General features: G+C 39.8%; 3 protein-coding genes and 1 long non-coding RNA gene across 9 annotated transcripts; 2 read left to right on the top strand and 2 right to left on the bottom strand.

Moving 5' to 3' along the window:
* Positions 1-7,069: 7,069 nt before the first annotated feature.
* LOC137723103 (serine/threonine-protein kinase PCRK1-like) lies at positions 7,070-10,240 on the bottom strand. 2 transcript variants are annotated; one of them, XM_068462263.1, is made up of 5 exons: positions 10,048-10,240; positions 8,865-9,269; positions 8,271-8,528; positions 7,998-8,120; positions 7,070-7,885 (listed from the first exon to the last, which is right to left on the bottom strand). In XM_068462263.1, the coding sequence occupies exons 2-5, from the start codon at positions 9,219-9,221 to the stop codon at positions 7,283-7,285; spliced, it is 1,341 nt and encodes a 446-aa protein (XP_068318364.1). In that variant the 5' UTR covers positions 9,222-9,269; positions 10,048-10,240; the 3' UTR covers positions 7,070-7,282. The 2 variants fall into 2 exon arrangements, with proteins under 2 accessions (XP_068318364.1, XP_068318365.1); XM_068462264.1 differs by having other exon boundaries at positions 8,865-9,306.
* A 2,797-nt stretch (positions 10,241-13,037) lies between these two features.
* Positions 13,038-27,950, top strand: LOC137723369 (uncharacterized). 5 transcript variants are annotated; one of them, XM_068462554.1, is made up of 8 exons: positions 13,928-14,002; positions 14,252-14,312; positions 15,047-15,189; positions 15,291-15,388; positions 15,495-15,576; positions 15,681-15,736; positions 24,346-24,465; positions 24,575-25,249. In XM_068462554.1, the coding sequence occupies exons 2-7, from the start codon at positions 14,267-14,269 to the stop codon at positions 24,452-24,454; spliced, it is 534 nt and encodes a 177-aa protein (XP_068318655.1). In that variant the 5' UTR covers positions 13,928-14,002; positions 14,252-14,266; the 3' UTR covers positions 24,455-24,465; positions 24,575-25,249. The 5 variants fall into 5 exon arrangements, with proteins under 5 accessions (XP_068318654.1, XP_068318653.1, XP_068318655.1 ...); XM_068462555.1 differs by lacking the exon at positions 15,681-15,736 and adding an exon at positions 23,866-23,921; XM_068462556.1 differs by lacking the exons at positions 24,346-24,465; positions 24,575-25,249 and adding an exon at positions 27,768-27,950.
* LOC137723370 (uncharacterized) lies at positions 21,701-22,927 on the bottom strand. Its single transcript, XR_011066890.1, has 4 exons — positions 22,867-22,927; positions 22,707-22,762; positions 22,163-22,282; positions 21,701-22,053 (listed from the first exon to the last, which is right to left on the bottom strand). It is a non-coding gene; the product is annotated as an uncharacterized lncRNA (long non-coding RNA).
* A 35,078-nt stretch (positions 27,951-63,028) lies between the features above and the next one.
* On the top strand, positions 63,029-63,523 carry LOC137721979 (uncharacterized). Its single transcript, XM_068460993.1, has one exon. The coding sequence runs from the start codon at positions 63,029-63,031 to the stop codon at positions 63,521-63,523; it is 495 nt and encodes a 164-aa protein (XP_068317094.1).
* Positions 63,524-72,089: the final 8,566 nt, after the last annotated feature.

The raw sequence follows: 72,089 nt of genomic DNA on the forward strand, positions 1-72,089 counted from the left end.
GACGAGGGGTTAGAATGTATTTTGCTAAATGGTTTTCAAAGAGCTTTGTTTTTGCCCACTCACGCTTTGTTTTGCGCCCCTCCAGGTTCTAGTTGATTAGCAGTTTCGGTGGTTTTCCCAGAGGATTCTCCCGGCTTTTCTGACAGATACTCATCAGCGTAGGGTCACCTTCGGGTGTACTTTTGTCGCAACTTTCTTTTGGACTGCTGTAGACCTGCTCTGAAATTGTATCTCACTTACTAGCACTTGTTTTAGTACTTTGTATGCTAGTTTTTTTTTATTATTCGTACTTTTATATTACTACTTTATTAGCTTCCGCACGTGCACATGGCTACGTCACCTTAGTGTGACGGCCAGCACGCTCCGACCTCGGTCGGGGTGTGTCACGCACCACCTACCATCCATCCACCACAACCCAATTTCACACCCATTCACCCTTGTGCCGCAGCAAAGAAGAAGGAGAGAAGACCTCTTGGAGCTATGCTTTCCATTCAAGATTGTTGGATTGTTGGAGCGTTTCTAGGTGCATTCAATCTTTGTTTTCAATGTTTAATTTATATTTGCTTTGTTTTGCTGTGAACATGAAAGGCTAAACTCGTATTAGCTAGAGGAGACTTTGAAACCATGATTATATTTGCAATATGAATTGATTAACTCCAGTTGTGATTTCATAAATCGTGAATGCAATTTGCTTTACTGTTGGATTAAGAACTTATTCTCGTATGTTGATTAAGGGCGCACACTTAGTTTGCATGCATGAATTTGATGCTAGAATATAAGGGAGTTTCACATAATCGTTATAAACTTATATTCATAAGTAGTGCAGGTCGCTGGTCACAATCGTGTTAAGTTGAATTCCTGGCATGAGTATCATGATGTCGTAGTTACGAATGCCTTGTCACTGCTTATGATTTTCACAAAGCTTAATGATCTTTGATTGTATCTCCATTATGCTGTTCATGTAGGGAACTATTGAAGAATAATTTGGTTGCCGATTCGTATTTCATCCAATTCAATGACTTAAGGAAAATCTGAGGGTTAATTAGTGATGTCACGGTTAATCTGGGGTGTTGAGGTTCATGGTTTATTGGAAAAGTAACTGGAAATCAATTTGTATGCAAGTGTGTCATGTGTGAAGAAGGACCCTCTAGCTAGCTAATCACCTATCAATTCACCCAAATTCACATTCCTTTACTTAGTTTCTGCAATTTACTTGTTTTTACTTTAAATTCGTCAAAAACCTAATCCCCTTTACTTTGTTATGTCAAATTAGTTAGAATCTATCCTAATTTGTGTTTTTAAGTGTTCAGAGTCAAAATCAATTCAATTTTCATCCAAAGTAAGTCCTAGTGTCTAGTTTGAGTCTTTTTTATTGTTTTGTGTTGTTTTGAGTCTTTTTAGTTTGTTTTGAGTCATATAAGTCTAGTTAAGTGTTTTCAAGCCTAGTTTTATGTTTTAAAGTCAGTTTTAAGTAGATTAGCAATCCCTCCTAATCCCCGGCCTATAACGATCCCTACTTGCATCTTTACTACAATTGTCAACAAGAGGGTTTAATTTGAGTGCTATTATATATCACATCAATCTACCCCTATATATAGATGTTTGGAAAATTATCAAAATATCCCAAATTTCACTTTTCTCAAAATTGGAAAATTTAACGAACTAACTTCCATTAAATCTCCAAATACTTTAATAATGATATAAGTCAATAAAATTCGGGAGGGGATATCACTGTCACTCTCTATTTAGCATCTATACACTTGCTTTAGTGTCTTTTTTCACACCATGACTCGAGGCCAGTCACTCCCTAAAGAGAGAAAACATCATATGTACTAGTCTTATCGGATTGTCAATGTCTAATTAACAATTCTTTGAACATGAACGCTTAATATATGTGTATGAGAGAGAAGAGTCTCATGAATCTAACTTCCTTAAATTACATTCTATATATTACATATTCCTGTTTGGACCCAACATGACCTTTTTGGGCCAAGCCAATACCTCGGCCTAATGTATGGGACATCAAGAATCTCATAATATTTTCAAGAATAGCCCAGCTCAATAAAGTTTGGCCAAATCCTATCAGAATTCAATCTTATTTGAACAGAAGAGTCAGCCGAATCCTAGTATAACAAAGAGTCCTTGGAGGCCAATTATGCCTCGAATAAGAAAAGATGTCAAGTATCAAGGGTTGAATTTAAAGGATAACAGGACTGGATTCAAAAACTAGGATTAGACGAAGTTCATTCAGATTTGATCTAGGAATTGTAGGCCGAGTAAGATTCTACTTATGCCATGTGGGAATTGCTACTATAAATAGAGATGGAAGTGCATCATTCAAGCCTTCCTCCAAATCAACCCACAAAATTGCCTGCGCAAACTCTCACTTTACGCAAAACCTCTCAAACATCTTGAGATTTGTATTTTACCCTTTTTTCCCCGCCAACATACCTTTAGTTTGGACAAACAACATTATGTTGGCAACCCGCAATATCTTCAGTTTGGATAAACAGCACTGGAGACGTAGAATTAGCCGACCGAGGAACACCTTTAGTTTGGATAAAAAGCACTACTTCGAGGCTGATTGGTTATCTATCCAAGTTTTGGTCAGCAAGGATTTTCTGAGTCTTTGTTGGGAGAGCCTTCTCGGCAAAGTAAGGTGTTACTAGGTTACTTGACATTCGGAACACTGAAAGTCGAAGTTGATATTTTATGACTGGATATTCACAAGTGCATTTTAGAGTTCAACACTTAAATGGTTGAACCATACTTACAATCAAGACACACATCTCCTTCGAGTACTTGTGTCCATACAGTCTGGAACCAATTTAGCGCACCTATATTCTCATGATTATAATTACAGTCTCCAAATCCAGTGCCGACGATTCGTGAACTTTGCAAAAACTCGCAGCCTTGTCTTCAAGCTCTAGAACCCGAAGGCCGAGACATGTTCCTTCCTTGGTCGTAGATGCAAGATTTAGAAGCCACCAGCGTGTCCAATGCCACATCAACATTCATTCACTCCCCAGCTGAGCTTGGCTGATGAGTTGGCATGCCCCACATTCGACCAAAGGACATAATTAGCTTATTAGCTATTCGGTCTGTGTACCACGTAGGCAAAGTAGTTTTTAGGGTCAACAATTCCTTAGACTTATTGTTTAGGTGTATAACATGTAATGAGATAGCTTTAAACAATAACATTTACCCTTAAATTAAATTGAATTAGTTTAATATGTGAAATGTCCGTACAATATCATCTTATGATTGGATTTAAAACACTTCCAACGTCATGCAATCTCTAATTATACTGTATTTATTCTACACTATGTTCAATGAAAATAACAAAAGATGAATGTTGCAGACTATTTTTACAACGTTATAATTCACCAAAAAGGAGTTATTAGCGGATCAGCTACAATTAGATATCAAAATGATAACAAATATGCTTAGTTTCACATGCATTTGAGTAAAATTTGTGACATATTTCGACAGTATTCCTAGCGGAATATCATCAAAAAATCTTCAAGTCAATTTTGAAAGGGAAGTAAAAATGTGTTCTTGTTTCATCCTCAATGTACTTTTGTGTCTTAATTACCGTTTCATTTGAGTCAAATTAGTGACATATTTCCAGCTTCTTTACTTGGTTACTTTCTGTAAAAGTCTCCCTCTGTCATCCTGCAGCTTTTGTTGTTGGAGAAAATATAATAGGAATACTTGGTTTCGAAAACTAATCAAGCCCTAGATGTAGCAGACCTGTTCTTTTACCTCATGGAAGTGATCGCTAATTGTTCAATTTTAATCTAACGGTGAGTAGTTATGAATTTTTAAAATTGTACTTTTTCCTCTGTCGTTGAATTTAAATTAAACGGTGAATTGCGACAATTTTTTTGTACCATGAACTCTAAGAGAAGAAGACTCCTAAATGTAGATGATTGTGGGATGGGATACATGCTTTTCTCTCACTTGGCCAAATCCTTAATTTTTTTTATTTTTTATTTTTTATTTTTTATAGAATTAAGCTGCAAGTATCACCTGTTGTATGTTGACCAAAAGTTTACATCAAGCTCCTATAAAATAACTACATAATTAGCTTTTGCTAACCTTACTTTGAGAGAGGATCCTCGCTGGATCCTCTTTGTGAGGATTTCGAGGATCTTTCGATCACATTCATTCATCGTATATTGTGTAGCCAGTTTTTGTCAGGTATTGTTTATATTTAATTTTAAATAAAAAAAATTACAATGATTTCTAACCGTACGATATACGATGAACGGATATGATTTAAGAATTTCCGAAATCTTTACAAAGAAGATCCGGCAAGAATCCTCACAAAAGAAGGGATCCTCTCTCTCCCTTACTTTAAGTTTAAAAGAACAAAAATGCTTTTATCGATCGGCAATTTTCTTTGCACGTTTCATAACTTTTATGTGAGTTTTTTATTCCAAAAAAGAAGAGAGAACAGTTAATTTTGCTAAACTACGTATTAACAAAGTCAATAATCACTTTTAGGCTTTTTATAAGCATCTTCATGAATAAGTTACTAGCAAAGTCAATATTCACTTTCGGATTAAGTGTTTTTTTAACATTGCTAGGCTAATAATCAGACAATGTCAGCTGGCAAAACTCTATTTCCGGCACTCAAATTATCTTGCGTAGTGTGGATTATCGCTTGTATAAACTAAAATAAAAATAAATAACAAAAAGTTGCAAAATGTTTGTACGCATTTGAGAGTGCGTTCTATATTAGATTTGCTAAACCAACATATATATATATATGCAGAATTTCCTCAGAGTTCAGCTCCATCAATTTCTGCACCGTCTTCACAGGCTTTGCCAGACACTCAGCAATTTCCTGAACTGCCAAAAGCTCAGGAACCAGTTCAATCCCTATCAGACATTAGTCCATCTTCCTCCCTCAAAGGAAAAGCCAAGTCAACCAGATCCTCCAGCTCAAAGAAAGAAAAAACTTCAAAGACTACCCAGCTTCTGGATTTAGCCCAACAACTCATGGCAGAAGCAGCAATGCTGCAGAAGAAAGGAAGTTCAGACTCGGATTCAGACGCCTCTGATGCCTCGTCCCAACTTCCCGCCAAATGGGCAGATCAAGTGGATCTCCAAGATGCCCAAGATCCGTTTGATTTTTGAACCCACATTAATGCATTATTTGCTCTTGTGATCGTATCCGAATTCAGCATCATCAGCAGTAGCTGCCATCATTTCATCCTCAGACAAGCCATTATTCAACAACAATGAAAAGCAGAAAACTCATTGTTCATTCAGCTTTTGTAAAAGATAGCGTGATTCCACAGTGAAATCTCATCATTCAGCCAGCTTTTCCAGCTCTCAGCACATGCCAACGGGATTCCCGGATCTAAATTGCAAGCATCAACCATTCTCCTCACACCATAAAAGAGGAGCTCATTTTCAGAGCAAGGGGACTCAGTTCCAACGACTTCTCTGCGTATTCGAAAGAACAGAGAACATTTTCTGTGAAAATAATCAAACACTTGTAATACATAATATTATCCAGGATGCCTGCGAGCTCCAACTTACTTACATTCCTCATCTGCCATTAGGCAAAATCAGTTTGTAATCTGCATTGCAGTAAGTTTTCAATAAAATCTATTTTCAAAACTTATCTGCATCATTAATTTTAATTCATTATTTTCATGGATATAACATCTATGTTTAGCTTGATCGTTTGCATTCATGTAATTGCTAATCATACTTGGATGTTCCGTTTCAACCAACCTCAATTCTTCTTATATCATTATCTTGAATTACTCCAATGTTTATATGTATTTTACTTCCGCACTCTGAATTCTATGAACGGCTTTGCCGCCTGCTGTTAAGTTCCGCCCCAGTTGGTGTGTGTGTGTGTGTGTGTACATATATATATATATATATATATATATATATATATATATATATATATATATATATATATCTTCCTTATTATGTATTAAGAAAATAAAACACATCCCATATGCTAATCAAAGACGAGAAAACATTCCTCCTCAAAATGCTTCGTAGTTGATTCACATAATTTTGTGTTTACAATCAAAACCGTTAATATTGTAATTGTTACATGTAGATTATCTCTACAAAATTTCAATTAAAACAAAGGTTGTTTGGTCAATAAAATGTAGCAAACATGTATATAGTTCATAATACTTTTATCGATTCCAACCATCTGTTTTTATACACTTCGATAAATAAAATCTCATTATTTAAAGATGATTTTTAGAAATTAATTTATAATGTGAATAATTGTTATCATAAGGAAATTACCTGGATCAACCACATAATATTTTAAGGACCCAAATTGTCAATCGCTTACTTGTGATATTCAAAAGCCAATTTAGGTGGCTGCTAGCTTGGCAGACTTAACTTTCAAAAGTAAGCTGGTTTTGTAAAATAGAACAGGATCCCCTCCGGACCCGAAGTTGAAGTTGAGCAATAGTAAGCTAATCTATATAAGTGTTATAGTCAATTGTGGCTCGTCAATTAGGCACCACAGTTGAAGTTGAAGATAGATACATATACATATACATATACATATACATACATACATACATACATACATACATATATACATACATATATATGTATATATGTGTATATATATATATATATATATATATATATATATATATTCCAATTTCTATACATGTGAGGTCTTCAAAAGCCAGTTGTTTTATGAATTCAGTGAAGAATGTTGGCTTCTGATTCTGGGATGTGCAACGACTTGGTTTACACGTAACAAACAATTAATCATAATGGTCCAAAACTGCGTCAATAATTCAGTGATTTCGTGAACCTAAAGTTTATGATCCAATCATTTTATGGCCCCAAGTTTGTTTTATAGTTGACTTGGTTTGTAATTTCTCGTTGTATGTACATGTTACTCTAACTTGAGTCTTCTCCCAACGAAGTAGAGACAATTATGGATAGATCAAAAGTTAGTCGGTCCATCCCTGAATATGTCGACGAATGAGTTAAGTAACATGACTTTTCAGTTTTAAGTCTGAAAAAACAATTGTACGATAATTGAGCAATGTGGCAAGTATCGATAGTGCCAATGTACTTTTAATAAATGAGAGCCGCTTGTATAAAACGAATTCACGGTTGCCATATCGACCCGATCCAATAATACATCGTCATACGAAAAAGAAACTTACACATGACTATACATTAATAGACTGAGACGCCACACAACAATGAACCAATTTCATATAAGTCCTAATCACACTAGGACCAGATTGCAAAAATGCACTTACAATCATGTCCTTAAAAATTTTGGTGTCCACGAGCGAGACAACCATCCAGTTTCTCTCCTCCTCAAATCCACATTTCTTCTCTGGTTCATTGTTTCAACATCCCGGCAAGTTTCTATTGGTGCTAAATTCTTGGGGGGCAGTTGCTCACTTTCCGTTCCTGTTGGTGTCTTCATAAACTTGTTTTGGCTTGATGGTACCTCCCTTATTTTCTTTTCGATTGAGGGTACCTCCATAGTTTTCTTTTGGCCTGATGGAGCCTCTATAATTTGATTTACCATCTCCAATACCTCGCTCATCATAGGACGATTCTTGGGGAGTCTGACCAAGCATTTGTTGGCTACAATTGCAAGCCTTTGAGCTGATTTGAGGGGGTATTTACCTTCAAGCTTAGGGTCAATTATTAGCCGGAACTTCTTAACGTCTGACAGGTAAGGCTTTACCCACTCTAAGAGCTTCTGCTCACTCTTAGGGCGGTTTCGATCTAGAGGACGCCTACCTGTGATGAGTTCATAAAGGAAGACCCCATAGCTCCACACATCATTCTTAGATGTTAGACGTCCGGTCTGGATATACTCAGGTGCTGCGTATCCCATGGTTCCAACAACCTGATTAAAAATCCCCAGCCATGTGAGCGCAAGAGTGTAGCACATAGTTTGAAGGATATTGAATTATGTAATGGGCGGTAATTATAATCAGATCATTTGTATAAAATCATACCGCTGTTGAGACGTGGGTTAATCCTTCTGACGGGCCCAACCTAGCCATTCCGAAGTCTGATAGCTTTGCATTCCATTGATCATCCAGAAGAATATTTGAAGATTTAAAATCCCTGAAAATGATCTAGAACAAAAACATAGAAAAATGTCAGCACACAAACTTATTCCCTCTCCCCTCCCTCCTCTTTTCATTTCTTAACTTTTAAAACAAATATCAAATGCATAAAAAGGGACACCGTTACAAAATGAAAACGAAAACAAAATTTAAAAGTACCTGAAAGTCCATTTCTTCATGTAAGTATGCCAAGCCACGAGCAGCATCTTGTGCTATTCTCAATCTCATGGCCCATGAAAGAGGATCTAAACGACTGGCTAAATGGTTCTCTACACTTCCATTAGGCATGTATTCATAAATTAGAAGTCGTTGGATTCCTCGTTCATCATCCTCAGCACAGTAGCCCACTAGTTTGACAAGGTTTGGATGCTCGACCACCCCAAGAACATTAACTTCTGTCACCCATTCCTTGTGCCCCTGGTAGCAAAAAGGCGGAATCTTTAGTTTAGACCGAATTTGTTTTTTTGCACATACATGGAAACAAGGCATCTTATTAGACTTTATATCAGTTCGATTAACAAACTCGGAGATAAGGATAAAACTACATTACCAGTAAGTGCAGGACAATGTTTTTCTCCAAATTAGGAAGAAGCAAAACTAGTAAATGATGAAAGAAAGGACTCAGTCTGCTAATAACCAATAAAAGAAACAAGAAAGCAATGTCTTTGATAGTTTATATAGAAATGTGGTATAAAAACATGGTATGAATAACATTACTCTATCAAAGTTATGCCAATTGAAAAACAGTCTTGCCTGCAAGCCTCTTTTACTGAGCTGTTTCACGGCAACTTCAAGTTTTTTAGAAGGATCTTCTTCACTTTTAATCAGCCCTTTATAGACACACCCAAACCCGCCCTCTCCAACCATGACAGAGCGGCTAAAGTTCTTCGTGGCAGACTTCAGCTCCGAAACTGAGAATACTCTGAGGTTGCTGGGTCTCTGAGAGAAGCTAGGATATTGGTTCCTCCTCAGGGATTCTGTGCTCGCATCAGAGATATTCTGTGAATCTAACTCAGATCCAGATCTCTTCATATCAGCATCGGTAAAAGTTGTATTTGTACTCTTTGGTTCGTCCTTCTTTTCTCCAATGTAGAATGAGAAGCACTTCATATCTCCTAACGTTATGAAGTGCTCTAATCCTCACCTAAGATTCGGTAGCTGAAGAAAGCCTTAGAATTAGGGAGTCCATAAAAAGCTACAATTCAAGAATCAAAACCATTGAAAGTATGATAAGAAAAGACACATAAAGCAAACACTACAAAATGTCACTCACCAATTCTGCAAATGTGATCATTACTATGATGAACAAATATCACACAGCTCAAATTAAAGATTTTAACTTGTTTACAACTGCTGGTTTTCTTTCCTAGTACAGGTCTTTCGCGAGTACCCCCGAGAGGATCAGATACAACTATGTAACATCTAACAAGTAATCATATTTTTTTCTCATCTATTAACTTGATCAAAAGTTCAAAACCAATATCTAGTAGTTAAATAAAACTCCAATACCCGTTATTCTCATTCATTTTCTGGTTTTCTTACCAACAATATCCAGCATAAATTAGACATCCACTGTGCTTTCTTCATTTTACATAAATCCAACTAATCCTAAAGACCCAGATTTCATCACAAACAAACAACAACAACAACAAAGCATTATCCCTCTAAATGGGTGCCCTGTACGAATTCTACAGCATCATTACGCTCGATTTTGCGTCAAGTCTTCTGTTAACAGATTTCACACCAACTATGTTAAATAAACCAACTTCATTTATCAATCTTCATTAGAACCCAAGAAAAATCAAATTCAGACACATTCTCAATCATTTCCATCATAAACATATCTAACAAAGCCAACTCAAACAAAAGAAATAATAATAATAATAATATAACGAAAAAATTGAAATTCTGGGAAAAACAAGTAAATAGAAAGCACCTGTTTTTATGATCTCAGTCTGATTGCACAGAAATAAGTCCTCTGGCTCGTAAAGTTCACAAATTTCTAACGAGTGAGGAGCTTTGAGAGAAACCCACTTAGTTAATTTGCACCGAATGACCTGTGAAGCTAGAGAAAGAGCAGTCGATGGCTTAAACTTGTAGAGACAAGAGCCTCCACACGGCACCTGTTGACTTTTGAATCAGTCAATAGAGTCAGCACAAACCTCAACCAATTTACCAAAATATTATATATACACAAAGAGAAGTGCTAGCAATTTTTCTCTTTTTCAAAAAAGAGATTAGTCGGTAGCTTAGCAAAGACAGAAATCGAATTCGGAATTATTGTGTGAAATATGAGTTTAAAATTCGTTCTTAATCTCAAAATTATGTGGTTAAGTGATAGCAATTTTTCCATTTGAACTTTCTCATCCTATTCTTCGACTTCCCTCCTTTGATGTTAAGCAAACAAGTATGTAAAAGTTTACAAATATATGTACAGGGTGGATAGTCATTTAATTAATTTCCGCAGCTGGTAAATGCTAATTTAAGTGTGAATGGAGGGTTGGAAAGTGAGACGAAAAGGGTATAAGATGGGAACGGGACTGAGTGCAGGTCAAGTAGTCCTGCATATATATGAACTTAGGAATTTTATTTCAGAAATGCTTTTTAGCTAAAATGATATTTGAGATTTGCACAATTTTTCACTTTGATCTTTAATATTTGAGATCAATACAAGTGGTCCCTGAGATTGTTCACCATCAATCATTTTGGTCATTCAGTAAATAATTATGCTAAATAAAAATTAAAATGACAAAACTACTCTTGTTGCAGTCCTATTAAATTAGAAATGTGATTGTATAAATCCTAACATATTTAGGATATCCTTATGAGATTCTACCATATCTCTTAAGAGGGTGTATTCAAATAGAATTTTGAGGGATTTTAATTCTTTTCATGAATCTAGGTGCATTCAATCAGAATTTTAAGTGATTCTTTGAAATTCAATGTGTATAGTTTATTAAAATCCTTAGAAATCCGGTGTATTCAATTAGAATTTTAAAGAAGTTTATAACATTTCAAGTGTATTCAATTAAAATTTGAATTTAAAGAATTTGGAAAAATTGAGGAATTAGAGGGAATTAAAGAGATTTTGTAGTGTTTTTTAAGCATCTACAAATCTCACATCTCCCCATGAGATTTCAATAGAATTGAATCAAAATTTTACATGGAATCTCTACAAATCAGTTAAATTCTATAAAAAATCCATGGATTTATAAATCCATTAAAATCTCTCAAATTCCCAATTGAATACACCCCATTTAGATTAGATATTATCCTATTAGAGTTCTAATCCTACTAGGGTAAGAAGTTAATCTTCCCTACGACTATAAATAAAGACACAATGGGGTGGAATATAACACACCTCACAATTACATATCTCTCTTCTCTCTGTGCCGCGCTCCCTCTCTGGCCTCCATAATTGTTCAGTAAATTATGTCAACAACACGTTATTAGCACGCTCTTGACGCTGCGCTAAATAGAGTTTGATCTTCAATCAGGGGAGTATTACGTTTTAATCATTATTTTTATGATTAATTTATTATTTTATTGAATTGATTTACATGCTATTGATTCAATTTAATTTTCTGTGTTGAACATGATATAACGCATTGGAGATGCAATTCCTGCTTTTCAAATAATGATCTTCTACAGAATTCAAAGGCTTCTATTGTTTTTTGCCAATCAAGTACGCTTAAAATAAAGGAATCATGAAGCACGAAAACATTCCTTATGATGTATGAATCCCCTATATTTATATTTACCTTCCAATATATATATTGTATATGTTTCATATATTTGTCAATATATATGTTTTGTGGCCGCACCATCGCCAAGCCACCAACCCGAGCCAACAGCTCAGGCCTGCTTCCTCTAGACCACAGCAACCCCATGGGCTCTGCTGCAAGTGTGCCAGACCACCAAATACTCGGCCTAAGCAGATTTTCTTTGCACTAGGCATGCAGCCCTCAGCCCACACTAGAAGCCAGCAAAAGCTTGCTAGGCTTTATCATTTGAATGGCCCGCTCCCATCTGTTGGCCTATGTTCAGCTGTAGATTGCAACTGGATGCTTGTTGGGTCTCAATCCCACTCGGGCCGCTGCCATTGCAGCCATGACCCGAGCCCAATCTGCAGCTTTGCTGCAACCACTCTTTTTCTGGACAACAACCATCAATTCTTTGTTGGGCTGTCATGAACTTCACGACCCAAATGATTTTTTTGGCCCGTTTTGCTTCTTGCCCGCACCCAACTAGGTTGGGGTGTCTACGGCTAAGCATCATTTAGGCTTATTTTTCTTAATTATTTGGCCCAAAGCCATCTAAAGTGAATAAGGCCCGAAGTCATTATTTTGCGTCTACGATCGACCTTACATGGTTCTGCTCTATTGAATATCTGACAAGAAATTCAAAATTATTGACCTAAAGATCACTTTTGGACATTAACGATTTAATAATTTATTTCTCTTTTTTGAACCGTTGACATCCTTTCATAGTCCCGAATCTCTCACACTTGAGTTCCCGAAGCAACTCAAATTCACTAAACTTAAATCAGCATATTATATTATGTGTTCTGGTAGGAACCTCTTTTTTATGAATTAACCGTTCATAAACTAAATTGAACTTATAGTTTCAAAAAATAAAAATGCCGATTTTTCCGGTTTTCCAGGAGAGAGAGAGAGAGAGAGAGAGAGAGAGAGAGAGAGAGAGAGAGAGAGAGAGAGAGAGAGAGAGAGAGAGAGAGAGAGAGAGAGAGAGAGAGAGAGAGAGAGAGAGAGAGAGAGACCCACTCTCACTCACAGACAGTAAATATCGCTCTCTCTCTCTCTGTCTTCTGTGCCCACAGAGGTTGCAGCTGTCTCCAGCCCAATCCCCACTCCATTCTCACTCTCAACTTTATATAACCCCTCTCCTCCCTTCCCTCCCCAATTCTCCATCCCCCGCACCCCAACAATGCCGCTCACCAATTTCACCTCCCTCCTCCTCCGCCTCCTCCTCCTCCTCACCACCACCACCGTCTTCGCCAATGCCGCCGCCACTCCCTCCGTCCAAACCCTAAACACTCACGAGCTCTTCAACCCCAAGCTCCCTCCCCGCACCCTCTCCTCCAATAAGAAATTCGAGGGCTCCTCCAACCTCGTCGACCTCCGCTACCACATGGGCCCCGTCCTCTCCTCCTCCCCCATCAACATCTACCTCATCTGGTACGGCAAGTGGGCCACGCCCCAGAAGCTCCTCATTACCGACTTCATTCACTCCATTTCCGCCGCTCCCTCCGCCTCCCCCTCCCCCTAAGTCGCCGAGTGGTGGCGAACTGTCTCCCTGTACACCGACCAGACCGGCGCCAACGTCTCACGCGCCGTCGTCGTCGCCGGCCAGTAGTGCGACATGAAGTACTCCCAGGGGAATCACCTCACCCGCGTCTCAGTCCAGCAGGTCATCGCCTCCGCCGTCCGATCCGCCCCCTTCCCCATCGATCACAAGCACGGCGTCTACCTAATCCTCACTTCCGAGGAGGTCACCGTTCAGGACTTTTGTCGAGCCGTTTGTGGTTTCCATTACTTCACCTTCCCCTCCATGGTGGGCTACACTCTGCCATACGCCTGGATCGGAAACTCTGGCAAGCAGTGCCCGGAGGTCTGCGCCTACCCGTTCGCAGTCCCGAGGTCTGTCTGTCTCTCTCTCTCCTGTCTGTACTGTAAAAATGCCGTTCATAAATAAATAAATAAAATTAAATAAAATTCAAAAATAAAAATAAAAAATTTTCTCATACCCGTATGATAGTGTAAAATAAAATTAAGAAAAATAGAGGCTGAGATATAAATAGGGAGCGGGGCCGAAGGAAAACGACTAAAAGGAGTCGGCGCTGGAAAATCAAACTCAGTCAAAAGTAACAGGTGATATCAAATCCTGAAATTTTATATTCGCATGTGTATATTCAGACGTTTGATTGAATATGATTTTCCCAAAAATTGAATTGGGATTTTTTTTCGATTAACCAAAACCCTAATCGATCCCTCCTTTTCGTTTTTGATGTTTTATCTTTGTGGACCTTTAAATCTTTTAAATTCTTGCCGTATATACATTGCTTACTTATAATCATGTTGTTGTTCTCATGTTTGTTTGGTGGGTTTGAATTTTCGCAGACAACAGGCGTAGCCATGGAAGGAAGATTTTCCAGGACTCGCAGACCTTCTGCTTTTCCGGGTTGGGATTATATTTTTTTATTTTTTAATTTTGTGGTAATTTTTGGAATTGCAAGTTGCTTTGTTAATATTTTGCAGTAACACTTGTAATTTTTGGAATTACAAGGAAGAGAGATTTGCAGTTATTATTTTCCTGAAGATTCTTTTCTGAATTTGGTTTCCTATCCTCTAGTAAATGGGTTTCTATCTCGGTTCTTGGCGACTCCTTGTTATGTTAGATATGGTCTATTTGGTTCACATTACAATTCAAATTTTTACAACTTGTTAATCTGTTCTTTCTCTGTTCGGTGATATTACAATAGTGAAATGGGACCTCTGACGGGATACACATCTGCTTTTATTTGGTTAAAATCTTTTTGCTGGACAATGTGAGTGCTAACTTAGAGCAATTTTTATGTCATATTTCATTCAAAACATCTCATCAATAGAATTTCTAATGTATTTTATTTTCAAATTCCACATGCATATCTCCTAACGATGGGATTTGTAATTGTCGGAGTTTTAAATGATGGGAATCTAATTTCCGTATTGTTTTGCAATTTCATCATCCAAACGTAGCATGAGGGTTTTTGGTGTGTAGATATCTTCCTTCTCTAGGATAAAAGATGGTTGGTCTCTGTAGTTTAAACGTTTTTTTACTGCAAACTCTCACAGACACTGGCTTGATATTCTTATGCTTTTAGTCTTGGAGAGGAGATAATTTATTTTCTGATTGTTCAATTTCTGAGGTAACAGCTGAGTTTTTAACCGCTGCTCGTTCTTTGATGGAGCAAGCGGAGGCACACAACGCTGAGGTTCTGGAGGCTGCTCGGGCGTTCAAAGGATTTACATATTCAAAGAGCATTTATTATTTAGAGCCTTGGAGTATGCCCGGATTTGTAAGAAATCCTTTCAATCATAGTCCTAATTTATGCTTTCAGTCGATGCGTACACTTTGTTCTAATTTGAGCCTCCCTCCTTGCGTGTGACCCGGGAGAAGGCTCAAAGAGAGCAAGCTGCTGTGGCTTCCGGGATGGCTATGTTGAAGGCTAAGATTGACAGGGGCGAAATTCCTGGCATTGTTAAGGGGCAAGGGAGGTTAGTTGCCATTTCCCTTGTGCACTAGCTTTCTTTATTTTTTGCACCACTTCAGCAGAACAAGATTTTGCTATATTTAATTGTATTTCTTCATATGCAGTTTCAGGATTTTCCTTAAGAAGCGCAGATGCGAGTTCCCAATTCCAGGAGCTGGGGAACTGAGGGAGAAGCGTCCAGATTTTGTACCGGTAAGAATGCCGCCACGTCAAACATGTTTTACTTCCTTGCTGTGCATTCGTTCAGCGGATATACTACGCGTATACAATATGTTCCAAATTGAATTTTCATGTAGGCCACTGTGGAGAAAGATGCAAGGAGTAATGGCATTCCTGGCATTAGTATGAAGAAGTTAGTTTCCAATTCCCTTTTACTTCAATTAATTTGTTCTGTTTTTCATTTATGCTTTTTGGTATGCATTCCCACATCCAACAGAAAAGAGAGAAGAAGAGCAAAGATATATATACACAGAAAGCCCCACATACCTGCTACTTTTGTATTATCGTGCAATTTAAGATTACATGCAGGCCATAGCCATAGGCACACAGATAGGACCTGGTCATGTGTGTTGTTCACTTGTTCGTTTAGATGTATGCATGAATGTATGTACGTGTCGAATGCTTCCTGCCAAGCAATTATTGTATGTCATATCAGTGTGTAAGATTTGCACACAGAAAGCAAAACTCATACAACTCCAAAGTGAAGGTCTCCAACCATGGAATGGAATGCCGTAAACTTCAATATAGTTCCAGTATTGTTGATCCCCTCCCATTTCTGGATATCAAAGTTTGATGACTAAGCACCTTGCACGTACGATGACCCTGCCCTTAGCTGCGAATTACCGCTCCAGGGAGTGCCTTGTCCATCCATTCTTGCTCGTGATTGATGGATCCAGAGGCATTCGCTTCTCCACTGTAGGACATGTGAAGAAACCCATCTTCATCCTTATTTTCCCCATCCACTTCTGACATCAAGGCATCTGTAACATTTATATTTGTTAGAACAGCACCCATAACTGTAGCAACAGCTTGTTCTCGGTTAGGTTTTGACACATGCCATTGCACATGGTCTAATATACTAAAATTGTTGAGTTTGATGGACCCAAAAGAAAGAATGGAGCAAATGGGTTTCTTGGAAGTGAAGGAAAAATGGAATGGAGCAAATGGATTCCTTGGAAGTGAAGGAAAAATGGAATGTTGGGAAGTGAGAGAAGGGGGAGAGTGGAGGTTGAAGACGAAGGTTGCTGAGGGGGCACATTAGCCTGAGGAGCCAGTTTGGAGGCAGAGCCAAATACATTGTATTACAATTTGAATGAAGTCGTAACACCACGTGTGGCGGCGTTACCAGTACATCGAAAAAAATATGGCATTGTTTTTAATGTTTAATTTAAACAGTTAAATAGCTCATGCAGATTGAAACCTAATTAATATTAGCGCATGACATTAACCCAAAGTCTCATTCATGGCATTAACCTAAACATAGAATATTCCACCAAAATAGAAGTTGAAACGACATGTGAGGAAAAACAAAAAATATTTGACATGCCCTGAAGCTCCATAAGGAAGCTGTACAACAAAAAGAGAAAATATCATAAATCCCTATATTCTCAAGAAAATAAAAACAACATAAAAGCTAAAGCATCCATATAGCTAGATAGCGGTGTTCACTCGTCAACCAATTCTGCTGGTATCTCCATCATGTCGTGGCCAATCTCATCCTGAGCCATATCTGCAGCAACAGCACCCATAACTGCAGCCCGATGGGCCGGAAAATCCCAACAATCAACTGCTGTCAAATACCCATCTATGATATTCCACTGCAAACCTAAAATCTGATGTGTGGTCATGTATATCCCGTCAAGCCAATACTGGAATATGTGTGCAGGGAATTCAGCGAAACCCGGATAAACCTGAGCGACCATGTCGGCCTCCATTTCAAGCACATTTCCATATGTTCTAATATTCACAGTCCCTCTGCCAGCCCATATGCCTCCCTCCAACACCCTAGAAAGATTGACAACCTTCCCATCCATATGCGGTAAGGCCAGCACGCAATGAGCGCTCTTGTAAAACTGCTGCCATGTGAGAGCCATGGCATGCTCTGATGCCATCGCCTGAACTCCACCTTCTCCAAAATTGAGCAAATAGGTGCAAATAAAACGGTCCGGAACCAAAAAACCAGCATGAAGAAAAAAAGAGGTGTATGCTCCCCTGATGAAATGCTCGACCTCGTGCACACCACGGACTATGTCAAGATTCAGGGAGAACTGAAATCGAGGAATAAAGTTGAATGGGTTATGCCATCCCAACATTATCCCATAGACTGAGAGTACTCGATCTATGGGCAAAACTCCTCCTCCAGCCCCTGGTCCACCTCCACCATCCCCATCACCAACTACTGGGATGATAGCTCCTCCATCCTCAACCTGATGAGGTGGAGCTGGAACTGGAACTAGAGCTAGGGCATTACCTACAACTGCGTCTAAAAGATAACCCCCTCCGCCCCCTCCAGCTCCAGGGTTGTCATAGTCATAAGGCGTATCATGTACAACCAAATAAAGCATAATGGGAACCATCAGCAAAGTGTCAACTGGAAGAACACTAAAAGTATCAAACATAATGTGAGGAGTATATGTGAACATAAAATTGATGTAAACTGCAAGTGCATAGAACTAATAAAGTATGCGACACACCTTTGTTTGCCATTCTTCTGAAAGTTCCAACATTTGAGATTGAGCTGATCCTATGGAATGTATCTTCTCATTTTTCTTGATAAAATTTGACACATATCTGAGAGAAATGACAGGTTAGAAATATAAGAAAGGTAAGTATCAACAACTATTCAGAATCGAACAACTAAAGACATGAAATGGGAGGTTATACATAATCGAACATCTGTAAAAATCAGCTATTGAAGTTCATTCAGTTAAGAATAAACTTTTGAAACAAGTTGTGAATATAGAATGTCAATTTACAGCGAAAAGAGTTGGAAAGAGGTTGGTAAAAATAGATCACCGAGAGCAATAGGTAAAAAAAAATTTCCATCCAAGATTCAATAGTTGGTCCATTCTTAGCCTCATTAAGGTCCATCTTGTTGTGATAGGATAGGAATGAAGGAGAACTGATTAGTTTTAGCTAATGTAATGAAGATACGTATTATCTGTCGAAAAGCTCCACATGTTTTACTTATTTCAGAAAGGTCAGAAACACGCATGTCCATTGTCCGGAATGGATATAATCCAACACCCCAAGTAAAGAACATCAGAGGAGAAGGCAGTTCGACGAATAAAAAGACAGAGAACAAGTGAAACAGTGGGCTCACAGCTTCTTCCTGTTAACGATTGTATCATTCAGAGCATTGATAGTGGTAATGGATGACTCGTCGAAACCTTTAGTTTTCCCTTTTTTTTCGAGCGCGTTGCAAAAGCACTGCAAGTGAGTGCTGATGATTGAATTCTTCATCGAGGCATTGCCAGAACCAGTTTTTCTTGGAAGATGATACCCTGAAAGTACCAAAGAAGATCAGAACTAAGAAAATAAACATGTGCGTTCACAGAATCCAACAAATAAAGAAACACACACACGCATTAACCAAGAAGCAAGAAAATCAAAAGCACAACAATCGCATTAACGAAGAAAATAAACCCATTAAAAAAATAAAAATAAAAAACTAGATTAAACAGCTATTCATCAAGTAAACTCACGAAAATAATCCAAAGAAACATCACATTTACCAAAAGAATCTAATCAAAACTACAAGCACCCACAAGCAAGAAGATAAGAAGAGAGTTGAGGTTTGTGACGTTTTAGTTACCCTGGGCGTCACGGCAGAGACGAACTGCAACTTCTACTCCCGTCCGATGGTCTGCCGAAGGTGGAGGTGGAGGTAGTGGTGGCAGAGTCGGTGGAGACGGCAGTGGCATTTGGGTTTTGGAGGTGGTGGAAGACGCCATTGTCTAGTTGGAGAGTCGGAGAGTTTTGTCCGAGGCTACTACGCTTGTTTGTGTTGTACGGAATGAAACTGGGGACGGACAAATCGTTATTTTTTGGTAGCTTTAATGAAAAGGATTTGGACTAAGTTTAGTTTAACAAAAAAACCACCCTATAATATTATTTAATCATAAGGACAAAACTAATTAATATCAGACCCACAAACATGGGCTGAATTAAAAGCCCAAAACGAAATAAATTTTTTTTCCCAACCCTTGCCCCTAACGGAAACTCCATTATGTTAGCCAATTATGTTAGAAATAGAGTTCCCTTTTCTGAAAAATAAACAAGTGGAGTCAAAAGGAGATCCGAAGGAGATCCGAAGGAAGACCATTGGAACTGGAATGCTGAGGTATCAGCGCAATGTGCCTCGCAGATTCAAGAGCTGTTTCAAAGAAGGTATTATCACTATTTCTTAAACTGACACGAATATTATCACTATTTCTTAAACTTAACACTTACTATTTCTTAAACTGACACATGTACTATCACTATTTCCATATTTCGTAAACTGAATACTGACTATTTCTTAAACTAAACATGGGTACTATCACTATTTCTTAAACTTAACACTAGTAATATCATTATTTCTTAAATTTAAGACTGACTATTTCTTAAACTGACATAGGTACTAACACTATTTCTTAACTTAACACGGGTACTATTACTATTTCTTAAACTAAATATTGACTATTTCTTGAACTGAACACGGGTATTATCACTATTTCTTAAATACTTCTTACCTTTTTTTGTTTTTGCTAAAAAAAATTATAATGAGAATCTCGACAAGAATTTAATTGAAGTTAAAACACATCGTTGAATATGATAAATGTAAACTTTCTCACATTATAGAAAATGACAATTATAAATGCATCAGCAACAAAATTAAGTAATTAATTATTTTCTCAACAATGTGAGTTTGAATGTGTATAGAAAGAAAAAACCAAAGCTATTGCGCAACGTAATGAATTGGTTACATTGTGTGCACAACACATAAGAATGTAAAATGTGAAAGTTAAATCAAATAATAAATTGTAAGTAGTAGATTACTCTAATGACTAAGACAATTTCTCTTAAACTCACTGAGTAGTTGGTTCAAACATTTCATTTCTTCTTTAGCGTAATTTGTTGTAAATTATAATGATGAAAATTTATAATTAATCAAGTTCTTTAACATGGTCGATCGATCTCCATTCGCTCTAAATGAAATGGGTTAAATCTCATTGTCTCAAATGGACATACATACGTAGGTACACACATAGCAGCAGTCAGTCCACACACACACAAAAACTACAAAAACAAATATTAATTCCTACCATAAACTCAATTTACAAATTTAGTTAGTAAGCTTCATGTAGAAACTCAGCAAGTGTAGGACTCAACAAGCTTGTCCATGGACCCCAACTGAGTCTCTGCATTCTTAAGCAGCAGAGTCAATGATTCCACATTAGAGTAATCTACTACTTGTGCAGCAGAGTTAATGATGATGATATATGTAATCACCATCATTATTAAGCATTGGTGATTTGGATAATAAAGGCAAATGTAATGGGCAATGTGGTATTGAAACGTATTGAGACACATTTGGCAGCATCTTTCATTTCACTTTAGTGTAGAAAGACTGACTAGTCACCAAGGGCTCTCAAAGACTCCCGGAACTCTCCTTCTCTGCATGTTTTGTTGCAGAAGATAAAAGAAATTTAAAAAATATGGGGATCAATCGTTTTCTTCGATCCAATCTCAGAACCCAGGTATCAAATCTTAAATCCCAAACACCCATTTGGTTTTTTTTGGATTACATCTTCCTGTAGGTATTTTCTGATTGACAAAGACAGAAGAACAACAGAATATTACAAGCAACTGCATCATATCGAATTGAAACTCTGTTTGAACTTCTTCTGACTTCTTAATGTCATCCCAAAAACCAAAATTGCACTCTTTATCTGAGGATCAGTAAGAGATTTGAACGAACATCCCGTATCTTAGCTAAGGGGTCAAAAAGAGAGTAGTTATTAGTAATTAACAAGAATTGAAGAATTGAAAATTATTTCCGGTCTCTTTGTTTCTTCACCGGGACCTTCTTGCCGAGAATCAAACCTAAGACGTCTCATTTACCAGTGAAGAGGAACACCACTAGCTTTCACAATCTAATTCAAGTCCACTCTTTAAAATTCAATGTGATTCTATAACAAATGAATTCCCGAAATTAATCCATCAACCAACCCACATCTAGATTTCAAATTTAAGCATTTTTTACGGGAATAAAGGGAGTTATTGATGAGGAATTCCCAAGTCCATGAAAATGCAGACGCTCAAAATCCCTATTTAGACACAGAAGAAAGTTTATTATATTTACGCCGTCCGAAGTAGAGTCCTCAAAATATATGTCAAGTACATGCATTAAAGTCTCCAACCATGGAATGGAATGCCATAAACTTCAATATAGTTCCAGTATTGTTGATCCCCTCCCATTTCTGGATATCAAAGTTTGATGACTAAGCACCTTGCACGTACGATGACCCTGCCCTTAGCTGCGAATTACCGCTCCAGGCAGTGCCTTGTCCATCCATTCTTGCTCGTGATTGATGGATCCAGAGGCATTCGCTTCTCCACTGTAGGACATGTGAAGAAACCCATCTTCATCCCTATTTTCCCCATCCACTTCTGACATCAAGGCATCTGTAACATTTACATTTGTTAGAATCATTACAACCATCACCACCACAACTTTAACTCTGCGACAAGGCGATACTGTTATGCCTAAAATAAAAATGGGTTTGTGGCTCACCAGCAGGAGGTTCAGTGTTTTTGAAGAAGACAAACAGAGGGTTGGACAGGGGGAGCACGATCTAATGCCGAATAAAAAAAAACAAATTCCCCAACTGGCATCTCACCATGGACATGATATCTGCAGTCGGAAATTAAACCAAGATGGCCCAACCAAAATGATGTGAGAAGAGAGGTGCAGACAAATGAACCTTCACTTTGGAGTTGTATGAGTTTTGCTTTCTGTGTGCAAATCTTACACACTGATATGGCATACAATAATTGCTTGGCAGGAAGCCTTCGACACGTACATACATTCATGCATACATCTAAACGAACAAGTGAACAACACACATGACCAGGTCCTATCTGTGTGCCTATGGCTATGGCCTGCATGTAATCTTAAATTGCATGATAATACAAAAGTAGCAGGTATGTGGGGCTTTCTGTGTATATATATCTTTGCTCTTCTTCTCTCTTTTCTGTTGGATGTGGGAATGCATACCAAAAGTCATAAATGAAAAACAGAACAAATTAATTAAAGGAAAAGGGAATTGGAAACTAACTTCTTCATACTAATGCCAGGAATGCCATTACTCATTGCATCTTTCTCCATAGTGACCTACATGAAAGTTCAATTTGGAACATATTGTATACGCGTAGTATATCCGCTGAACGAATGCACAACAAGGAAGTAAAACATGTTTGACGTGGCGGCATTCTTACCGGTACAAAATCTGGACGCTTCTCCCTCAGTTCCCCAGCTCCTGGAATTGGGAACTCGCATTTCTAATGTATTTTATTTTCAAATTCCACACGCATATCTCCTAACGATGGGATTTGTAATTGTCGGAGTTTTAAATGATGGGAATCTAATTTCTGTATTGTTTTGCAATTTCATCATCCAAACGTAGTGCGAGGGTTTTTGGTGTGTAGATGTCTTCCTTCTCTAGGATAAAAGATGGTTGGTCTCTGTAGTTTAAACGTTTTTTTACTGCAAACTCTCACAGACACTGGCTTGATATTCTTATGCTTTTAGTCTTGGAGAGGAGATAATTTATTTTCTGATTGTTCAATTTCTGAGGTAACAGCTGAGTTTTTAACCGCTGCTCGTTCTTTGATGGAGCAAGCGGAGGCACGCAACGCTGAGGTTCTGGAGGCTGCTCGGGCGTTCAAAGGATTTACATATTCAAAGAGCATTTATTATTTAGAGCCTTGGAGTATGCTCGGATTTGTAAGAAATCCTTTCAATCATAGTCCTAATTTATGCTTTCAGTCGATGCGTACACTTTGTTCTAATTTGAGCCTCCCTCCTTGCGTGTGCCCCGGGAGAAGGCTCAAAGAGAGCAAGCTGCTGTGGCTTCCGGGATGGCTATGTTGAAGGCTAAGATTGACAGGAGCGAAATTCCTGGCATTGTTAAGGGGCAAGGGAGGTTAGTTGCCATTTCCCTTGTGCACTAGCTTTCTTTATTTTTTGCACCACTTCAGCAGAACAAGATTTTGCTATATTTAATTGTATTTCTTCATATGCGGTTTCAGGATTTTCCTTAAGAAGCGCAGATGCGAGTTCCCAATTCCAGGAGCTAGGGAACTGAGGGAGAAACGTCCAGATTTTGTACCGGTAAGAATGCCGCTATGTCAAACATGTTTTACTTCCTTGCTGTGCATTCGTTCAGCGGATATACTACGCGTATACAATATGTTCCAAATTGAACTTTCATGTAGGTCACTGTGGAGAAAGATGCAAGGAGTAATGGCATTCCTGGCATTAGTACGAAGAAGTTAGTTTCCAATTCCCTTTTCCTTTAATTAATTTGTTCTGTTTTTTATTTATGCCTTTTGGTATGCATTCCTACATCCAACAGAAAAGAGAGAAGAAGAGTGAAGATTTATATACACAGAAACCCCCACATACCTGCTACTTTTGTATTATCGTGCAATTTAAGATTACATGCAGGCCATAGCCATAGGCACACAGATAGGACCTGGTCATGTGTGTTGTTCACTTGTTCGTTTAGATGTATGCATGAATGTATGTACGTGTCGAAGGCTTCCTGCCAAGCAATTATTGTATGCCATATCAGTGTGTAAGATTTGCACACAGAAAGCAAAACTCATACAACTCCAAAGTGAAGGTTCATTTGTCTGCACCTCTCTTCTCACATCATTTTGGTTGGACCATCTTGGTTTAATTTCCGACTGCAGATATCATGTCCATGGTGAGATGCCAGTTGGGGAATTTGTTTTTTTTTATTCGGCAGCAGATCGTGCTCCCCCTGTCCAAGCCTCTGTTTATCTTCTTCAAAAACATTGAACCTCCTGCTGGTGAGCCACAAACCCATTTTTATTTTAGGCATAACAATATCGCCTTGTCGCAGAGTTAAAGTTGTGGTGGTGATGGTTGTAATGATTCTAACAAATGTAAATGTTACAGATGCCTTGATGTCAGAAGTGGATGGGGAAAATAAGGATGAAGATGGGTTTCTTCACATGTCCTACAGTGGAGAAGCGAATGCCTCTGGATCCATCAATCACGAGCAAGAATGGATGGACAACGCACTCCCTGGAGCGGTAATTCGCAGCTAAGGGCAGGGTCATCGTACGTGCAAGGTGCTTAGTCATCAAACTTTGATATCCAGAAATGGAAGGGGATCAACAATACTGGAACTATATTGAAGTTTATGGCATTCCATTCCATGGTTGGAGACTTTAATGCATGTACTTGACTTGTATTTTGAGGACTCTGCGTCGGACGGCGTAAATATAATAAACTTTCTTCTGTGTCTAAATAGGGATTTTGAGCGTCTGCATTTTCATGCACTTGGGAATTCCTCATCAATAACTCCCTTTATTCCCGTAAAAAATGCTTAAATTTGAAATCTAGATGTGGGTTGGTTGATGGATTAATTTCGGGAATTCATTTGTTATAGAATCACATTGAATTTTAAAGAGTGGACTTGAATTAGATTGTGAAAGCTAGTGGTGTTCCTCTTCACTGGTAAATGAGACGTCTTAGGTTTGATTCTCGGCAAGAAGGTCCCGGCGAAGAAACAAAGAGACCGGAAATAATTTTCAATTCTTCAATTCTTGTTAATTACTAATAACTGCTCTTTTTTTTACCCCTTAGCTAAGATACGAGATGTTCGTTCAAATCTCTTACCGATCCTCAGATAAAGAGTGCAATTTTGGTTTTTGGAATGACATTAAGTCAGAAGAAGTTCAAATAGAGTTTCAATTCGATATGATGCAGTTGTTTGTAATATTCTGTTGTTCTTCTGTCTTTGTCAATCAGAAAATACATATAGGAAGATGTAATCCAAAAAAACCAAATGGGTGTTTGGGATTTAAGATTTGATACCTGGGTTCTGAGATTGGATCGAAGAAAACGATTGATCCCCATATTTTTTAAATTTCTTTTATCTTTTGCAACAAAACATGCAGAGAAGGAGAGTTCCGGGAGTCTCTGAGAGCCCTTGGTGACTAGTCAGTCTTCCTACACTAAAGTGAAATGAAAGATGCTGCCAAATGTGTCTCAATACGTTTCAATACCACATTGCCCATTACATTTGCCTTTATTATCCAAATCACCAATGCTTAATAATGATGGTGATTCCATATATCATCATCATTGACTCTGCTGCACAAGTAGTAGATTACTCTAATGTGGAATCATTGACTCTGCTGCTTAAGAATGCAGAGACTCAGTTGGGGTCCATGGACGAGCTTGTTGAGTCCTACACTTGCTGAGTTTCTACATGAAGCTTACTAACTAAATTTGTAAATTGAGTTTATGGTAGGAATTAATATTTGTTTTTGTAGTTTTTGTGTGTGTGTGGACTGACTGCTGCTATGTGTGTACCTATGTATGTATGTTCATTTGAGACAGTGAGATTTAACCCATTTCATTTAGAGCGAATGGAGATCGATCGACCATGTTAAAGAACTTGATTAATTATAAATTTTCATCATTATAATTTACAACAAATTACGTTAAAGAACTTGATTAATTATAAATTATCATTATAATTTACAACAAATTACGCTAAAGAAGAAATGAAATGTTTGAACCAACTACTCAGTGAGTTTAAGAGAAATTGTCTTCGTCATTAGAGTAATCTACTACTTACAATTTATTATTTGATTTAACTTTCACATTTTACATTCTTATGTGTTATGCACACAATGTAACCAATTCATTACGGTGCGCAATAGCTTTGGTTTTTTTCTTTCTATACACATTCAAACTCACATTGTTGAGAAAATAATTAATTACTTAATTTTGTTGCTGATACATTTATAATTGTCATTTTCTATAATGTGAGAAAGTTTACATTTATCATATTCAACGATGTGTTTTAACTTCAATTAAATTCTTGTCGAGATTCTCATTATAATTTTTTTAGCAAAAACAAAAAAAGGTAAGAAGTATTTAAGAAATAGTGATAATACCCGTGTTCAGTTCAAGAAATAGTCAATATTTAGTTTAAGAAATAGTAATAGTACCCGTGTTAAGTTAAGAAATAGTGTTAGTACCTATGTCAGTTTAAGAAATAGTCAGTCTTAAATTTAAGAAATAATGATATTACTAGTGTTAAGTTTAAGAAATAGTGATAGTACCCATGTTTAGTTTAAGAAATAGTCAATATTCAGTTTACGAAATATGGAAATAGTGATAGTACATGTGTCAGTTTAAGAAATAGTCAGTGTTAAGTTTAAGAAATAGTGATAATATTCGTGTCAGTTTAAGAAATAGTGATAATACCTTTTTTGAAACAGCTCTTGAATCTGCGAGGCACATTGCACTGATACCTCAGCATTCCAGTTCCAATGGTCTTCCTTCGGATCTCCTTTTGACTCCACTTGTTTATTTTTCAGAAAAGGGAACTCTATTTCTAACATAATTGGCTAACATAATGGAGTTTCCGTTAGGGGCAAGGGTTGGAAAAAAAATTTATTTCGTTTTGGGCTTTTAATTCAACCCATGTTTGTGGGTCTGATATTAATTAGTTTTGTTCTTATGATTAAATAATATTATAAGGTGGTTTTTTTGTTAAACTAAACTTAGTCCAAATCCTTTTCATTAAAGCTACCAAAAAATAACGATTTGTCCGTACCCAGTTTCATTCCATACAACACAAACAAGCGCAGTAGCCTCGGACAAAACTCTCCGACTAGAGAATGGCGTCTTCCACCACCTCCAAAACCCAAATGCCGCTGCCGCCTCCACCGACTCTGCCACCGCTACGACCACCTCCACCTCCGGCAGACCATCGGACGGGAGTAGAAGTTGCAGTTCGTCTCTGCCGTGACGCCCAGGTTAACTAAAACGTCACAAACCCCAACTCTCTTCTTATCTTCTTGCTTGTGGGTGCTTGTAGTTTTGATTAGATTCTTTTGGTAAATGTGATGTTTCTTTGGATTATTTTCGTGAGTTTACTTGATGAATAGCTGTTTAATCTAGTTTTTGATTTTATTTTTTTAATGGGTTCATTTTCTTCGTTAATGCGATTGTTGTGCTTTCGATTTTCTTGCTTCTTGGTTAATGCGTGTGTGTGTTTCGTTATTTGTTGGATTCTGTGAACGCACATGTTTATTTTCTTAGTTCTGATCTTCTTTGGTACTTTCAGGGTATCATCTTCCAAGAAAAACTGGTTCTGGCAATGCCTCGGTGAAGAATTCAATCATCAGCACTCACTTGCAGCGCTTTTGCAACGCGCTCGAAAATAAAGGGAAAACCAAAGGTTTCGACGAGTCATCCATTACCACTATCAATGCTCTGAATGATACAATCGTTAACAGGAAGAAGCTGTGAGCCCACTGTTTCACTTGTTCTCAGTCTTTTTATTCGTCGAATTGCCTTCTCCTCTGATGTTCTTTACTTGGGGTGTTGGATTATATCCATTCCGGACAATGGACATGCGTGTTTCTGACCTTTCTGAAATAAGTAAAACATGTGGAGCTTTTGGACAGATAATACATATCTTCATTACATTAGCTAAAACTAATCCGTTCTCCTTCATTCCTATCCTATCACAACAAGATGGACCTTACTGAGGCTAAGAATGGACCAACTATTGAATCTTGGATGGAAATTTTTTTTACCTATTGCTCTCGGTGATCTATTTTTACCAACCTCTTTCCAACTCTTTTCGCTGTAAATTGACATTCTATATTCACAACTTGTCTCAAAAGTTTATTCTTAACTGAATAAACTTCAATAGCTGATTTTTACAGATGTTCGATTCTGTATAACCTCCCATTTCATGTCTTTAGTTGATCGATTCTGAATAGTTGTTGATACTTACCTTTCTTATATTTCTAACCTATCATTTCTCTCAGATATGTGTCAAATTTTATCAAGAAAAATGAGAAGATACATTCCATAGGATCAGCTCAATCTCAAATGTTGGAACTTTCAGAGGAATGGCAAACAGAGGTGTGTCGCATACTTTATTAGTTCTATGCACTTGCAGTTTACATCAATTTTATGTTCACATATACTCCTCACATTATGTTTGATACTTTTAGTGTTCTTCCAGTTGACACTTTGCTGATGGTTCCCATTATGCTTTATTTGGTTGTACATGATACACCTTATGACTATGACAACCCTGGAGCTGGAGGGGGCGGAGGGGGTTATCTTTTAGACGCAGTTGTAGGTAATGCCCTAGCTCTAGTTCCAATTCCAGCTCCACCTCATCAGGTTGAGGATGGAGGAGCTATCATCCCAGTAGTTGGTGATGGGGATGGTGGAGGTGGACCAGGGGCTGGAGGAGGAGTTTTGCCCATAGATCGAGTACTCTCAGTCTATGGGATAATGTTGGGATGGCAGAACCCATTCAACTTTATTCCTCGATTTCAGTTCTCCCTGAATCTTGACATAGTCCGTGGTGTGCACGAGGTCGAGCATTTCATCAGGGGAGCATACACCTCTCTTTTTCTTAATGCTAGTTTTTTGGTTCCGGACCGTTTTATTTGCACCTATTTGCTCGATTTTGGAGAAGGTGGAGTTCAGGCGATGGCATCAGAGCATGCCATGGCTCTCACATGGCAGCAGTTTTACGAGAGCGCTCATTGCGTGCTGGCCTTACCTCATATGGATGGGAAGGTTGTCAATCTTTCTAGGGTGTTGGAGGGAGGCATATGGGCTGGCAGAGGGACTATGAATATTAGAACATATGGAAATGTGCTTGAAATGGAGGCCGACATGGTCGCTCAGGTTTATCCGGGTTTCGCTGAATTCCCTGCACAATTGGCTTGACAGGATATACATGACCACACATCAGATTTTAGGTTTGCAGTGGAATATCATAGATAGGTATTTGACAGCAGTTGATTGTTGGGATTTTCCGGCCCATCAGGCTGCAGTTATGGGTGTTGTTGCTGCAGATATGGCTCAGGATGAGATTGACCACGACATGATGGAGATACCAGCGGAATTGGTTGACGAGTGACCACCGCTATCTAGCTATATGGATGCTTTAGCTTTTATGTTGTTTTTATTTTCTTGAGAATATAGGGATTTATGATATTTTCTCTTTTTGTTGTACAGCCTCCTTATGGAGCTTCAGGGCATGTCAAATATTTTTTGTTTTTCCTCACATGTCGTTTCAACTTCTATTTTGGTGGAATATTCTATGTTTAGGTTAATGCCCTGAATGAGACTTTGGGTTAATGTCATGCGCTAATATTAATTAGGTTTCAATCTGCATGAGCCATTTAACTGTTTAAATTAAACATTAAAAACAATGCCAGATTTTTTTCGATGTACTGGTAACGCCGCCACACGTGGTGTTACGACTTCATTCAAATTGTAATACAATGTATTTGGCTCTGCCTCCAAACTGGCTCCTCAGGCTAATGTGCCCCCTCAGCAACCTTCTTCTTCAACCTCCACTCTCCCCCTTCTCTCACTTCCCAACATTCCATTTTTCCTTCACTTCCAAGGAATCCATTTGCTTCATTCCATTTTTCCTTCACTTCCAAGAAATCCATTTGCTCCATTCTTTCTTCTGGGTCCATCAAACTCAACAATTTTAGTATATTAGACCATGTGCAATGGTGTGTGTCAAAACCTAACCGAGAACAAGCTTTTATCCTCCGATGATTTTGGCTTAAAATTTTAGGCCGAGATGATTAAAGAATATTTGTAATCTATTTTTCTTTTGGTGACTTTCTTAAATGTAAATTATTATTTTTGAAAGCTATACGTTGAATGTTCATTACGTCTGGCAATGTACTTGCCAATGTCACTATTTTCCGCCCCTTCCAATTTCTAGAAAACTAACCTACGAACTATGAATATAGTCAGTGTGTGGTTTAATCTCATGAAGCTGCCACCTTGTGGCAATTATGCCTTCTTTTCCCTCATGTTTTCATTCTGTCGCCGAGCAGAGCAGTGGAGATTCTGGTGCTAATGTGAAGCGCCTTGAATATGAAACTGCCGAAAAGATCAATCACCTATCAACAGAGTGCTCAAGGATTTCGAATGATGTTGTGCAGTTGCTTCTGAAGCAAGTGACTGACAGTTGAGTGAAATTTCAAACTCTTGCAACCATTGTATTCTTGTTGCCTGCAGACTCGTCCTATTCCATAAACTTGTGGTGCTGTGGTTGGTATCCTTTTCAGAAGAAAGAAAACTATGTTGCAGGAATTGTTAGGCCAATTGAGTGAAATTTGGTACTAGTTGCGACTTGTTTTAGTCGTTGAAGTAGGTCTTCATTTGGCACAACTCTTGCACTTTTTAAGATTTTTCGAGGACTGGAATTGCGATTTTTACAGTTTATGAAGTTTGGCTGCAAGTCTCTTTTCATAAATTGTTTGCATGGTTCCTTGGATTTGAACTTGTTCTAAAGAAAATTTAAGATGCTGTGCTAATATTACTCTTCGAGCTGCCCTAAGTGTAAAGAAATGCAGTTTCATCTCTTCCTTTCTTTTACATGCAAACAAGCTCCCTCAATTTCTTACTCACCTCAACAATACCTCCTCATATATACTCTCTACATTCCGAATCATTAAGGGGAGCTTCAAACAAGTTCCAAATCAAAAGCCAAGAGATTATAGTGAATGCCACTGAAGAATGATATGGTGAATCGAAGCTACTATGATTTTTTTTGCCAACAATCAAAACAAACACGTGGACGTTAGGCTTCGGACATGGATGAAAGGAGGTTGAGATTCAACTGTAAAAGCAATTGCTCTTTGATTTTGAGACCAAAACGAACTTGTCCTCCCAATCTTCTCTCTTCACTTTTCTAAAGAGAAGGACTCTTCATTGAAACCAGATTCAAGGGATCTGACTAGATTATGGGGTTATTTCACGCACACACACACATTAAGAAGCAAATATTATATTTGCTATATAAGTGATATTTATTGTAAATATATGATTTGGCTCCTTCCTTATGCATTATATGTATTTCTAATGCGATGTTATTTGATGAGGGGTCTGACTCTCGAGCCCCCTCCGCCACCTTCGTCTTCAACCTCCATTCTTACACTTCTCTCACTTCCCAACGTTCCATTTTTCCTTCACTTGCAAGCAACCGATTTACTCCATTCTTTCTTCTGGGTCCATGAAACCCAACAATTTTTAGCACAGATTTCAATCCCATTGCCATTTTCAGCTACCCATTTCTCAAATTTGCGTCTTTCATCCATCTGGGTTCGCAATTTGTTGCAGCATTGCATGATATGCTCGTTTGGTGAAGGTGTTTACACTTGCATATAATGGTGATCAATGCTTCCATGGTCAATTTCCATGGATGGCTTGCGAATCTGAATTCGATTACAACATGTGTCGTGTGTGATGTTAGTAGTTAGAAGAATCTGGATGGTTTTCTTACAATGTGTGATATGGGGAGCTCCAAGTTCTAGAAAAGAGAGGAATGAGGATTAAAGCATGTTGGGTTCCCCATGTTTTTCTGCTTCTTATCGTTATTTTGAGTTTATTGCCAGCGACGAGGTGTGTGAACGGAGATGATTACAGCAGGACGAAAAATCATGTTTTGCTTCCTGAGGTTACACAGCTAATATATAGCTGGCTTTTGATTGTCATTAGATTGTAAACATGAAAATTCTTGAAACAAGAAACGTGTACGAAATAATATTTTGTATTAATGATTTTGGGTTACAATCTCTTTTTAATTAGATCCTTTGATTCTATCTCTGTAAGGTGTTGACTTGTGGATGTGCGATTGATCCAAGGGCCGTCGAGGCTTGATCTTGGATGAACGGTTTGAAGTTTCTTCAAGGGCCGTTGGGGCTTGATCTTGAAGGTTAAGGGAAGTTTCTTCAAGGGCCTTCAGGGCTTGATCTTTGAAGGTTGATGAATGGGTCTTCAAGGGGATTTTGGGCTTGATCTTGAAGGTTGATGGATGAGCGGATCTTCAAGGGCTTTTGGGCTTGATCTTGAAGAACGGTGATGAACGAATCTTCAAGGGCTTTTGGGCTTGAGCTTGAAGAACGGTTGGATGTGTGGATTTGTTGATGTTGTTGATCTAAATGGCCGTTGGGGCTTGATCTTAGGATGAACGGATGATGAACGATGAACACTTTCTTCAAAGGCCGTCAGGGCTTGATCTTGAGTTGGTGGTGAAAGTTCTTCAAGGGCCGTCGGGGCTTGATCTTGAAGGAGGATTTGACGAAGAAAGAATAGTGCTTTCTTGATCCCTTGGGATTTGCTTGAGAGCTTTAGAGTTTCAAAGCTTCAAGGTTTTGGTGTGATATCAATTGCCCTCCCAAAATGAATGCCTTGGCTTCCTATTTATAGAATTCCAAAACTTGATTTTTGGATTTAAATAATCAGATAAAATAAATCATTTCTGTCAGGTATTGACCTGTGTCCTATTTGATGACTTTTCCGATTTATTTCGATTTTCGTTGAGTCACACGCTACGTGTAAGATTTATGTGACACGTGAGCGTTGAAATTTTAATTATTGGTCAACATTCATTTCACCTAAATTTCGATGTCTACATAGATATATGAGCACTAACCTGAAAAGTACTATGGGTTTCTACATAAAGGACCTGTGAGTAAAACCCAATATCCCTTTGGTTTGTTTCGTTGCTGTAACGTTTCTGGTTTCATAAGCATAAGATTTCCTTTTTTTTCTTGGTTTTCAGGGATGAGGATTGGAATACAGCACTCAATTTTTCGGGAAGGCTGGAATTCTTGACTGAGTGCATTAAGCAGACCGATGGTATGAGCTTCGGTCAATTCCGTAATATTTTTTACATTTGGCGTGTTTCCATTGTCAGTCTTTTCCTTTGCTTGTAAGTGCATGTGTGTTCTAGGAATAATTCAATCATCAACAATCACATCATTTGGTTTATAAATTTAGTTTGAAAATTTTGATCTTCCGCATTATCCTTATTTGATTGTTAGTTTAAGTGATATTTATTGTAAATGCATGATTTGGTACCTCTTATTAACTTCAACATTTCAACTCCTTTTGACTTATGCGTTATATGCATTTGTAATTAGTGCTTTGTAACTTGTTGAAATGTGGGAAGGATAGGATGGGATGCATATTTTGGACTGGTTAAGTTAAGATTGAATTGATTAGGTTGAGCATTTCTTATGTTATTTGATTGTTTGGTGTATGCTTATTTGGATTGGTGTTAGGGTTTCATAAATTAATAAGTCTTGTTTCTGGTTTGAGAGGGCTAGAAGTGTTGGTCCTATAGATGTCTTGCCACATGATCTTTGTTTGAGTTCAAAATCATATTACATCGTAACAATGGATGCTAATATACCTGTCTGATTATTTAGCGAGATGAAACTCATGAACATGTTAGCTTATGATTTAAAATTTGGAAAAAATTTATTGATCTACAATCAGAAGTATACTTGTATGACAAATTTTCTCAGTCCACATAATTCACTGATATGAAAGTATGATGTATTGATGATAGTGAGCAAAACCAAACACTTTTTCTTGTAAATGAAGCTTGCCTTTCAGGTTGTTTCTGTCCCCGTGCAAAGCTGAATCAATCGACTGGGTTATGTGACCCGTGAGTCATATCCTAGTCTTGACAGCCTTTTGTCCTCTCCTTTTAGTCAATACAAATTTAGTTTCATTGGTGGATACAATTTTGCAGATAAAGTTACCAGATACCAGCAGGAGAACCAAATCATACTTGTGGTGGGGCAGATACGTGAAATGATTTTGAACTTAAAAATGATATTTTCTTTTCAGCTGGATCACACTATCTATCTCCTATATTTCCAATGCACATGACATATCAAAGAACATCATTCCCACGGTTTCTAGCTTTCTTTACACTTTAGCAAACACTTAACCATAGTTACCACTTACTAGATCACATTTAATCAATTAAAACAACATTTTGAATGTAGTAACATGCCTTAGAGAATTCCCTCAATTCCTCACTAGAATGCTCTCTATTTGCACACAGATTTTCTAACTACGCACCCTACACTAAGTATATGTGAGAAGATTGATTTAAACATGAAGACTAACACTCACATATGTTATATCAAAGAAAGCATTTTCTGGATTTACGACAATGACATGTATATGATTTCATGAATGGAATGCTACTACTTAGAACGAGAACCAGTGATTCCATATGCTCATACGAAATTCAAACTCCACATATTGAACACATAACATTAAGATAGAAGTTGAGGGTTGTAACGAGGCTAAGGGTATTGGTTAACAAAGAAAGGTAAAGAAAAACAAAGGTTTCTTAAAGCAATAGGAAGCAAAGTAATGAAATTGACACTTAAACTCACTTTTGATGGTAGAAATTAACTTTTAAACACAAGGGAAGATTCATGCAACATTTAGGGTCAAATTCAAACTTTTGGATCCTTTCTTTAACAACCAACACTTGTGAGTTCATTCTCACTTATTTTTCAACTCTTTTTCTTTCTTTTTACAACTTTTCTCTTTTCTTTTTATTTTTCCACGAATTTTTTCTTTTATTTTCTTCTTTGCCGTGCCCTATTACCTTCCCCCACACTTGTTTTCTGCAATATGTTGATCAAAAGGAGTTCATTCTAAGTCGTGCTTCACTATCCTTTAAGAACAAGGGTATGGGAAGTCCTAATCTATGCTAGGTAAGGATAATGTGGCTAACAAAGAAAATAGGCTTGAAAAGGCTCGAAAGGGTTAATCCAACAATACATATGAAAAGGGATAGGCTTTTTGGCTTTGGTTTAACTAAACAACTTCATCTTATTGTATGTTATGCAATCAATATCATGCTTTGAATGAAATGGGCATGAGTTCTAGTATTTGGAACTATAATGATGAAATGCATTCTAAGTAGCAACCAAGCAAAGAATGATGAGATCATGCAACGACTTTAGAAAACAAGAAATCACAGATTATACTCTCCAAACAACGTTTTAGGCTCAAGTCTCTCAGGGATGTAGCTTTAGTTTGAGTTCCTTCCTTCAAGCATGTTACAAAAACTGATTTTCTCTTTGTGAATACATGTGAATTCGTAAACTATAACTATAACCAAGCATAAACCAAAGCATAAATCAAACTTCCATCCATGTTTACAAAATTCTTTAATAGTTATGCAATTAAAAACCAAATCCTCATCATTGTGTTGGAAGGTATCCCAAGACACAAACAAACCCACAAAAACAACTTTAAAACAACTCTTTTTGGGTTTTTCGAAACTATTTTGCAATCTTTTTGTAAATTTTCGGATTTTCTGAATCAAACACATGAAAACACTTCAAAACACACTAAAAACACTTAAAAACAGTGAGAAACAACATTAGAAGTGATAGGTGATAAAATCCCACGAAAATCATGCAAAATCATGCAAAAACAACTTGTTTACACCCCCCCCCCCCCAACACTTAAATCAAACATTGCCCTCAATGTTTCAAACAAAGACTCACATTCAAACAAACAACATAAACTAACTAACATGACGAAATAAAAACAATAAAGAGAGAGAGAGAGTTAGCAACGCAAATCTGATTGTTTGGAATAAATTGTTGGATTGCCTAAGTCCTCTCTAGTTGAATGCATGGGTTGCCTCCCAAGAAGCGCTTGCTTTAACGTCTTGCAGCCGGACGAACTCTCTTCTTAGCATCAATTGGAACCCACGGCATGGAATATATCTTTGAATGGAAGGTGATACTTGAAATGATTCGGTAATGGTTTAAATCCAAGATTGGGTGCCTGAATCATCAACAACCTGTTAGTATAAAACGAAATTGAAATTGGAGGAGGTGGCTTACCTATGTGCTCCAACAAGAACTCAAGGATAAACACATCTTCTTTGAACGTTTCAGGAACTTTGCCCTTGGACAGATTTGGTGTGAGGATTGTTCCTTGTCCTGTGTCATAAAATTCAACTTCTTTGGGGTTGTTTGTCTCAAGAACGTCCTCTTTGATGAATTCTTGATATTCCCTACTTTGCACCTTTAGAAGGGCTTCCAAAATGTCTTTTTCACTTTCTTCTTCCTTGGAAATCATGAACCTGCAAGAAATAAGGACATTGGGTGGAATGGGGTTAGAAAGAATTAAATTTGGAACAACCTTACCTATGGTGGACGAATTGGGGTCTTGAGGTGGCTACGGCAAAGGTGTTTCCACCCTTGCCGTGGCTTTGTCCAACTCATCTTCCTCAAATTGCAATCTTTCATCTTCCTTGTGATTTGATTTTGATGGTTGAGGGTCCGTTCCAACCTCCTTGCCACTTCTTAACGTGATAGCATTGGTGGTTTCAAATCCTCCCTTCGGATTTACAATGGTTGAACTAGGGAGTTTGCCTTGGTCATGAAATTGCCCTACGAACTCCGCTATCTGCCCAATTTGCTTTTCCAAGTGGTCCAACCTTTTGTCTTGATTTTGCATCACTTTGTTTTGATTCTCTTGCCCCTGAGACAAATTGGTGAGTAACTTAATAAGCATATCATTATACAAAGACGTACCTGAATTTGTTTGGGTAGATTGTGGTGGCTGCATAGGTGTTGTGTAAAACTCCGCATATGGTTGCCAATATTCTCCTTGTTGAGCCTCCTTGACTTGATTAAAAATTTGATTATAATCTATTGACGAACCTGAGTTTGGTTGGGCATATTGTATATGAGGTTGTGGTGGCTGCATAGGTCTTGAATAGAATTCCTCATATGGCTGCCAATATCCTTCTTGTTGAACATGTTGAGGTTCCCACCACATAGAGTTTGAATGATCACTCCAATCTGAATTGCAAGTATTGGAAAACACGTCATTTCTTAATTAATTATGATCAAATGTACCAACTCTTTGGGACCTTTCCACGAGCTGTGACAAAAGAGAAGCATTATCAAGTGCCATGTTGTGCTTCTCTAGTACCTAAAATCAACAAACAAAACACAAATCAGAAACTAAAACTAAAATACATAACAGAAACAAAGGGAAGCAACGGGGGATTAGCAAAGTTGCTAATCCCCGGCAATAGCGCCAAAAATTTGATGTGATATATAATAGCACTCAAATTAAACCCTCTTTTTGACAATTGTAGTATAGATATAAGTAGGGATCGTTCTAGGCCGGGGATTAAGAGGGATTGCTAATCTAATGAAAACTGACTCAAAGATACAAAAATATGCTTAAAAACACTTAAACAAACTCAAAAGACTCTTAACTAAACTTATATGACTCAAAACAAACTTAAAAGACTCAAAACAACACAAAACAATCAAAAAGACTCAAACTAGACTCTAGGACTCAATTTGGACGAAAATAGAATTGGTTTTGACTCAAAAGACTCAAAAACACATTTTAGGACATATTTGAAACAAGAAAGTAAAGGGGATTGGGTTTTGGACGAAATTAATGTAAAAACAAGTAACTAAAAGACTTAAATAGGATTTGCACGAATTTGGGGAAAACAATGGATGATTAGATAGCTAGAGGATTCTTTTCCACACATGACACATTTGAACACAAATTGATTTCCAGTTGCTTTTTCGATTAACCATGAACCTCAACACCCTAGATTAACCGTGACATCACTAATTAACCCTCAGATTTTCCTTTAGTTATTGGATTGGATGACATCATACGACAACCTAAAGCATTCTTCAAAAGTTCCCTACATGACATCATAATAGAGATACAATCAAAGATCATTATGTTCTCTGAAAATCATAAGCATTGACAAAGCACTTGTAACAATGACATCATGATACTCATGCTAGGAATTTACTTAACATGATTGTGAAAACAACCTTAACTACTTGTGAATATAATTCACAAGTTTGTAACGATTATGTGAAACTCCCTTATATTCTAGCCCCAAATTCATGCATGCAAACTAAGTGTGCACCCTTAATCAACAAACAAGAATAAGTTATCCATCAAACGGTTAAGTAAATTGCATTCACAATTTATGAAATCACAACTGGAATTAATCAATTCATATTGCAAATATAATCATGGTTTCAAAGTCTCCCCTAGCTAAAACAAGATTAGTTCCTCATGTTTACAACAAAACAAAGAGAATATAAATTAAACATTGAAAACAAAGATTGAATACACCTAGAAACGCTCCAACAATCCAAGCTTGAATGGCCAAAACGTCCAAGGCTTCTCCTCTCTTCTTTCTCCTTCTTTGTTGCGGCACAAGGGTGTTTGAGTATGAATTATGGTGATGGATGGATAGGTTGGATGGTGGTAGAGGGTGGATGATGGCTGAATGAATGTAGAGAATGAGAAATAATTTGTATGGATGTGTATGTGTTTGGGCCCAAAATACTATTGTTGGGCCGAGCAGCAGGATGTGCTCGGCCCAAGATGATGACAAATACTATGGGCCGAATAATAAATCCTGGGCCAGATGGCAGGGTCGGCCAAATCCTATCCTAAGTAGTCCGGATGAATAGAAAAGGTCGAGGAAGTCCTGGTGCGACCAGGATTCTCGACCGGCAAAGAATGGAGTCTCGAAAAGAAGGAAAATTCAGAATCCCAGTGGGAGTAGGTTTGTTCGAGTTAGAGTCGAAATGGGACAAGGACTCCCAATCCAAATCAGAATTGGTTTCAAGGAATGGGGTACTATAAATACAAGAAATCATGCAACAGAAAAGCCCTTCAAATTAGCATACAATTGCCCTGCGCAAAACCTCTCAAACACCTTGAGATTTTTCCCTTTCTTTTCCTGCCGACACACCTTCAGTTTGGACAAACAGCACTGTGGAAGCACCCGGTGAGCACCTTCAGTTTGGACAAACAGCACTGCTGTCGTAGAATCAGCCGACCGAGAAGCACCTTCAGTTTGGATAAACAGCACTGCGTCGAGGTCGACCGGTTATCTATCTAAGTCTCGGTCGAGAAGGGTTTTCGAACCTTTGTTGGCAGAGGTCACCTTACTAGCCTTCTCGACATAGTTAGGTGTTACGAATTGCATTACTCGGTATACTGGACGCCGAGTGGTTTTATGATTGGATACTTGCAAGTAAGTTTCAGGGTTCGGCATTCCGACGGCCGAACTACGTTCACCATCAAGACATACATCACGTTTGAGTACCTGTGCCCATATAGTTTGGTCTCGATTCGACGTGCTTATACTCTTACGAATATAATCACAGTGACCGAATCGGGCTCCGACGATTTGTGAACTCCGCAGAATTAGTAGCCTTGTCTTCAGGCTGTAGAACCCAGAGACCGAGAGTGTTCCTTCCTCGGTCGCAATCGCAAGATAGAGAAGTCAACGACGCGCTCAGAGCTACATCAACAAATTTTACTCCTCGGCCAAGCTCGGCCGACGAGTTGGCATGCCCCGCATTCGACCGAAGGACATAGTTAGCTTATTAGTTACTCGGCCTGCGCGCCACGTAGGTTTTGTAATTTTTAGAGTCAACATTTTGGTACGCCCAGTGGGACACATTATGCTAAACCTTCGGAGTTCATGACCGTTGAAACACGGTCTACAAAGAAGAAAACAACCATGGGAAAGTCAACAACTGACTTACCAGTGCAAGGCCTTGGGCAGGATTTGCACCCTACAAAAAATCCGATCATTGTTGCGCCGCCCGAGGCCACAAGTGTAACACGTCCAGAAAATGAAATCTGCCTCGGCAGACAACCTCACAATTCAGCAGTCCCGAATCAAACGGCGGGCATGTTTGTGGAAGGGATAATGGAATATTGTGACGACGATGGTGGGGAAGGCTCCGATCCACCAACTAGGACATTCCTTCGGAGACGACTGGATGAACAATATCGTCAGGTCGAGCAGTCGATTGGTCAAAAGATGAATGATTTGCTAGAAGCAATACGAAGTAACAATGATACACATACCAGAATGCTTGAACTATTGGTTAGTAAAGCCTTCGAAGATGGCCAGGTCGGCCCACCTCGGCCGCTTTCGACGAATGTGCCAATACCAGCCGAGAGAGGGTCCGTCCGGCCGCAACCAATCACCTTAGAAAGAAGAGGTGGACCAGGAAATAGATCCGAGAGACCAAGCCAGGGAGAAGAAGCCGCTTCCGTGAACATGACCGAAGTCCAGAGAATGATTGATTCGGCCCTGAAGAAAGGGCCGAAGTTTCCAAAATTCATCCATCCATACCCGGCTTATGTAGAAAGGTTTGAATACCCACGAGGATTTAAGATCCCTGATTTCAGCTTCTTCGCCAGGGAATCGTCTTTATCCTCATTAGAACATGTGGCTCGATTCACAGCGCAATGTGGAGACGTCAATAGCGACTTCTACAAATTACGGCTGTTTAACTTTTCACTGACAGGCTCAGCTTTCGCCTGGTACATTAATCTTCCACCCAACTCCGTGCAGAGTTGGGAAGAGTTAGTCGAAAAGTTCCATGAACAATTCTATCGGCCAGGGATGGAGATGTCCGTATCATCGTTGGCCAGGATGGCTCAAGCATCCGACGAATCTCCAATGGAATACCTAACAAGGTTTAAGTTGGCCAGGAATTGGTGCCGAGTACCACTCCCCGAAGTGGAATTCGTCAGGATCGCCCTCAACGGATTAGACGTGGAGTACAAAAAGAAGTTCCTGGGGGCAAATATCCGAGATATGTACGAACTTGCTCAACACGTTGAACAATATGATTATCTGCTCCGAGAAGAAAAGATATCAAAGTCACCATCCCGGGGAACGTTGTATAAGAATCCCACGGTTAGCTATGCAGCGGCCGAAAGTGAAGACCCTCAGTATGCTAGTGTGGATGCGGCCGAGATAATAATAGACAAACCTTATGTCTGCAAGGCTTTGGCTCAAGTGAATTCCAAGGACACCAAAACCCGGTTGGTCGCCGAGGAAATGAGTAAGTCATCGAAAGTATACACTTTCAATATTACCAAAGCTGATGCAATCTTCGACCAATTATTGGCAGCAAAAATCATCAAGCTTCGGCCGGGACATACTATCCCCAAGGCCGATGAATTAAAAGGAAAGATATACTGCAAGTATCATAATTCTAATAAGCATGCAACCAATAATTGTGTTGTATTCTGGGACACAATTCAAAGTTGGATCGAGAAAGGGAAGTTGAAATTTCCGGAAAAGCAAATGGCAGTCGACGTCAATCCCTTCCCTTCAACAACAATTGGTATGGTGGATGCTCATCTTCCTAAAACCAAAGGTAAGGCCGAATACGTCCCGGTGCAGCATATCCGTCAACGGAATGGTCGAACAAGACTAAAGCTTGATTTATTTTCAAATGCACCACCAACGGAACAATCGGGGCCATCCGCCGATGAGCCTATGACGAGGTCAAGTTCCGACGAAACTCATGGATCAAAGGTTCTATGTGACCATTGTAAAACACCAGTTGAACCTGGGAAGAAGACATCTTCAACACCACCCACGGCCCCTACAACATCACCAAAGGGATTTGGTCCACGACGTCAAGTGTTTGATCGACTCGCCCACAAGTACGGCCGAAAGACCAGACCTCGGTCAGGCGGCGTCTGGATTTCGACGCACCTTTCTACAATGAGGATTATTACTCGCGCAATACCAACAGTTCGGGCTCACCAGCCGATCGCAAAACTTTCAAACCACCCAGGACATCGGATCAACGCTGGTACAGTTACAATTCTCCGACTGGCTTATATACGGTGCTGTCCAAATCCCAAAAACGTCGTCGTCAACGGATAGATTGCATGGCTCGGCGACGAGAAGCGCAGGCCAGCCCGGCCAACCAGTGGCAACCAAAAAAGGCCGTGGAAGACATTAGTGAACGGCCAACCCCGACTATCATGACCGAGTTAGCCGAAGGGAAGAAAGTAGCAGTTGCCAGTTTCGAAACCACCATTGAGGAGTCTGAGAAACGTATCAAGATCCTTCTCCGGCCTGGGGAAACGAGAGCTCGTCTAGAGCACTTTAGACAAGAGGCCGAAAGGAAACTTTCTCTGTTACCACCGCGCGAGCCGTTTATCAAAATACGGCGCAACTTACACCCTCCATTCGTCGGTGAATCCCTGGAATACATGCGAGAATTTCATAAGAAATACTCCGTAAATGACTTGTACGGACTACCCAAGGCGTGTCAGGAAGCCCTCGACTTAGCTCTAACTTGCCCTGATGCCGAGCAAATTATCCAGAAAACTTCCGACCCAGCAATTAAAGCAAGGTTCCAACATATACGGGAGGCTCGGGTCCTTGGTTTTGAGGTCGATCCTTATACAGATATCGACGCCGCCGAATTACCCTTTTTGCTCGAAGACCTTCAGCATTTGCGTTATCATTTCGAAGTTTTCTCGGCTGTGTCGCTCTTCGGCCTCACGACCGATGAGGAAAAACGGATAGCACGGTTGGATACATATTTAGACACAAGGAACGCCCGTATTGCCTATGAAGAACGAGCCCGTGTAACGAAGGACCAACGTAAGTCTTCGGCAGTCAACATAGTCGAGGAAAATAGCCCACCCACACTCGACTTAGTTCACACGTCTCAGATACCGGTTCTTACCGAGGCACTCAAAAGTTTAATCGAGGATGTTCCGCCGACTGCTACCGTGGTTAGTTCTGCAGAAGACGACGACCACGATCCAATGGGTCCCTCGATCCTCGAACATATGAAGATCAGTATGGTCCACGTCCTACCAGTTGAATTCCAGCCAAGTACCCACCAATCGAATTTCTTGGACGGGGACGTGGTTGTCGAGGAAGCAACACAAGTAGATCTCGTCGCAAATGACGACGATAGAGACAACCTTAAGGCGGCTTTGGCCGAACTGTTTCCCCGGTCCCCCTCGGTTAATCTCCAACACCTGAAGCCGTTGTACATTATGGCTCACATCGAAGGATTTCCCATTTCTAAGGTGTTTGTCGACTGTGGAGCCACAGTCAACATTATGCCAATATCCGTCATGAAGGCTTTACGCCGTTCTGATAATGAACTCATTCCGTCAGGGATCACTATGAGCAGCTTCGTTGGTGACAAATCTCAGACCAAAGGAGTGCTCCCGTTGGAAGTGAGCATTGCCGGGCGTCAACACATGACGACATTCTTTATAATTGATTCCAAGACCGACTATAACGCATTACTTGGCCGCGACTGGATCCACCAAACCAGTTGCATTCCTTCATCACTATACCAAGTCCTCATCTTTTGGGATGGCAAATCGGTCGTAGTCCACCCAGCCGATAACCAACCATTTGAAACCAACATGATTCAGGCTCGCTATTATGATGATCACGTCGGCTACATCACCCTCCAAGGCCTTAACGAGGATAGGCGGCCGACGAGAATTTCGGTACAAAAAGTGATTGAGGTCGGCCCCGAGACTGTCCACTAGGATTCGACGAGACTTGGCTTGGCAGACTTAGTCATCAATGCCGATGATTGAGCACACCACGCAAGAACGGCATCAGGCCGCGGTTTCATCTACAATGGAACGTCTGCTGGCCCATTGGTACGCCATTACCAAGCAACCACATTCTGGCATCAATTTAATCGAATTTCTGGCCGAAGCAGATAACGGCCCCGCCCTATCTTTCGATAAAGTTCAGGCTGCGCCGGCCGAACTCGAAGACCATCGGCCTCAAGTCAAGGACCCATTAGAAGAAGTTAACGTAGGCACGGCCGATGATCCTCGAACATTGTTTATTAGTGCGTTACTCCCACCGTCCATGAAGGTCGAGCTCCGTAAGTTACTCCACGAATTTAAAGATTGCTTCGCGTGGAGCTATCATGAAATGTCGGGATTTACTTGACACTCAAATTAAACCCTCGTTTGACAATTGTAGTAGAATGGATAAGTGAGGGATCGTTCTAGACCGGGGATTAGGAGGGCTTGCTAAAACCTTCTAAATTGACTTAAAAACATAAAAACTAAATTAAAATACTCTTAACAAGACTACTATGACTCAGAATGGCTTTGAAAAACTCAAATTGTCTAAAACAATCAAATTGACTCAAATAGAAGCTAGAACTTGATTTAGACGAATTTGCAATTGTTTATGACTCCAAAAGCTTAAAGATACAAAAATAAAACAAATACGAATGATTAAGACTTAACAAAATAAGGGGGGGGGGGAATTGTGGTTGGACGATATTAAATTAAAAAGACAGAATATAATTAAAGGCAAAATGTAAATATGAATGTGATAAAAATATGGATGATGGAATAGCCAAGGGGTTCTTCTCCACACATGTTACACTTGCAAACAAAATTGATTCTCAGTTGGTCTTTCGATAAGTTGTGAAACTCAATGCTCCAAGTTAATTAGATCCGCTTAGATTAACTTTCAGATTTCCCTAAATTCGTTGGATTGAATGGAATACGCATTACAACCAAATTATTCTTAATCAAAGTCCCTAACTATGGAATACGCATGATAGAGACATTCAACAAAGATCATTAAGTTCAACGGAAATCATAAACATCGACGAGGCATTCGTTACTATGGAATACGCATGAAACTTATGCCAAGAATTCGTTTAACGCGATTGTTTATAAGCAACCTCCACTACTTGTGAATATAAGTTCATAGCGATTAGGTGAAATTCACTTATATTCTAGCGTCATATTTATGCATGAAAATTAAGCTTGCAATCTCAATGAACATACATAAATAAGTTATCAATCAAACAGTTAAACGAATTGAATCCACAACTTATGAAATTCCAACCAAACGTAATTAATTCAAATTGCAAATATAAACATAGTTTCGAATCACCCCCTAGCTAAAGGGGGTTTAGTTCCTCATAACTTTGAAATCAAAGAAACACCTAAACATTCCAACAACTCAAACTGAATTGTATGAACGTTTAGGCACTCTTCTCTTCCATTACAAAACAAAGAAAATTGAATTTAAACATTGAAATCAAAGAAACACCTAAACATTCCAACAACTCAAACTTGAATTGTATGAACGTTTAGGCACTCTTCTCTTCTTCGTTGTTGTAGCACAAGGTCTAAGGTGAGTTTTTGGGGGATGAGTGGTTTGGGGGATTATGGAAATGGAAGAAATGGAGGAGAAAGGGAAGGGAATGGTGCAGAAAATGGAGAGACTCACGGTTAGGGAGAAGATGGAAGTGTTTGTAACTGAAAATGTGTATGGAAGAGTGAGTCCATTTTGAGGAGTGTTGGATGCTTATTTATAGGTGAAATGGGGGAACAAAAGAGGGAATATTGCAGCTAGGAGGGGATGAATGATTATGGGTGCATGTGTTTGGAATAATGAAGGGGGAATGTATGTAATAAAACAACTAGGAAAAGTTATGGAAAGCTGGAAATGGGAGTGGGAACTCACGGCATTGTTGGGTTGTTTATGGGAGAATAAATGTATGATAATGGCTAAATAATTAAAGGGAATGAATGGGAGTGACACTAGGTTGGTTATGCATGTGGAATGTGGCTGAATTGTTGGTGAAATGATGAAATGGAATGCTGAAAAGGTAGGGAACTCACGGCAACAAGGGTGTTTGTTTGTGTGAAGTGTGTCTGAATGCATGTGAAGATGCTAATAAATAATGCATGTAGGGTTAGGAAATAAAATCATAACTTAAAGGGAGATGATTAAAGGGTGTTGAAAGGTTTGAAATGCATGTGTAATGGCTGAAATTGTGAAGAATGAAAGCTGGAAAATAAAAGGGAAAGCTGGAAAGGCATTGAAAGCCCACGGCAAAGGGGTTTTTGGTGGTGTAAATGCATGTGAATGCATGGCATTTGAAGTGATTGTTATTTGGAAATGAATGTGATGCATGTGAGTTAGAAATGTGGCTGAAATGATGAGAGACAAAGTGGAAGAATGTGGTTGAAATGGTTGAGGAAGGCACGGCAAGGGATTAGGGGGAGCATGTGCTTGTAGGGTTGATATGTTTGAAGATGCATGTGTTGAATTGGTGGTTGAATGATGAAAGAATAAGTGAATGATTATGATAAGTGTATGATATGTTAAGTGGTGAATGAATGATATGTTGAGTGATAAGATAAGTGGTTATTGATATGTAGATGAATGAATGATATGATAAGTAATAAATGAATGATAAGTGGTTATTGATATGTAGATGAATGAATGATATGATAAGTAATAAATGAATGATATGTGGTGATGATAAGATAAGTGTATGATATGATAAGTGGTGAATGAAGGAGTGGAATGTTGGAATGTTATGCACGACTAAGGATATATGAAAGGTTTAAATATCCTAAAACTAAAGGGAACAAGGTTCCAACACTTTGGTCTTCAATTAGGTTTTCAATTTCGTCCAACACTTTGGCTCCAAGCATAAGCTATCCATCCTTAGCCCAAAAGTGCTCCAAAAGTCTCCAAAATGCATCTTTTTGCTCCTTTAGCCCTTTCGGCCTACAAACACACGAAAATAGCTTAAAGTACTAAAATAACTAAAGAAACATAACGTAAATGCACGAGAACAAACCATTTAAGTCGCATGAATATGCTCCTATCAGGCCTCGACCGAAACCTTGTGGAGCATGAGCTACGCATCAAGGAAGGGTGTAAGCCTTTTCGACAACCCCCTCGCCGATTTTCGACTGAAGTACAACTCGGCATTAAAGACGAATTAGTTCGGCTTCTAAAGGCTGGGTTTATTAGGACCGCCCGGTACGTCGAATGGTTGGCCAATATCGTCCCAGTGTTGAAGAAAAATGGTGCACTTCGCATTTGCATCGATTTCCGTAATCTAAATCTGGCTACTCCCAAGGACGAATATACAATGCCTATCTCAGATTTATTAATTGATGCTGCAGCTAATCATGAACTGCTATCTTTTATGGACGGCCATGCGGGTTACAACCAAATTTTCATCGCCGAAGCTGACGTCCACAAGACGGCTTTCCGTTGCCCTGGGGCACTTGGTACTTACGAATGGGTAGTCATGCCATTCGGCCTCAAGAATGCTGGCGCCACATATCAACGAGCCATGAATATGATATTCCACAACTTAATCGGTACAATCATCGAAGTCTATATCGATGATGTGGTCGTAAAATCTAAACGCCGTCAAACGCACCTGGACGATATGCGGCAAGCGTTCTTTCGCATGCGCAAGAACAACCTCAAAATGAACCCGGCCAAATGTGTTTTCGGTGTTTCGGCCGGTAATTTCCTAGGATTTTTGGTGCACCACCGCGGCATCGAGGTCGACGAAAATAAAGCCCACGCCATCATTAGCGCCCCACCTCCAACGACAAAGAAACAGCTCCAGTCGTTACTCGGGCAGATAAATTTCCTCCGTCGTTTCATCCCCAATTCGGCCGGTAAGATGAAGGCATTCTCTACGCTCCTAAAACTCAAGGATACCGACAAATTTGAATGGCGCGAAGAGCATCAAACTGCATTTACGCAAATCAAGGTGGCCCTTTCCACCCCACCCGTGCTAGTTCCACCCTGTCGCAACAAACCCCTTAAATTATACATTTCGGCAGCCGCTGAATCCATTGGTTGTCTCCTTGCGCAAGATAACAATGTAGGGCGTGAGCAAGCGATCTTTTATCTTAGCCGAAATCTGAATCCACCAGAGGTCAATTACTCCCCTGTCGAAAAACTTTGTTTAGCTTTGTTTTTTGCCGCATCCAAGCTTCGGCATTACATGCTCCCATCAGTCACGTAGGTCATCGCCCAAACGGACGTAATTCGATACATGCTCACTCGGCCCATTGTCAAAGGCCGAATAGGGAAATGGACGCTCGCTTTATCCGAGTTCAGCTTTCAGTATGTACCCCAAAAGGCCGTCAAGGGGCAAGCTCTCGCCGATTTCTTGGCCCAACACCCTTCCCCTTATGGTTTTGAGGGAGACGACGTCGACATCGGTTTAGCCACCACATGCGATAGCCATTGGACTATGCATTTTGATGGTTCCAGTACTTCGACCTCGGCGGGTGTCGGTATTGCCATTCAATCGCCTGACCACTGCCGATGGTATTTTTCTCTTAAGTTGGATTTTAGCTGCACCAATAATCAGGCCGAATATGAAGCCCTCATTATCGGCCTCCACGTTTTACACGATCTACGGGCCTCCCGCGTTCTCGTCCTCAGTGATTCCGAACTTGTGATTAACCAACTAAACGACCTGTTTCGTTGCATGAGTTGTACTTTAGCGCCCTATCACATGGTCGCCACCTACCTGGCCGAGTCGTTCGAGTGGATCACGTTTGAACACATTTCACGTATCCACAACACAGACGCCGACGAACTCGCCCAGATCGCCTCCGAAGCACAACTCACGAGGGGCAAGCTAGGCCGAATTGCAACCACAAGTCTGCGCTCGTACCCAGCCTTGATCAATTGGCAAACTTTCCAGCGCGCACACGTAATACACACAAGGGTAATGTCGCTCCCATCCCTACTGGAACGCGGAGACCCCGTAGAAGTATGTGTCGTCGAGGTAGAACCAGATGATTGGAGAAAGACGATGTTACGGTACCTCGATAACCCCAATGGGAAACACGACCGAAGAACGAAGGTCCTCGCCACGAATTACGTGTCGTACCAAAATGAATTATACCGCAAGGGCGAAGACGGGTTACTACTATTGTGCCTCGGCCCACACGAGGCCTCCCAAGTAATGGCCGAGGTACATGAAGGAATTTGTGGGGCACACCAGTCCGGACGAAAGATGCGCTGGTTGCTCCGACGACACGGTTATTTTCGGCCCAATTTATTAAAGGATTGCATCGAATATGCACGGAGATGCGTACCATGCCAAATTCATGGACCCGTGCAGAGAGCCCCGGCCGAATTACTACACTCGGTCACTAAACCTTGGCCGTTTAGGGGTTGGGCAATGGACATAATTGGCAAGATCACGCCATCATCGGGGGCAGCGAAACACGCGTGGATAATGGTAGCAACTGACTATTTCACTAAGTGGGTCGAGGCAAGATCATACGCCGAATTAAAGGCCAAAGAGGTATGCAAGTTCGTAGAGGAGAATATTGTGACCAGATTCGGCGTGCCAGAAACGATCATAACTGATAATGGCACTATATTCACGGCCGATAGGTTTAAGGAATACGCGGCAAGTTTGAATATCCGACTCGAGCAATCTACACCATACTATCCACAGGCAAACGAGCAGGCCAAGGCAAGCAATAAAGTGTTGATCGGCATCCTTGAAAAAATGGTAAAAGAAAAACCGGGGTTGTGGCATTTGAAGTTAAATGAAGCATTGTGGGCATACCGAACTTCACCTCGGTCGGCCACTGGAACCACTCCTTACGCGTTAACTTATGGGCACGACGCTATGTTACCGATCGAGTTGAGTATAAGCTCGTTACGAGTGATCGAGCAGAGTAATTTGTTCAGTGTTGAATATAGTCAAGCGATGCGACAGGAATTAGAAGACTTAAAAGAGAGTCGGATCGACGCGGGTAACTTATTGATAGCACAAAAGAAAATTACCGAGCGAGCATATAACCAGCGTGTAAGACAAAAAACGTTCGGCGAAGGAGAATTGGTGTGGCAAACTGTGTTGCCTGTCGGGATTAAAGACCCCCGATTTGGTAAATGGTCGCCGAATTGGGAAAGGCCATTCATCATTCACAAAGTCCTCGGTAAGGGGGCATATCATCTCAGAGATTGGGCGGGTTCAGTTCACAAATTACCGATTAATGGAAAGTTTTTAAAGAAGTATTATCCAATTACATGGGAAATGCAAGAATAAAAGACCAGTGTGTGAATAAGAACCATTAAGACCATTGATAACAAAAGAACCATTGTATTCATAGCAAAAAAACAAATACAAAGAACAGATACAAAAAATACAAAGAAAATTTCCTAAGGGGTTGAGGGGAGGAAAGTCTCGAGGGCAGCTTTTAGCTCCAGCCACTTCACTTCGCTCAAAATTATCTCAGCCTGCCGCGTCTTTTTGTTGCACTACAGCTACTGGATATGCCGTGCGCCGGCAGCGAAGGCCGTCAGCCGAGCCTTGTTGGCCTCAAAGTCCTTCTCAAGCTCGGAAGCAGCAGCCGACCTTTGCCGTTGAAGGTCAGAAATTTGACGCTGGAGGTCAGCGATCTGACTATCAAACTCGGTCAGCTTTGCTTTCTTCACTTTGATTGCCTCCATCTCTACTCAGCCAGCCTCATGCGCGACCTTGGCCACCTTCAAGTCGTCCTCGGCTTGTAAGGCTCACTCGAAGATGAGAAAGTGTTGCCGAGTCCGCTCCAGGAGGTCGGTGAGGAAAGAGATACCCTCCGGGCTCAGGTGACCACCGCTGACGAGGTCATTAAGACACTCTCCAACAGAGTCAAGGCCCTTGCATCGGAGAGCTTGGGATGCAGTAAGAGACCGGACTTCGTGCAGCTTCACGAAGACTTCGGCCTCGGGCATGGTTCCCGCTGGTTCGGCAGGAGCGGCAGAGGAGCCGGCCTCACCGGTCGTGCTCTGAAGAAGAGTATCAAGCTCCACTTCCCACGATGGCTGCATATAGAAGGAAAATTTTGTGAAGAAAAGTAAGACGTCGTGATATAGTGCATAAAAGAAAAGGGATTGTTTTAGACCTGCCAAGAGGAGACTTCGACCATGCCCTTTGGGTCATTGCTCGAACCTAGTGAACTTAATGGCCGAGCCCAGTGCCTTAAACCGCTTCGCAATTCACGTGGCCGATGGAGGTCATCTACATTTGATGGCCACGAAAAATTACCGGTGAAATGAACGTTCGGGCACCTGACATTTAATAGTCTTTTAAAAACATGTGTCACGAAAAAATCAACACAAGAGAAACAAGACTTACAAAGGCCGAAGAGACTTCCTGCGGAGGAATGGGAGGGTCTTCATCCTGCGGGTGGATCGGCGTTTCGGCCGTGGCCTCAGGATCGACCATAGGTCTCTTGCCGCGATCCGCCGCAGGACACGGTCGAACGGTCGCTTCGACGACCGGAGGAGGATGGACGGGAGGAAAGTTGACTGGTCGACGATGGCGTTCCAGCGGGACTTCATCGCTCTCGCTCTCGACATCCTGAACAAAAAGAACAACATGTTGCATTACGACTAGAAACCCAAAGAGACGAGTGGAAGTAGAATTATACCTCCACAATGACCATTGGAGTTGAGGGTGCTTCGACAGGTGCAGCCAACTTCCCCACTGCAGGCGCCACGACCGGCTCCGAAGATGGAGCTGGTGCGACGATTGGATCGGCCGCAGGAAGGGAGACGGCTGGAGGAATCGGGTTTGGAGATGCCGGAGCAGCCTGCACAGAATGAGAGCCGGCAGGAGCAGGCGTCCCAGTAGTGTCACTTGGGACGACATGAATCTCCCGGTCGCCCTTCTTCGCCAATTTCTTGACGCGTTTAGAAGGGCGAGGGGCATCATCCTCCGGCTCGGCCCTTCGGTGGGGGCGTTTGGCAGGGATCGTTCGCTCGGTGACAAGGGTCCTCTTCGTGGGCACCAACTCCTTCGCCCTTGCCACCGCGGCGACCACTTCGACCGTCCTCGACCCGCGACCCCCTGAAGAGCAAAGTAATTAATAACAAAAAATATATAAAAAAAAAAAAGAAAGAAAAACGGAAAAACTACCTTGGGCCGACTCCTTAGGTTGAGCCGAGGACGTTGACTTGGGACGGTCACCGAAGATCTTCCTCACCAGATCTTCGGCCGGGGCGCCGAAGAAGTCGCCGGTATACTCTTCCCACCAATCCCCGAAGGTGTCGGTTCCCAAAGATTCAGGAACTGTCGGCCGAAGTCGGAATTTCCTGCACTTCTCTTGGAACTCTTGGTCCGACGTCTTGCATTCCCTTTCGGAGGAACCGGTAAGACGCCCCCGACTCAGGAGAGACCGAGAGTAGAGCAGGGGGACGGGGCAGCCTTGAAGATAGCCGAGCTGCCGGGCGATAAAATGGGGATGGTAGACCTCCCAGCTGGCTCGGCAGGCATCACAACCAAGAGGAAGGTCGCGAGCCAGAACAAACGACCCCCAACACTGACGGATGTCCGCATCCTCGGACTCGGCCCATGCTGCCGTAGGGAGCTTGAGCGAGGAAGGGTACTCCTAGTGCAGGCATACCAGGAACTCGTCATCCGGGAGGACGTCGAGGCTGAGGAAGTGTTTGAAAACCTCGTCGGCTCGGTGAGGTGGCGCCGGTCGAGAAGCCAGTTGAAGGCCGAGGGTGGTCGTTCGTTGGAAGGCAGGAATCTCCGGTCGAAGGGTGAAGAAGTAAACCTGCAACCAGAGTTGGAACACCCAGAGGGGTCCGTTCTGGTGCGGGTCAATTTTGCCAATGGTCGCCTCGGCCAGGCAACGGTAGAGGTTGGCGAGTATGGCTGGACTGAGCGCCAGTGAGCGACCATTAGCCAGTGCCTGGGCCACCGGCATGTTCTCGACCAGGCATTTGTTTGACCTGGTACAATAGATGAATTTGTTGTACCAGTAGAAGAGGAAGGCCTATTGCTCTCCCTTCCTAAGGCCTTCCTCGCCTCGGCCGGCTAAATGAAGGATGAGGGTGTTGTAGTTGAAGAAGTTCTTGTGGAGCTTCTAAACTTCTTCCCTTGAGGGCTCCCTATCACCCCGGCTTAGCGTTTCGACGGCCCTTTCGTCGAATAGTGCCTTCAGGTCGAGATGAGAAGGGTATCCGGAAAGGGCGGCATCAATAGGAAGGCCGGTTGGAGAAGTCCCAATGATGGCCGAGATGTCGAGGACCGTGGGGCCGAGAGGGCCGAAGGGCAGGACCATGGTGTTGGTGGCCGAACATCATAGACTCAGGGCCGCCATGAGCAGCTCCTTATCCATGGCAATCTCCATGGTCGACAGAATAATGGCCTCATAGATGCCGAGAGCCTTCCATTCCTTGCCAAAGAATGTGCTCATTCGGTCAACCCAGGCAGCCAAGGCCGTGGTGGTCGAGGGCCAGGCTCCCTGGGGCCGCGCCAGAGTCCACTTCGACCAGTCGAACCCCTGCAGCAGGGGTATTAAACACTCCTCCTTGAGCAGGTTAGTGGTCGAGGGCAAGACATACATCACGTTTGAGTACCTGTGCCCATATAGTTTGGTCTCGATTCGACGTGCTTATACTCTTACGAATATAATCACAGTGACCGAATCGGGCTCCGACGATTTGTGAACTTCGCAGAATTAGTAGCCTTGTCTTCAGGCTGTAGAACCCAGAGACCGAGAGTGTTCCTTCCTCGGTCGCAATCGCAAGATAGAGAAGTCAACGACGCGCTCAGAGCTACATCAACAAATTTTACTCCTCGGCCAAGCTCGGCCGACGAGTTGGCACGCCCCGCATTCGACCGAAGGACGTAGTTAGCTTATTAGTTACTCGGCCTGCGCGCCACGTAGGTTTTGTAATTTTTAGAGTCAACAGTATGGATGTCCAGAATCTCCCATAAGTGCGGCAGATTATGTATATATAGAGGAAGAGAGGTTAAGGCAATAAGTAATTAATTTGGGAAGGTTTTTAACCCCAAATCCTCAAGGAAAAAGGGTAACAAATTAGAATCCCAATGGAAAAGGGAAGGAAAGTTGCGGCATTGACTAGAATAAAAGGGGAAGAAGATATATGGCAGATTTTGGAAGAAAAAGGTAAGAAAGGTGTGGCATAGACTAGGATAGTGCAAGGAATCTTTGGTTTGTGTCCTAAAATGCATAAGATACCTTCAAAGTTGCTGGAACTTAGGGATATTTAGGATTAGGACAGGTCAAACAAAAATAGGAAACCTTGGCTTAACTTTCCTACTTCAAGTAGGAAACCTTCTTTGATTAGGAATCCTTGTTTGATTAGGAATCCTTCTTTGATTAGGAATCCTTCTTTGATTAGGAATCCTTCTTAGATTAGGAATCCTTCTTTGATTAGGAATCCTAACACCTTTAGGTCTTCAATTTCGTCCATTCCTTTTGCTCCAAGCATAAGCTATCCATTCCAAGCCCAATTTTGCCCCAAAATGCTCCAAAATGCACCTTTTTGCTTCCTTAGCCATATGAACCTAAAAACACACGAAAATGGCTTAAACTACTAAAATAACTATGAACTAACAACATAAATGTACGAAAACAAGCTAACTAAGTCGCCTAAATATGCTCGTATCAAATGAGCAAATTTTTCTCCCTTTCTCTGATATTGTGCTTCTTAGTGTCATTTAAATAAGAGGAAGCGGGCTCGGGGATGGGGTTGATCCTCTTAAATAAGTTTTGCACTATTAGGTGCTTGAATAAAATACAGGAAGAGTTGGTTACCATTTTCTGATGAATGCAAGAAAATAGGTTACTGACCATAAATCTCTCAGCATCAACTTATGTTATTTCTTTTGACCATAACTTTAGCCTTGCAAACCATTTTGTATTCACAAATCCATGCTCCTCTAAAGGTTATCCTTCGTACTTCTATTTTTGAGAAAGTGTGGGTTGAGGTTGGATATATATTATTGATATCTAACTATCAATTCACTATTTACGGCATGCTTGAAGTTGACTGCTTGTGGTCGAGGCACTGCAAACCAGAAGATACATGCTTATGGGATCATCCTTATTGTACGTGCATACTATATAATCTTAGATGAAAATTTGTAAAATAAAATATTAGTGGGTAGTTCATTGTATCATCAAGTGAAGAATTAGGTGTGGGCATTGTGGCTTTCCCTTTCAGTTTAGGCAGTTACATAGTTTAATTTTTTTTCATTCATAGATCATGCTAGAAAAAAAAAATTAGACAAATCTAAAATTATTAGAACATCCAATTTTAGTGAAGAAAGTTCACAAAAAGAAAAACTAAAATAAACACCGTTTAATCTAACGGTCATACGGTTTCCCATTTTGGGTGATCTTTTTTAGAGATAATCTTTGAGGAAATACCATTTGGATCGTTGAACTCCCTCTAATAAGTTATTTCAGGATCCCTTAACCGAAGCTCACTATCAGATTCACTTCACTATGTAGGTTTTACTGAGTATTGTGCTGCTCATAGTTTATAACTGTTCTGATCATATTCTTGCCATTCGAGAAAAAAGAGCGGCTAATACCAGGGAAGCTGTAGCAAGACATGCACGAGAAACTGCACAAGCATGCAGAAGATGGAAATCTATAGCAGACATTAGTCAAGAAGCGTAAAATTGGATTGCAAGGGCAGATGTCTCGCCCATTTTCTCGCAGAAAATCCGTAAGGGGCTAAGCAGAGCCACTAGAGGTTTTAGGCGAAGGCACATCATTACCACCAAAGATACCAGGTACACTTAAGCGGAGAGCATACATCAGAAGCTGCTTCAAAACAAGGAAAATGGAACCTAGCAACCTTACAGAAATGATGCAATTCTTTGAGGATGATCCAAATAGTAATGAAGGTTTTGATCTACAGATTGGAGATAAAAATATTAAAAAACAAGCACTAAAAGTTAAAAAATCAGGGACTTTTCTTTGAGTCCAATCCACTATGTAAATAAGGTTCATACACGTAAAGGCTGGCCTAGCCCTAGGCGAGTACAAACACCAATGTAAGCATGTATGATAAGCAGTAACATAAGTATGACCATGCCATGGTAAATCGATAATTCTAGCCCATATAATACTATTCATGGTCGTAAATATAATTAAGGCATCCCACAATAATACACATACATGTGCATCATGTAGGATTTAGGATAATTTCATAAATTTCGTCAATACGCTAATTCTTATAACCGCTAGTCTAATCATGGTATGATGTAAAAGATTCTTTATTATTAAATATATTTCTGGAACTAAATAAATATGTAGTAATTAAAATCAAAGACCCACTCATAGTTACTTGCGAAGTCGCAGCCGTTCGAACTAGTACATGTGGATCGCCAATGCTAATCGTACCTAAGCATAATATAGATACCAATTAGTAAAACTCAATTAAAATGTCTGAATTTGGAAAACAGACGGCGGATTCAGAATCAGCGCATCAAAATATCCTAAAAATGATCCCGAGGAAATTTTGTAAAAAGTCAACGGGAAAGTCATTGCTCAACCAAAAGGTTAACCAAGACGTTGAGGTGGTCAATTACATTGAAACTTTGAAATTTCACTAAACGGATGCCAAAAATGGACTCGGAACATCAAAATTAGCCTAGGAGGGGTCTCGACGAAACTCGAAAAATCAACGCAGGGAATATTCCAATAATATTCTAGAAATATTTCGAATCCATTCATAAATGGATCGGGTCAATAGGTCGGATCCTGAGTAAAATGATTGGGTCGAATACCAGGTTTTGGATCCGGGTGCTGGGTTGTGGAGTCGATCAACATGGTCTTAGTCGCCTGTGATAGCCAAATTTTTAAGGGAGAAAACGCTGGAAAATCCCAACTCTGTTTGGGGTCATTTCTCCGTCAAAATCATCAATACATATGGAATTGAAGCTTAGGACAAGAGGAATTAGATTATACCATTATGGTCTTTGATCGTGACTGGAGTTGATCAGAAAAAAGGTCTGAAACTCGCGGATCTCCGTCGGCAAACTGGGGAAGTTTCCCTCGAGTTGTTTCTAGACCAAATTGTCACCAAAACACTTGTCTAATGAGTCAATCCTCATTAAAATGACACGGGGAAGGCAAACCAGGCCGTCCAGACCTTTACCTTGGTCAAAGATGGTGGAAACTTACTAGAGAATGAGGTGATAAGTGATTCTTGGCCTAGCCGTTTCCGTGCAGCACAGAGAGGAAAGTTGAGAGAAAAGAGTTTGAAAGAGAGAGTTGGTGGTGTCGAAGCTCTTCAAGACAGCTGATGGTGAGATTGTGACGACCCGTCCCTAATTTTACATTTAATTTCCTTCCCGAATGTGTAAATTAAAGATTATGCCCTTATTGGCAAAGTGGAACCTAACAGGGATGTATTTATTTGGCTTTTATTTATTCTTCCTATTATCGTAATTAAATGGTACTTGTTGTTACAAATACGTGAGTGCGAGTTAGACCCGAATTAGATTTGTAGCAAAGATGTTACGCTTAGTTAAAGTGCATCAACAACGGGTAGAATTGTACATGTGTGTACTAATAATTTAGTGTAGGAAATACTACTTTTGATAAGGAGACAGATTTCGTGTACCTTGAATTATACAAAATCTTATCACTTTTCTCCTTAATAGTCGAGTCTCGTGACCCTATCTCACCACCAATCAGCTTTTCTCCTCATTTTCCTTACCCAATAAGAACCTTCTCCTTTCTGTCTACTCAGAAGTCTTCCCTTTCTCTCTCTCTCTCTCTCTTCTTCTTCTCTCTTGCATGTCGAGCCTCTGCCTTCTCTCTGCAACACAAACACCATAATCAAACTTCATGAATCGGACATCAAATCACCATCACTGTGCTCCCCTCATCACCACGTGTCCATTCGTACAAGCCGATTAAAAAATGATCAAGTTTTGAGCTTCCAACTTGGAACTCCAACTTTGGTGTAGGTTTTCTGGAGACTTTCCGTTCGAGTCACAAGGTTTTGGTTGGTCTAGATGCAACTAAGCAACTCCCTGGAGTCCCTAGCCTAAGTTTGAAGTCGAGCCAACGTGTAAACACGCGGCTTTGGGAAGTTGGAGTTAGGTCCGAGACTTTTGAGCTATTTTCAATCCATTTCCGTTCACTTTTTAGATTCTCAAAGGTAAAATCTTGTTCTTCTCTTCCCCAGCTTCATTTCCATATAAAGTACGTCGAAAATGGTTGAGAAATAAGGAAGTTATGAAATTTTAAAGTTTTCACAAAATCTCGGCAAAATTTTCCAGAATCCAGTGAGCTAGACAGCGACAGACAGTGATGGCGGCGGAGGAAAACTAGAAACGAAGGGGAATATTCCGTTAAAGTTAACGAAATATTCTGACGCTGTTAAGGTAACACCGTTAACTGACGTTGTTAGGTTTAACGGAATATTCCTTCAGGATTTGCCAGCGCGTGGACGCACGTGTGGCCGCGACTTGGCAGTGCGTGAGGGCACATGAGACCTCATGCCGGTGAGTGGTCGACGTGTACGGGTCCATGACGTCATGTAGAATGTTTTCATATATTTAAACCTTCCATTTGAGCAAACTATGAGGGATTTTCCTAGCCTTTTCGTGTATGTCCTAATTAATTAACTACTATAGTTGTTTCACATATAGGAGAGAATTATCCCAAGGAGGTACGAGGACAAGCAAGGCTAGGAGGCTACGATCCGAATACGTATCAGTGAGTGGGCATTTGTTTATATATATATATACACACACATATATACATATATTATATAAAGTTTTATAGTTTCCAAATGCTTTTGGATTGATATTATGTCTATTATGCCATGTTTTATTTCATTTGGAAAGTGCTATTATATTGTTGAGATTTATAAATTATAATGGCATGTTCATATACATTTTACCTGCTCATCATAAATGTTTGCACCGGTGTAGTACTCGCCCCAGGCCAGGGCCACGCTTCACGTGTATGTTCACATTGCACCGCACGCTCACTTTGGATCCATTGTATGGCGTACGAGGGATCTCTAGAGGTTCTAACATTTCCATAAATAAATGTGGGAGTTTACTTCCGGTTGTGTAATAAGTACCTTAACTAGATTCGACTGCTCTACTTATGTCGTACTGTCATCTATGCTCTGACTACTTATATTTTATGGGTTCTTCCCACTACTGCGCACTCTCTTTATTAGCTTAAATAAATGTTAGCTTTGGTTTAAATTTATCAATATTTTATACATCACTTTCATTTTGGCTACGTCACCTCCGGGTATTGCCCAGCATGCCTTGACTCCAGTTGCAGTGTGTCAGAGATGGTCATGATGATCTCAGCCATGATTTTCTGAGGGTATGAAACAGATGAAAGAGAAAGATGAGGGGGAGAGAGTTCGAGAGTGTCGGAGAAAAAAAAAAAAAGACATGGGACAAAAGAGGATAGTAGAAGTGGGATGTGGGCTCCACTGGCCAACAAAAGTTCCATAAAAAAATAATATAATAGTAGAAAAAAATATCTAAAATATAAATTTAACAGAATACCCTCAAATTTCGTAGTTCCGTAAAATCTTCACCATAACTCCAATTTTAGTTCCGCTTTCTCCCACGCGTTCGTAACATCTAGTAATGCTAGGTAACACTAAAAGAATGGGTCATACGTCTCACAACACGACGGTCAACAGAAGTCAACAGAGCCTCTAGAGGCATTTTAGTCATTTTACACTTTTAGTATTAAAATATCGTAAATTCAATGACAGGTCCTAACTGAAATCTTAACACCTATCCACTAAAATATTAAACCACATGCATAATATTTTTTTTATTTTTTTATTTTTTTTGCTAAAGTGAATCATGAAAATATTATGTCATATAACATTTAGAATTATGTAAGTGGTGACAAAAGCTCCTTATAATCTTAAATCATACTTACCAAGTTACCAACTGTGTTTTTAATATTTACATATTTTCCCTTTTATCTATTATTGTTGTGAAAGAAAATCATATCATTATTTGAACTCTTGATTTGATCCTCCACTTAGTGAAAGTGGAATGATAAAATTTGGAAATCAATACCACTGAGAATTGTATTGCTAGAAATATCAACTGGTGACAGGTAATTTTGCGGTGTTTTACATTATAGCCCATAGATCAAGTTGGATCTGGGAAATAAAATCATTATATTCTAACCATGCTACCAATAGACTTGTTACTTAGCCAAGCCAAAACTACAAAATGACACCACCTATAAAAATTTAATTTTAATTATATCTGTAAAAATTTATTTATCCATTTCTGCAAGATCTGTTTCACAATTCATGCAGGAGCAAACACCCTAGATTTGTAAAAAGAACTAAAATCTCTCAAAATCCCAATGGAATACACCCCCTTAGAATGGTGGCGAACTGTTTCATATATTTTCTCGAATGGTGGTTCGAACTTAACCAGAATGTTAAGGAGACTAAACTTGGTAACGATATGCGATGTGTGGTTGTTTAAAATAGCTTTGGAGATAATTTCTGTCGCTGTATTAGTGTACTCTGCTGATTAATGGAATCTGTTTGGTTGTTTTCGGGACAATGGGACTGATGAATGCTTAGAGCTGCAGGATCAATTTTAGAAGCATAATATGACATGGATCATGAAGCACTTTCGTGCACTACGTTCGTCAACATGAAACCCCAAAGGGTGAGGAGCTGTCAGTTTTTTACGGAACTGCTTTTATTATCATGCTTCTGTGCACTCACAAGTCAGTAATTAAAATTACGTCTCCCCTTAGTTCCTTGAGTGGGATTGTCACTTGTATAATTTATTTTCAATTTTTTATATGTGAAAGTGGAAGATTCTTTTGATCCTGCATTAGAAGATGAATCCGAAACTATTGAGCATTTACTAGCAGAACCTAAAAGTGAATATGTTACGGTAGATGGCGTCTTATGTTTTGACAAGGAAAATGCAGGACAGTGCTTAAACATGGAAGATTTTTCCTGTGGATATGACTTTGGTCTTAATACATGTGGCGGTAATGCTACTAAATGCTAGTGTTTATGGTTTCGGCGCCCTTATTAGTTAAACGTATAAAACTAAGTCCTGCTAGGTTTTTTTTTTTTTTTTCCTTATTCTTTGATGCATATGAAATATGGACACTTTGAACGTTGTTATTGAATTTCTTTGAGCGTTGTATTATTGAATTTCTTGACCTTCGATCCCTAGAGTGAGATTCTTCCGTCACTCAGGAAGACCCTCTTGCTGAAAGAAAAAAAAAACAATATAAAATGGAAGAAAAAAATTCTATCAAGGGATTTTAACATTTGACACCTGCATGTAGTGAAATCTTGTTTCCTTGATGATAAAATAGACACCAATGATTTTAATCGAAATTCATGTATTTTGGTTTCATTTTTCCAAATAAATTTTGGAATCGCGTCTGTTCTCAATCTAATGTTGTATGTTTTTTGGTGTTGGAGCGAGATTTCCTACGAAAGGAAATACCTCTACAGATATGCTGACCGCAATCTTCACGTTCGCTGAATCCTTCCTTGAGGTGTCCCAAAATAATCTTCCTCTTCCATGGCTTGCCCAGGCAGGGTACCTGTAAAAGCTCAAGTCAGTCGATTGATTTCTCTTCTCTGGATTCTCTCGGGTTATCCTTACGTACCTTGTTCTTTGGCTCCTCTCCCTATTTATAGGATTGCATGCTTGAGGATCAAGCACCACGACCAGTAGCGCATCCCTCTCGCCCCCTAGTCTGCACACCTATCTGCTTTTATACAGACACACACGCATACATATATATTGACTTTGACACCGACACTAAGTTGCGTCACGGACGCAAGAAATACACGGACGCAAGGGAACGTGCCTAGATAACTACCCCACTACGGAGAAGAAGTGGGGGAGGGCGACAGGTCATGGCAGTTGTTCCCAAAGCATGCAACCATATGACGGATGACCACTAGGCAAGTGGGGAAGGAGAACTGGTCGTGATGCTTGATCCTCAAGCATGCAATCCTATAAATAGGGAGAGGAGCCAAAGAATAAGGTACGTAAGGATAACCCGAGAGAATCCAGAGAAGAGAAATCAATCGACTGACTTGAGCGTCGAAGCATCTTTTACAGGTACCCCGCCCGGGCAAGCCATGGAAGAGGAAGATTATTTTGGGACACCTCAAGGAAGGATTCGGCGAACATGAGGATTGCAGTCAACATATCTGTGGAGGTATTTCCTTTCGTAGGAAATCTCGCTCCAACATTTGGTCTTCTTAAGGCGGGTTGCATTCTGCTCATCCTCGAGGAAGGCACAATGAATTTGAACTTGGTGTATGTGACTAACTTTATGCATAAATATATCACAGATCTCTTCGTGAAATTAGCACCCTTCAAGTACGTAGTATTTTGCATCATTTCTCTATAACACTTGATGTGACAATTGAGGGGGATGCTGGATTTATTTAGACTGCTGAATTATTCGCGTATGTGATTGCTGTTTTGATGAGATAGTGATTTAGTAGGTTCTTGACGGATTGCTGGATGAAGTCGATGAAGTGGAGGATATGTTAGCGTGAGTCAATATTAGGAAAAAAAGGGAATGTAAATAATAGGAGTCCTTTATTAAGTAGGTTTGTGTATATGTTTTTTGTTTCCTTGTAAAACTATAATAGCACATATATATATTTCTAAACAAGTAATAGAAGATTAAATTATTCCCGTAAAAGTTCTATTTGGTATCAAGAGCGCCGAAACCCTAGTTTTTCTGCTGTGCTTGGTTGACTGTTTTTCTGCAAATTTTCTGCAGAAAACAGTGGTACCGTGTGTGTGTGTAATCTTGCTGCGTGTGCAGCAGTGTGGGTGGTGCGTTTTTTCTGCAATTTTTCTGCAGCAAATAGTGTCGTTGTGTGTGTGTGGTATTGCTGCGATTTCTGCAGTGTTTTTTTCTGCAATTTTTCTGCAGTAAACAGTGTTGCTGTGTGCAGTGTGGTTTTCTGCAGTGTGTTTTCTGCAGTGTTTTCTGCAGTGTGTTTTCTGCAGTGTTTTCTGCAGTGTGGTGAATCTCAGTATTAGTCTTGGTTTTTTTTTTTTTTGTGAGTAAAGTCGAATGGCATCAGAAGGAGGCAGTGGCATGTTGAAGTTAGAGGGCAGTAACTCAACCAATAATCCAGTATTGAATCCGGTTGTTATTCAGAGTGATGCGTCTGCTGTACCAAATACCGTGAAATTAAATGGATCAAATTATCCTCTTTGGTCCAAAGTTTTGGAGATGCACATTGCTGGACGCGGTAGGAAGGGCTTTGTGACTGAGAGCACCAAGGAGCCTGCTGAGAATAGTGCTGAGTATGAGACGTGGGAGACAGGGAATGCAATAGTAAAAGGGTGGTTGATCAATTCCATGGAACCTGCTATCATGGGATTTTTTATTCACCTGCGTACCGCTAAAGAAATTTGGGAAGAAGTGGCTCGGACTTATTATGATGGCTCAGATATTTCTCAGATTTATGAATTGAAGGTTAAATCGTTCAGACTTCGTCAAGAGGGCCGGCCAGTTGGCCTGTATTATGCTGATCTCAAGTCCGTTTGGCAGGAGTTAGATTAACGGAGACCAATCAAGATGGTATGTGCTGTGGATTTCAAGACACTTCGAGAAGAAATTCAAGTTGATCGTGTGTATGCTTTTTTGGCGGGTTTGGATGATGTGTTTGATAAAGTACGTAGTGATATTTTACGTACTCAGCCTTTACCTTCTGTTGAGGAGGTGTTTTCTATTGTTCGGCGTGAAGCTCAACGACATGCTACCATGATGAGGGGGGGGAGTAACAATCAAGGAGGGTTGCCGTCCATGGCAATGATCTCTCGGCCAGCTGGTACTCATCGTGCTAGTAATTTTTCTAATCAATCTTTAAATTCTCGACCTTTCAACCGAGAAAATAAAGATGATTTGAAGTGTACTTTCTGTGGACAAACTCGTCATACTGAGGATACATGCTTTACTAAGCATGGGGTGCCTGATTGGTTTCCAGAGTTAAAGAAAAAATTGTGTGCCAAGGAGCGTGGAGGAGTCGGATCCAGTGGAGGCTGTGCCTCCCTTGCTGCAGCTACACCCACAGTCCAGGAAGCCGTGCCTAGTTCTCGTGACTCCAGTCAGAATTTGTTGCTTGGTACTCGGGGTGACTCGTCTTCTGACACAGGTACTGTGGGACGTGTTCTCTTAGCCTCCGAAAATCAGCACCATACAGGTTGGATTCTGGACTCTGGGGCAACGGATCATATGACATATGATAAAAATATGTTTCAATACATGACCATATCTCACAGGAAAAATATATCAACTGCCAATGGTACTTTGGCACCTGTGTGTGGTGCCGGCACTGTGCATCTTACCCCTACACTTCCCCTACATCATTGCTTGCTTGTTCCTTCTTTATCCCATCATTTGTTATCCATACCACAGGTTACTGAACAATTGGATTGTGTTGTTCTAATGTATCCATCATTTTGTCTCCTTCAGAATATTCAGACCAAGGAGATAATTGGGCATGGCACTAAGAGAGAGGGGTTGTACTATGTGGACGACGTCGTTTCTGGCAGAGCTAATGTGGTTCGAGCGTCCCGGTCTAGTAATTTACAAGAAGTGTGGTTGTTGCATCGTCGGTTAGGGCATGCATCTTTTGGGTATTTACGGCATATGTTACCTAGTCTATTTAGTGGAATAAATGAATCAGACTTACATTGTGAAGTATGTATTCTTGCTAAAAGCCATCGGGCTTCGTTTCCTCCTAGTATGAATAAAAGAGCTTTACCGTTTGAACTTGTGCACTTTGATGTTTGGGGACCATCTCCTGTTGTTACCTCTTCTGGGATTAAGTGGTTTGTTACGTTTGTTAATGATTGCACTCGTATGACGTGGTTATATGTGTTAAAAAATAAGAGTGATGTTGGTATGGTATTCCAAACCTTTTCTCAAATGATTCGGACACAATACTTATCTGTAATTAAAGTTCTTCGTTCTGATAATGGTGGTGAGTATCTTAATTGTGAGTTGTCGGAGTTTCTTTGTGATCAAGGCATTCTCCATGAAACAACCTGTCCCTATACTCCACAGCAAAATGAAGTGGCTGAATGGAAAAATCGCCATATCTTAGAAACGGCACGTGCTCTACTTCTGGGCGCGTCTGTTCCTAAGATTTTTTGGCCTGAAGCAGTTACTTATGCTGTCTACGTGATTAATCGTATGCCCTCTCGGGTGATTGACTTTCGAACTCCTCTTCAAGTCCTCACTCAACATGTTCAGGTGATGTCTACTTATACTCTCAAGCCCCGGGTATTTGGTTGTGTGGCTTATGTGCATATTCCGAAAATTCATCGCACTAAGTTGGATTCGTGTGCCCTTTGATGTGTGCTTGTTGGTTTCTCATCTCACCAAAAAGGATATAAATGTTATCACCCTGAGACTCGGCATATGTATGTTACTATGGATGTGACCTTTTCTGAATCAGAGTTCTTTTATGCCCCCGTATCTTCATCTTCAGATCACCAAGGGGAGAGCTCTAGTGGTGATCTGGAATGGTTGGACTTGGGAGAAAATACTGTGGTTGATGCTGAGGCCGTGCATGCTGATGCCGTACCTAATGCGGCAGTGATCATACATGCCGTGCCACACCCAGCTGAAATACCAAACATGTCACGGCATAAGTCAGAAGTTGCTGCCGAGAGCAACATGCAGTCAAAAACAAAAGATGCCGAGAGTGATCTGCAGTCAGGACAGTTCATTGTCGAGCCTACTTGTGTAACCCCCTCTCTCCCTAGCTCCACGGTGATGCCCAATGATTCTTCTCTGAATAAACCTGAGGTAAGTATTGTGGATGATTATATAACTAATGCAAGTACTGATGTAAATACATATAAGCTGCCGTCGAGACAAAATCGGGGTGTGCCACCTGACAGGTTTTCTCCGGAAGGCAAAGTGAAGTATCTGATAGCCAACTATGTCTCATGCAATGGTCTTGCACCAGAGCGTAAGACCTTGATAGACAATATGGAGGCTATTCGAGTACCAACTCGTGTGGATGAGGCTCTAAAGGATCCAAAGTGGGCAAACGCAATGGATGAAGAAATGTTGGCGTTACAGAAGAATAATACCTGGGAGGTGACGTCCTTGCCAGAGGGAAAAAAAACAGTTGGATGCCGGTGGGTGTTTACCGTCAAATACAAAGCCGATGGATCAATAGACAGGTACAAAGCAAGGTTGGTAGCTAAAGGATACACCCAAACATATGGTGTAGATTATCAAGAGACATTCTCTCCGGTTGCCAAGATGAATACGGTACTTGTTCTGATATCTTTAGCCGCTAATATGGACTGGCCATTAAAACAGTTTGATGTGAAAAACGCTTTTCTCCATGGGAACTTGGAGGAAGAAGTATATATGGATTTTCCTCCTGGGTACAGTGCTGGTAGAAGTACCCAAGTATGCCGGTTGCGTAAGTCTCTTTATGGGCTGAAGCAATCGCCTCGTGCATGGTTTGATAGGTTTACTCAAGTTATGAAAAAGATTGGGTATTATCAGAGTCATTCTGATCATACATTGTTCGTTAAACGAAGACAGGAAAAAGTGACAGCCTTAATCATCTATGTAGATGACATGATTATTACTGGAGATGATTGTGATGAGATTTCAAGGTTACAGAAGAATCTTGCGGCTGAGTTTGAAATGAAGAACCTGGGCGATTTGAAATATTTTCTTGGAGTTGAAGTTGCTCGATCTTCGAAAGGTATTTTCTTGTCACAACGTAAGTATGTTTTGGATTTGCTAAAAGAAACTGGTATGCTGGGATGCAAGCCAGTAGATACACCTATTGTTGAAAAACATCATCTATGTGTGGATCTGAATCAGAAATCAGTTGATAAGGGGAGATATCAGAGACTTGTAGGGAGACTAATTTATTTGGCTCATACACGGCCTGATATTGCCTATGCAATAAGTGTAGTAAGTCAATTTATGCATACACCAAGTCTAGATCATATGGTTGCTGTTATGCGTATCTTAGCATATTTAAAGTCTGCACCTGGGAAAGGAGTTCTATATCGGAAGTATGGACATTTGAGGATTGAGGGGTTCACGGATGCTGATTGGGCAGGAAGTGTAGGTGACAGACGGTCTACTTCGGGATACTTTACTTTTGTAGGAGGAAATTTGGTTACATGGAGAAGTAAAAAACAGAAGGTAGTATCAAGATCCTCGGCTAAGGCCGAGTATCGAGGGATGGCTCACGGCATTTGTGAGATTCTCTGGCTTCGAAAGCTTCTTGAGGGGCTTGGGTTCAAGCCAAAGGAAACCATGAGACTATACTGTGATAATAAGTCAGCAAGAGATATAGCTGATAATCCGGTACAGCATGATAGGACAAAACATGTAGAAGTTGATCGACATTTTATTAAAGAGAAGCTTGAAAGGAATATTGTGTCAATACCTTTTGTGAAGTCAGAGGAGCAACTTGCCGACGTTCTAACTCATGCAGTATGTAGTCGAAGGTTTGATGACTCACTTGTCAAGTTGGGCATGTGTGATATCTATGCACCAACTTGAGGGGGAGTGTTAGCGTGAGTCAATATTAGGAAAAAAAAGGAATGTAAATAATAGGAGTCCTTTATTAAGTAGGTTTGTGTATATGTTTTTTGTTTCCTTGTAAAACTATAATAGCACATGTATATATTTCTAAACAAGTAATAGAAGATTAAATTATTCCCGTAAAAGTTCTATTGGATATACATGCAATAAATGGTCTTGCAAGCCCTTGCGATGATTATCTTCTAGGTGAAATTTTGCGTAAGTTGTCGGGTGATGATGACATTTATGGAGTGCTTTCTCTTTGCTTTTGTTTTCTAATGCTTTATTTCTTTCCCGAGTGCAGATATTGGATTTATAGGACAAGCTTCTGAACTGGGTTTTGGTTCTTCTGAAGGATCACGTAAAAGAAACTCATGTTCTGCAAATCAGTCTCCAGGATTAAGTGGTAGTTGTAACACTGCTGTTGTGATATCTGAATCATCAACTGTGACCATTCAAGAATCTGAATGCAAGAATAATTCTATTGACAAGGCCGTAACTCATGAGTTCCATAGTAACTTCAGGCAGAAAAAAAAAAGACATCGAACACCAGTCGCCTATCCTGCTTCAATCATTTTACAAAATCTTGATGAGTTAGATAATGATGAAAAACCTTCAGTAAGTGGAATAGTGTCTGCTGCTTTTCTTAAGGAGAAAAGACTACATAAGCCTACTCGAAAATACATTGAGGAATTTCTGGACAAGATGTCAAAAGATTCCAAGGGGAGGGCAGATTGTTATGCTGTTACTACTTCAGAGAGTCGACGCTCGAAGGTCAGATCACAGAATAAACATCATCATCTGAGGCCTAGGACATTGGCATCAGTCCGTGAGGATGATTTAATTTCTGAAAACCGGACACTGGCTGAATTCAGGAAGCAAAGAGCATGTCGAAAAAAGTATGCATCAATTTCGGTAGGAGAAAGTTCAAACCTGCACACCTTTATTAGAATTATTACTATTAAATTTGAAATATTTAGAAGAAAATTTCTCCCAACTTCTTTGTCCTCTGTCTCTCTATTCCAGTTGTATGGTCGTTTCTCTTTCCATGTTTGTTTTGATTTGTCTTATCAGTTATCAGTAATTTCATAAACAGTGAAATTAACTGTGACCGTCTGTAGATTGCTGTACATTTTCATGTAGAACTGGACTATTGGTCTACTATTATTCCTTTGTGCCTGCTAAATAGCCCACGGTTACTGCTATCCTGCATTATGCCTAGCCAAAGAAAACTAGCACTCTAAATGTATTGAGAGTTTCAAATCCATCTTTACATTATGTCCCCCATTTCTTATTGCAAAACTTTGTATTTTGCTAGCGTGCTTCCTGGTAGTTGTGATGTTTATTGACTGGAAAGAAAGAAAAAACATAGAAATCAGAATGAATTTGTCTTTTTTCTTTCCTTGAACAACTATGATTGTCAATAGTGTTGTGAATTTTTCTTTTGGGTCATGTAACGCCACAGTTTCAGAAGTTCAATTGTCTTTGTTATTCTGCACAGATGCTTGAGTGTGATGAATCTGATGAGTCATATGAGTCCAATGAGCAACCTATAACATCTGAGTCTGAAGATGACTATGTTTCAAGAAAAAAAATCAACAAAGCATGATCGAAGGAAGCATCAAAGGATGCGGACTCCCTCTGAGGTGACGACATTGGTTGATGGTATTTCTCAATACGGAGTTGGACAATGGACAGACATAAAAAGGTTCCTATTTGCATCTCGTTATCGCACACCACTAGATCTCAGGGTACATCACAGCTTTCCAATAATGGGAATAATATGCCCTCCATTTGCACAGAAAGTGGAGAGAGCCAGTTACGCAAGGCGCAGGCCCCTTAAATTGGGGCAGGCTCCGTGAAGGTTTCATACGCCATTTTAAGACCAGATTTCTACTGCCTTTCTCCATTTTGTGTTCTAAAGGAGGACTTGAATTTCAGTTGAACAGTTGTCTTTGCGGTTTAACTTCTAACTTCACTACTTGCGCACGCTGCAGGACAATGGAGAAATATTTTAGGGAGGAGCTGCGGAAGGGAACTGAAGAACGAGGCTAGACTTATATCTGTTTATACTTTTACATTTTAGGATACAAAAACTGTCATGTAACCTAAACTTGTCTAGCTGTCGTTTGGCTACCACAGGTTTAGCAAAAGGAGATGCGTGCTTTACCAAAGTCGTTGGTGCCCCGTGTCTGCGAGCTGGCCACAGTCCATCCGTATCCCAGGCAGCGCGGCAAAAAGTTTGCTCCTCCCATACTTTCAATTGCCAGTAAAAGTGCTTCATCTGACCATATCAGAAGGTATGTACGACGGAAGAACCGTTTTCGAAGTTCAATAACTGGTGCAGTAAATCAGTAGTCACTACTCAGGAATGTACCCAAGTTTAGTTGTAAAAATTCTCTGTTATAACATCAAGACAATTAGGCCAAATTTTCTATTGTGAGTAGGCCTGGCAATTTCTGACACGACCCGATAACCCGACACGACACGACACGAAATTAACAGGTGTTTGGGTCGACACGATAACGAATCGGGTCTTATCGGGTAACCCGATAAGCACCTGTTAAGATAACGGGTTGGGTCGGGTATACACGTGGGTAAACACGATACACGATAAGCAGAATATTATTTTTATAATTTTATAACCCTAAAAAAATACTGTAATAATTATATACATTAATTTTACAATTTTATACCCCTAAAAATTATAATAAATATATATATATATATATTAAATTAACTATAAAATTTATAATAATTATAATTATTATATATACTATAATAATTATACCCCCAAAATATTAAGTCTATCTATACTAATTATATATATATATATATTAAATTTTATAAAAACTATAATGCATATTAATTAATAATTTAATATGCATGAATCATGATCATGCATTTGCCAACTTGCCGCCCTTTTTGAAAAAGAAAAATGGAGGGAAAATGAAAATGTTAAGAAAAGTTGAAAATAAAACAAAAAAGTGAGGGAATTAGGGAAAGATGTTGGAGGGAAAAGTGAAAATGATAAGAAAAAGTTGAAAATGAAACAAAAAAAAGAGGGAAAAATGAAAATTAATAGAAGTGGTGAGAAATTTTTTTTTTTTTTTTTAAGTTATTAACTTTTTATCACACACATGACTGTCATGACATATCTCACTATTTTTATAATGACACACGTGACACGTGATGTATGTACTATTCCGTGTACCAGTCGATTATAATTTATACGTACAAAATAAATAGATTTAAATCTACTTAATAAATATATATATACACACACACACACACGGAACTTGATTGATGGCATACGAATTCTCCAAAACTAATTTCAACGATCCCAACCGTCAAACTTGTTTGTATATGCTTTGAGATCACATCAACAAAAAATCATAAAAAATAAACATTCAGAGATCAAGTAACGAGACAAAGCTTTTCAACGGTTATAAACGAAAAATCACGATTTAACGGTTATTTTAACTCTGATTTTGATGATTTTTTATAACTACACTCCTTGACCCTATATGAATACAATGAATTAATTCGATCTTCAATTTAAAATATTTACACAAGTGGATACCACAAAATCTTATGTTATACTTAATGAAAGTATAAATAAACTCTAAGTGTTAGTCAATCTATCGTTTTACGAATTCTCCAAAACTAATTTCAACGATCCAAACCGTCAAAATTGTTTGTATATGCTTGGAGATCACATCAGCAAAAAATCACAAAAAAAAAACATTCAGAGATCAAGTAACGGGACAAAGCTTTTCAACGGTTATAAACGAAAAATCACGATTTAACGGTTATTTTAACTCCGATTTTGATGATTTTTTATAACTACACTCCTTGACCCTATATGAATATAATGAATGAATTCGATCTTCAATTTAAAATATTTACACAAGTGGATACCACAAATCTTATGTTATACTTAATAAAAGTATAAATAAACTCTAAGTGTTAATCAATCTATCGTTTTACGAATTCTCCAAAACTAATTTCAACGATCCAAAACGTCAAAATTGTTTGTATATGCTTGGAGATCACATCAGCAAAAAATCACAAAAAAAAAACATTCAAAGATCAAGTAACGGGACAAAGCTTTTCAACGGTTATAAACGAAAAATCACGATTTAACGGTTATTTTAACTCCGATTTTGATGATTTTTTATAACTACACTCCTTGACCCTATATGAATACAATGAATAAATTCGATCTTCAATTTAAAATATTTACACAAGTGGATACCACAAAATCTTATGTTATACTTAATGAAAGTATAAATAAACTCTAAGTGTTAGTCAATCTATCGTTTTACGAATTCTCCAAAACTAATTTCAACGATCCAAACCGTCAAAATTGTTTGTATATGCTTGGAGATCACATCAGCAAAAAATCACAAAAAAAAAACATTTAGAGATCAAGTAACGGGACAAAGCTTTTCAACGGTTATAAACGAAAAATCACGATTTAACGGTTATTTTAACTCCGATTTTGATGATTTTTTATAACTACACTCCTTGACCCTATATGAATACAATGAAT

This window comes from Pyrus communis, chromosome 17 (genome assembly GCF_963583255.1).
Source record: "Pyrus communis chromosome 17, drPyrComm1.1, whole genome shotgun sequence".
NCBI lineage: Eukaryota > Viridiplantae > Streptophyta > Magnoliopsida > Rosales > Rosaceae > Pyrus > Pyrus communis.

What these genes read in the sequence shown, in the direction of transcription:
- LOC137723103 (XM_068462263.1), bottom strand. Translation starts at nt 9,221, where the DNA reads ATGAAGTGCTTCTCATTCTACATTGGAGAAAAGAAGGACGAACCAAAG. An exon ending in ATGAAGAAATGGACTTTCAG is followed by an intron (nt 8,121 to 8,270) that starts GTACTTTTAAAT and finishes TTTTTGTTCTAG; the next exon opens with ATCATTTTCAGGGATTTTAA. An exon ending in TAACCCACGTCTCAACAGCG is followed by an intron (nt 7,886 to 7,997) that starts GTATGATTTTAT and finishes ATTTTTAATCAG; the next exon opens with GTTGTTGGAACCATGGGATA.
- LOC137723369 (XM_068462553.1), top strand. Translation starts at nt 14,267, where the DNA reads ATGGAAGGAAGATTTTCCAGGACTCGCAGACCTTCTGCTTTTCCGG. An exon ending in CTTGGAGTATGCCCGGATTT is followed by an intron (nt 15,190 to 15,290) that starts GTAAGAAATCCT and finishes ACCCGGGAGAAG; the next exon opens with GCTCAAAGAGAGCAAGCTGC. An exon ending in AGCGTCCAGATTTTGTACCG is followed by an intron (nt 15,577 to 15,680) that starts GTAAGAATGCCG and finishes ATTTTCATGTAG; the next exon opens with GCCACTGTGGAGAAAGATGC.
- LOC137721979 (XM_068460993.1), top strand. Translation starts at nt 63,029, where the DNA reads ATGGCATCAGAAGGAGGCAGTGGCATGTTGAAGTTAGAGGGCAGTAAC.